The sequence below is a fragment of the Anoplopoma fimbria genome, chromosome 7 (assembly GCF_027596085.1).
Source record: "Anoplopoma fimbria isolate UVic2021 breed Golden Eagle Sablefish chromosome 7, Afim_UVic_2022, whole genome shotgun sequence".
Classification (NCBI taxonomy): Eukaryota; Metazoa; Chordata; class Actinopteri; order Perciformes; family Anoplopomatidae; genus Anoplopoma; species Anoplopoma fimbria.
Window position 1 is genome coordinate 2,572,045 of NC_072455.1, and position 72,089 is coordinate 2,644,133.

At 39.2% G+C, this 72,089-nt stretch overlaps 5 protein-coding genes across 5 annotated transcripts in view; 1 reads left to right on the forward strand and 4 right to left on the reverse strand.

The window, feature by feature from the left end:
• Positions 1-835: 835 nt before the first annotated feature.
• On the forward strand, positions 836-8,671 carry LOC129093267 (acidic leucine-rich nuclear phosphoprotein 32 family member B-like). Its single transcript, XM_054601228.1, has 7 exons — positions 836-1,054; positions 3,393-3,542; positions 4,128-4,250; positions 5,012-5,204; positions 5,322-5,419; positions 6,598-6,661; positions 6,918-8,671. Exons 1-7 carry the CDS (start codon positions 1,001-1,003, stop codon positions 7,001-7,003), a joined length of 768 nt encoding a protein of 255 aa, XP_054457203.1. The 5' UTR covers positions 836-1,000; the 3' UTR covers positions 7,004-8,671.
• Positions 8,672-20,251: 11,580 nt separating this feature from the next.
• Positions 20,252-36,066, reverse strand: LOC129093242 (insulin receptor substrate 2-B). Its single transcript, XM_054601192.1, is given in 8 exon segments — positions 20,252-21,568; positions 32,335-33,102; positions 33,105-33,836; positions 33,839-33,949; positions 33,952-34,048; positions 34,051-34,248; positions 34,250-35,172; positions 35,175-36,066. Coding segments are annotated over 8 exon segments (3,726 nt in total). The 3' UTR covers positions 20,252-21,563.
• A 26-nt stretch (positions 36,067-36,092) lies between these two features.
• Positions 36,093-36,725, reverse strand: LOC129093835 (iroquois-class homeodomain protein IRX-5-like; the record flags this gene model as incomplete). Its single annotated transcript, XM_054601959.1, has 1 exon — positions 36,093-36,725. A coding segment is annotated over exon 1 (291 nt), but the record flags the coding sequence as incomplete, so codon positions are not given.
• Positions 36,726-46,634: 9,909 nt separating this feature from the next.
• Positions 46,635-59,050, reverse strand: gc2 (guanylyl cyclase 2). Its single transcript, XM_054601960.1, has 23 exons — positions 58,694-59,050; positions 57,992-58,120; positions 57,726-57,905; positions 56,659-56,776; positions 56,223-56,524; positions 55,994-56,125; positions 54,890-54,993; positions 54,379-54,497; positions 53,986-54,070; positions 53,761-53,857; positions 53,219-53,335; positions 52,712-52,792; positions 52,452-52,628; positions 51,750-51,906; positions 51,527-51,676; positions 50,563-50,711; positions 49,880-50,043; positions 49,484-49,676; positions 49,212-49,386; positions 48,548-48,646; positions 48,127-48,221; positions 47,953-48,038; positions 46,635-46,767 (listed from the first exon to the last, which is right to left on the reverse strand). The coding sequence occupies exons 1-23, from the start codon at positions 59,048-59,050 to the stop codon at positions 46,635-46,637; spliced, it is 3,399 nt and encodes a 1,132-aa protein (XP_054457935.1).
• Positions 59,051-69,367: 10,317 nt separating this feature from the next.
• The window catches only part of rasl11a (RAS-like, family 11, member A), a 9,219-nt gene continuing 6,497 nt past the window's right edge, over positions 69,368-72,089 (reverse strand). The window contains exons 7-8 of the mRNA XM_054601692.1: positions 70,746-70,822; positions 69,368-69,519 (exon numbers count right to left, since the gene is read on the reverse strand). Of these exons, the coding sequence (XP_054457667.1) occupies positions 69,373-69,519; positions 70,746-70,822 (224 nt within the window). The 3' untranslated portion in view covers positions 69,368-69,372. The remainder of the gene's footprint in view (positions 69,520-70,745; positions 70,823-72,089) is intronic.

Sequence of the window (72,089 nt, forward strand, 5' to 3'; positions counted from 1 at the left end):
TTTTTTAATATATAAAAATATATTTAAAAAAAAACAGTTTTTCTTTAACATGTTATTTTTTATGTTATTTGAACGCAGCCATCTTTTTTTTTGTGTGTGTAATGAGCCAAAATGGCCGCCGCTGGCGCTGTGGAGACATGTTTCCCTCCTGCTGTCGTTTGGTTTCCCTCCTTTTACAAATTAACATATGATGCGTTCAAGTGCTCCTCGGAAATCCGAACTCCATGCTTCACTAGTACCAAAAAATACGATTTTATGGCCCAAAATCAAGCATTTATGTCAATGATACTGTATCAAAATCAACCCAAAGACGAATGTATATATATTCAACGTTTATTGTTGTTTATATATCAAATCCAGTGTAGTTAAAGAGCAAAGAAGAGGAATTTTCAGTTGCTTTAAAATATAATATCAGTGAAAGTATACGTTTTAACATTTTTTTAATAGCTGTATGTATTCTCACATTCTGCTTAGTAAACTTATGATGTATTGTGTGAAATCCCCACTTGCTATCATCCATTTATAGGGTTTTTAATGTTAAATTTAGATATTTTCGAGGGCAATTTAAAGCGGCAAACGGCTTGACCCACTTTTCACACACGCCACGGGAACGTATCACACGCTGCGTCAAGCTCGACAGGAAAACCAGAAGTGCAATAGTACGCCTTCAAAATAAAATACAAACATCCGCACAACACTGATATGTAGCCTATGAAGCACACAAACACATCTCACACGTATTATATATATATAAAATGTATTGAATTAGCGTTGAAAATGCGCATTCACGCCAGATAAATGACGCATTTGCATTACAACCAACATGAGGTGAGCTTTTATTTTCACGCCTCACCCGGATGTGCAACGTTATATACGGTCTCCAGCTTCACGCAGGTTCCGCGTGTTGATACAGAAGAGAAGAGGACCGAGGAGAAACAAGTTTTTCCGCATCTCAGCGACCCCAAATTAAAAAAAAAAAAAACCTACAAAACAGACTAAAATGGACATGAAGAAGAGGGTCTCCTTAGAACTGAGGCACCGGTCGCCCACAGAAGTAAGTAGCCATGTTTTGTGTTGTGTTGTTGATCGGGGAAACGTGACCCGGAGGAGTGATGGCGAGCACATGGCAGCATGTCTGCAGCGCCCAGAATGTAACCTTTCCTTGTGGCTGTTTGGAGCCATCCTGCAGCCTGTTTTAAAGTGCAAAACACGTGTTAAATAGACACCATTAAATGCTATAATCCTCCCTATCTAATTGCGTATCTCTCCGGGGTAAACAGACCCAAGTGCGCAGCTGTTTACCGCCTTGGTTCCAAAGCTTTTACGCACAGATTTGGCCTTTTTACGCACGGACTTTCCTTTTACGCACGGACTTTTCGGGCATATTTATAGCTAAAAACGATCAATAATCATTCATAAAGTGATTTTGGGGTGATAGCAAGCATGCACGAGCCTCATGCACGAGCACAAAAAATGCACATCCGTGTCAGGGCCCCGTCTAATGTCTGGCTTCTGCAGCATTTCCAAGTAAAAACGCGTCTTTTTTTTTTTTTTTTTTTTGTGGTTTGTTTTCCAAGTAATGCATGAGGGTTTTTTTTTAAATTTTTTTTGCACAAATTGGATTAGAGCACGTTTGTGTTGATGTGTGCAGTCTTGTTTTCTATATTCCAGTGTGTGTGTGTGTGTGTGTGTGTGTAATGGTGGAGTAGGAAGCGTAACAAAACGACGCGTCACGGTACGTTTTCACGCGTAATGCAGGAAATGCGTCACTGTTTTTTGCAAAACTTGCAAAAAAAAGCGGGTTAAATCACAAAGTAGGCGTGCAAATTCAACCTCTGTGTTATTACAGACCGGTAGGGTTCGGTTTGCATGAAAAAAATGAAGATAAATTGTCCTGGTTGGGGTTGGATCCAGAGATTAGTCGCAGCCTCCTGACGCGCAAAAGGCGCGCAGCCAAAGCGGCGTGCTAGAGCTGCTAAAGCGGCTACTCCTCTGCCTCCATTGTGCACCCAAAACCAGCCCAAAACCTCCCAAAACCAGTGCCAGTTCTCCTCGTCCCAGTCAGATGGAATGGTTTTTAGTAAATGGAAGAGTTGGTGGAGTCACATGTCCCAATATGAAACAAGTCCTTCACACTCTTCACCACAACTCAGGGTGCATGTGGGTGTTTTTTTTTTAATCATGTATCAAATATTAATATTATGGTTTGTATTTGAATGTTTAAGGTAAAGTGCATCAATCCTCTCCTGGTTTTGCAGGTTATTGTCCTTATTTTTTTTTTTTTTGTTGGGTTTGGTTTATTCTGATTATACTACAATACTGAGGATTATTATATTATATTATAGTATTTAATGGATCAAATGCATAATTAAAAAAAGTATGTATAGCTGTAGATACCTCCTTGTCTTAATTCTAGTGTGAGAAGTTTCAATATTATTATATTTAATGGATCAAATACATAATTTTTTGTTGGGTTTGGTTTATTCTGATTATACTACAATACTGAGGATTATTATATTATAGTATTTAATGGATCAAATACATAATTAAAAAAATTATATATAGCTGTAGATACCTCCTTGTCTTAATTATAGTGTGTGAAGTTTCTATATTATTATATTATAATATGTAATGGATTAAATACATAATTAAAAAAAATATATATAGCTGTAGATACCTCCTTGTCTTAATTCTAGTTTGTGAGAAGTTTCAATATTATTATATTATAATATTTAATGGATTAAATACATAATTAAAAAAATGATTTATAGCTGTAGATACCTCCTTGTCTTAATTCTAGTATGTGAAGTTTCAATATGTTAAAAAGAAATAAGCCTTTGCACTGTGAGATTTATTTTCTAATTAAAACACAAAATATAATTAAAAAAATTCTGAAAGCCACACAAAACATTTTTGTTGAATTAAAATACCATTTAAAAGTGACAAATGTTTTTTTTAATTCAGTTAATATCGAAGTTACTGAGCTGAAAAACACTTACAAGAAAAGTTTTGAAGTAAAGTTCCTGGTCATAGTCCCTTTGGAAATTCTAGCAAAATTTTTAGAAGGGTATGGTGCTTTCCCTCCTGCTATCTCTCTGGTTTCAGCCATTGTCGTCTGGTTTATTCATAACACTCATCTTTGCTTTTTTTACTACCACGTGGCAGAGCTGGTTTTGGTGAAATGACTTTCTGAGCTAGTCATACTGACACGGTAACCGGCAAATACATATCTGTGTAGCAATGCTGTATGTGCCAACAGTCAGTTAAACAAAAAATCATAACTAGAGTGTAAAATGTGAAGAAAAAAGGGACGGTGTTTTAAAAATGTCAAACATACCATGTCAGATGATATTTCTGTTCCACACCGGACTAACCCCTCCTCCCCTCTTCAGGTCCAGGAGCTGGTTCTTGACAACTGTCGCTCCGGCGAAGGAAAGATCGAAGGAATCACGGAAGAGTTCTCAAATCTGGAGCTGCTCAGCCTCATCAACGTCGGCCTGACCAGCGTAGCAGACATCCCAAAACTGGACAAACTCAAAAAGGTGAGCGGACGAGACGTAATAAAACTGGACAAACACTGTACAGGATGAAAATGAAACAATTTAAAGGACAATCTATGGTGTCAAGTATTAATATACATGTTTTGTGAACACATGGCTGCTTGCTAACAGTCGCTTTATGAATCAGGATGTTCCCTTGATTTAAATTTGGAGTTCTAACAATTAATAATCGGCAACTATTTCAATAAACTTGCAAGCAAATAAGCCAAATGTTCTGTTTCCAGCGTCTTAAACACTTTATTTTTTTTGGGAGGCTACTTATTATTAATGTATGATAGAAAATGAAGTATAATTGAGATCTGGATTGTTGTTCAAATAAAACATGCGATTTAAAGATTTTTACTTTAAATTCTGGCATTTTTACAGCCAAATAAATTGAGAAAAGAGTTCTATTGAGAAATAAACGCTTAGAAAAATCTCCTTGTAGAGGAGTAATTATGATTACACTCAATATCACTCAATGTGGCTGCAACTTATGATTGTTTTTGATCCATTATTAATCATCTAATTGTTTCAGCTCCACCAGAAAACATAATAAATCTCTCTCTTACTTCTTCCTCTGTGCAGTTGGAGTTGAGTGACAACAGGATATCAGGCGGTCTGGAGGTTCTGGCGGAGCGGCTGGTGAACCTAACGCACCTCAACCTCAGCGGGAACAAGTTCAAAGACATCAGCACCCTGGAGCCCCTGGTGGGTGGAGACGGAGACAATAAACCTGATAATATTGATCATATATGTTTTAAATGTTCTAAACTGCCCTTCATGTGCAGAAGACAAACAGTTTGTCCATTTTTTTTTTTTACATCATCGAAACTTGTGGGAAATAATTATTCCAGGAATGTTTTGTCATTGTAGAAGAGGTCCACAACCGTGAGAGATTAAATGTGTTGAGATATGTTTTGTTGAACTTCGTTTTCATCCACCCGTTTTGAATTTAGGGGTAAAGAAACGAGTAAGAAACACAGGAAAGTTGTACAAAATTTTAAGAATATCACAAAATATTTTTCATGCTTTAAGCTGAGGGTTGGGCGGAAACAAAGTGCAACGAAAGACAGTTAAATAAATGAATAAATAATGAAACGCATGTGTTAAATGTCCACTGAAGAGCTGAAAACTTTGAGGTGTGAGAAGCGAAGAGGAGATTCACACCTTCCTCACATTTAAACATAAACTGAAATCTCGTATTCATATCATGTTTTCTAGATTATTTTAGTCTGTTTTTAAGAGATTTCCTCTTCTTCTGCATTGGTTTAATGGCACCTGATTGGAGATTCGGCTCCACCAACTGTTTGATATAAAACGATGACAATAGTGGACAGAAATCGGCATTAATTGACATTCTTTCTTTTTGTATATTTTCTGTAAATTTAGTGTGAAACTTGATTATTAACAACAAAACGTTCAATTAACTGATGGAGTTATTAATCCGGTCTCTCTTTACCCGCCTCCAGAAAAAGCTGCCCCAGCTGAAGAGTCTGGACCTGTTCAACTGCGAGGTGACCAACCTGGCCGACTACAGGGAGTCCATCTTTAAGCTCCTCCCACAGCTCACCTACCTGGACGGCTACGACATCGACGACTGCGAGGCGTCCGACTCTGACGGCGAGGGAGACGGAGTCGAGGACGAGGACGAAGAGGGTTTGGGTAAAAGAGACGCTCTAGTTTTTAAAAACGTTTCTCATAAAGAAACAAAAGGAAATTACGTTTCCAGAACCTCAAATATCTATTTTTCTTAATTTCTCTCTGCGTCTCGTGTTCCAGAGGGCGAGTCAGAGGACTTTGACGAGGAGGAAGAAGAGGATGAGGAGGACGTAGTGGCTGAAGAGGAGGACGATGATGATGACAGTAATGACGAGGAGGTGAGGAAATAAACTTTACACCAAAAGATATTTTTTTTAAAGTTAGTTAAAGAAGTAAATCCATGCAAATGTTTCGAAAGTTGGTGGTACAAATATGCGTTTTTAACAAACTGAAATGAATGTCCTGTTAGCAACCGAGCTAGCTCAGATTAGCTTTTGTCTGTAATGCTTTTCAATTCTTTCAAGTCTTTATTGAATTAAAGGTCCAGTGTTTGCGATTTAAGGGGGATTCGTTGGATATAGAAAAGGAATATGATAATAATAGGATGTTTTCAGTGGTATGTAATCACTAAAGATGCATTGATTGCAATTTTTCAGACCTGCCCATTCAGATTTTCTTTCTAAGTCTGGAGCCTTGCTGGCATTATAGTTCTAGAATAATCTACGGTCTTTATCTTGCATTTTATCTTATCCCTTTATTTGTTGTGGTTATTTGCACACAAAAAAAACACACAATTCAAATGATTAGGAAATAAATCATTGCATTTTTATTTAAATACTTGCTTTGATTAAAGACATTCTTGACAGTAGTAGTTTTAATGATGTGATGGGGAAGTTATAAAGCTCATAATTCCCTCTCTGATTTGAAAACTTCTCCTTCAAACAACTGTATTTATTCAAGTTTCTCCCCAAAATCTACATTTTATAAGATTACATTTGAACACATCCTGACAGCGTTATGGTTTTACCTTTAGCCTAATACTCATTTTTACTGAATAGAGCCTGAACGGATAACGATCCATGCTGTCGGCATAAGAGCTGCTCACTGTGATTCTTTTTTTCCGGTCACATCATGAGAATTACTTACAACAGAACAAGTGTCTGATTAAGTGACTCGTTCCTGCGTGACTTACTTTGGACTTGCAGTCGTTCACAAATTGCAGCTTTACGTCGTCTTCACTCTGGCTGAAGAGCTTCCACACGGCGACGTGTTGTGCCAGCTACACTGTCCTGTGTCTGGCCCTGTTAGGAGTTAAAACTCATATTTCACAGAGACGTGTGGATGAATTGCTACTTTTTAGGTCCTTAAAAGACGGTTTATATGGACTTCTTTGGATGTTTTTTATTCGTTGCACAGAAAGTGTGTTTTCAATATTAACCCTGTTGAGTTGCGTGAATTTATATGTCCGGATTTCCCCCGTTAGCAAACATTTAACAAGCAGCTTTTCTCTCTGCAGGAGGGAGAGGTGAACGGAGACGTTGACAGTGAGGACGACGATGAAGATGATGACGATGATGATGGTCAGTAACTTTGTGGATCCTTTGACTTCAGTGTGCAGCGTTTGGATTTTTAATTAGTTTTTTCTTTATCAGAGGATGAAAATGATAAACTTTAACATTGGTTATGTTTAAGAGGAATATATATATATTTATATATATTACAAAATATATGATGTGCATAGTTTATTTTTAAAAAGTGAAAAAAACATAAAATTATAAAAAAATAATAATTAAACATGTTTGGGTTGTTTTTAAACCTGCGTCTTCTCTTCTGCAGACGAGGACTCGTCTCCGGCCAAAGGAGAGAAGAGGAAGAGGGACCCTGAAGACGAGGACGATGACGACGATGAAGATGATGATTAAGGACCCACAAAAAACCCCACAACCCCTCTGACCTCTAACCCCGTTGTCCCCCTCCCTCCCCCTTCATGACCTCTACCCACCCCCACCAACACTGGCCCTCCTCCACTCCACTCCTGGGCTGCGTTCCATTTCTGAAACCCGATCTCCTCTCACTGCGCTCTCGTCTCCTCCTGCAGACAAAAACACTTCACTTTTTTTCTTCTTCACCTTTTTGCAAAAGTCCACAAAGTTCAGGCTTTTTTAAATTCATATTATCCACCAGATCCTCAACACGTCTCATAACACAAACACGTTTTCCCCTAAAAATTCAGATTATTTTCTGGAATCTGTGTGTTGGCGCATTTTTGTGAAAATCAGAGCTTCAAATGTTTAACAAACATCATACTCTAAAGATTGTTTTCATTCAGTGATCGGACAATTAGTGTTTTAAGGGACGTTGAGCAGCGTAAATTGTCAGAGTGACATTAACAGGATTTTCTTTCTTTTTTTGAGAAATATGAACCTACGGATTGATAAAAATGTCATTTCACAAAAGCCATATTTTAGCTTTTGTGATTCTGATATCCGTTATAAAATAACATTGTGTCTTATGGAAAAAACTAAAATCTATCTCAAAATTCCTACTCCGTTAGCAGCATGTGAATGCATCACCAGTCATGCGAAGGTGAGAAGACATTTAATAATAATTAAAAAAATAAATTCACCAGGTTGAGATATTTTGTGAGTTATCTTGACTTGACTTTTTTTTTTTTAATTATCTCAATCACGATAAGCCACACAAACTGTTCAAAATCCTTTAAAAATATATATATGTATTTGGTCAATTCATTCTCAATGACCGTGGAATTAATCATTTCGTGACCGCAGAGCTTTAAACGACGACGAGGTTTGAGTCGTGTCTGCAGAAGGAGGCGGAGCAAGGGCTCATGGGAGGAAACGGCACTTTTGGGACGCCAAAATCCAGAAACCAAATCGCCCCCCCCTTTTTTTTTTCTTTTCTTTTTTACCATCCTCCTCTGACATCACCACTCTGGGGTGGAAACCAGCAGCTGTGACGTCACGACGGGCTCTGTGATGTCATCAACGGACAGTCAATCGTAGTCTACAAAAAATGAAAACCCTCCGTCTGCCCTCCCCCATCCCCGTCCCCGTCCTTTTTCTCCCCCCTCCTTCCCCCGAGGCCGAGCGCGCTCAGGGCAAACTGTGTTCTCTCTTTTTTGCCAACAGAGCTTTTTAAAAGAAATATTTTTTCAGAGAAATTGTTTTTTGTTTAATTTTGTATGGTTGTCCGGGGACACTCTCTCTCTGTCTTTGCCTCTCTCTCTCTCTCTCTCTCTCTCTCCTCTCATGTCTCTTTCTGCTCAGAGAGATCCAGTCGATCCTTCACACTCACACTGACTAGTTGACGTTGTGTTTTCTTTTCTTTTCTTTTTTTTTTACTTTCTGTAAGTTAAAAAGGAAAAACAAACAAAAAAAAACACACATAAAAAAGGACTTTGTAAATAAAATCTTAACATTTTGCTCCCGGCGTCTCCTCTCTGGCCTTTTGTCTCCGTGAGATGTTTTCTCTCTGTATATTAACATTATGTCGACTAGTGTTATGACTTCTGCAGGTTAAAATCCACATTTTTTACCTTTTTACCCTCTTTTATTGATATACATGCCAGCTGTCAAATAACAAATTGCAGTAAAGAAATGTAAATAAATAAAGTGTTTATCATCATATGAGCACCAGTATCTTGCAGTAGTTAAGGTGTTCTTAAAGGTATATTCAGAGTTTTTTACCTGGGCAAACAATGCAAAAATATATATATTTTCTCCAAACATGAAAGGATAACCTTATTTATGGAGCACATTTAAATTCTGAGAAACTCAATGTGCTTTACATTTAAAAGCAAATAAGACAAGAAAGATAAATAAAAAGTGCAGAAATGGAGGCTTTGGGCTCGTTCATGTGGCCTCCACAGACTTTAAAATATGGGTGTCGTCTTTGTGACGTCACTCAAAGGTGACTCTAAATGGAGCATCATTTACTAAATGAACATCATGCTGTATTGAAGAAGACTTGAAACTAGAGATTGAGACCATAAACTCATGTTTACAATGTTTACTGAGGGAATAAATCAAGAGAGAAGTAGAGTCATTTTCTCATAGACTTCTATACAACCAGAGGAGTCGCAACAATAGCTGTAAACACGTTACTCGCATTTCCTGGAATCTCCGGACAACCCCTCCCTCGTCTTCCTGCTCTAAAAACAAAGCCAGAAGAGTCCCGCCTCCTGCACAGATCTGCCAGAGGACAGATGGGTCTAACCAGAGTGCTGTGAAGCGAGAGAGCCGACAATCCACATGTAGTCCAGATCAGTGAGCGCACACCAAGGACGTTAAACCCAAGATCAGAAGACGGCTTTTATCAGGAAGTGAAACCGTTTCAGGGAGGTTTCATGACTTCCTGAACAGGAAAATAAAAAATGTTCGTCTCAGGAGGAAAAGCACAGCTGTCCTCATTGCAGAGGGCTGTAATGGAGAAGATTTAGTAAAGCAGCCAAAGAAGACAGGACACCAGGCTGATCCAGGACCTTTAGATGAGACCGATAAACCACAAGTCTTTCGGAGGATCACATCGAGATGTTGCCAACGGATACAGAAGTGGACACTGAAGAGCCCAAGATCAGGGCCGACTTCTTAAAATACTCTTGTGACATAACTCGATCCAAACACAGCAAACGTACGTCTTCTGCTATCGGACGGGAACCGAAGAGCCACAAACGTGGAAGACGATCAAGTCTATCTGATCCATCCGGACCGATTCTTGGACGGGCATCTGGTCCTGAGTAAAGAAGCTCTTACTGGAGCTGTGTCGGTCGCCGTCTCCTACAGGGACGTCAGCAGAACGGGAACCGAAAGTAGCTTCGGATGCAACGACAAGTCCTGGGCTTTAGATTGTTTCGACAACCGTTTCGTCGTCCGACACGTGTACATCCAAGAGGCCAAACCCCACCCCATGTCCTCCAGAGTGGGGGTGTACCTGGACCACCAGGCAGGAGTTCTGTCCTTCTACAGCGTCTCCATGGAGACCATGACGCTCCTCCACAGAGTCCAGACCGCGTTCACTCGGCCGCTCTACGCTGGACTTTGGGTTCACGGTTACAAATCTGCTGCTGTTTTGTGCCACAAAGACTCACGTTGACCCGTTTTTGTTTTGCAGCCTGAAAAAGAAAAGTTCCTAGTTGATATGTAAATGCATTTTTCTGGAGATGCATTGGTTAAAAGTGTCTCTTATTATCTCCCAACTATTAAAGAGGTCTGGCAGTATATGAAGTAACCAGCAGATGGCAGCATTACATCACAGAATCAGAGGAAACACATTTGCTAGCAGAGATAAAAAGGGCTGTTAAAGAAAATTAGATGATGCAAAATTGCATGAATAGAACAAAATGGCTCATAAGTGTACTTCTTTCTCATGTGCTCATTGCATGCATGCATTAATATATACATATGTGGGCTTTGCAAAAGCAATATGAGTAAGATAACAGGAAAAAGTCTTAAGTAAAATGATTCTAATAAAATGTATTTAAAGAACTATATACGTAGTAAACATACAAACATTGATTATCGAGTTGGTTAATATACTTTTTAGCATTATTTAAAGGGGACATATCTTATAAAGGCATGCTTTTGTATATTAGCCATTAGCTATAGCCTACTCAATACATTTTTTAATTTTCATTCAGTATGCAGCTTTTTTATATATATTTTTGGCTTTTTGCACATTATAAATATTTGGATAAAAACACTACTTTGTGGCATTAATTTCTACAATAATGCACACAAACAACTTTATATTAAAGTCCAAGGTTGTAAAAAACAGATTAAAAAGAGAGCAAACACTTTTAAACAGCCTTTATCTTCACAACAATATTTGAAGTGCCACTTGCACTGTGTTAGAGTTTAAAGTTTTAAATGAATGTAAGAAATTAAATTTAAGAGCAGCAGATACAGAAGTACTTATTATTATTATGAATACTTTTGATAGAACATTCATTTTCTATGCAACATGGAGTTTGCTGGTCTAGAAACAGTTTTTTCTTGTAACTGGTTAAAAACTTTACGCTTTCATTAATATTTGACGTGTGACTCTTTATATTGTTTTGTATTCGGCCCATAATCATAAAAGTTTGGCCAACCTTTGGTCTACTGTGAGCAGGTAGAACTGAAAGTGAAAAGTTGTGGAGTTTTTGTTTGACTATATGTTCATCTAGAATAGAAAACATGCTTTTGAAAGAATTGTTTGTTGTTGAGTCAGGTGTGCTGTATTTTTTGCATTTAATGAACAAATTGTGCTTGTAAATGGTGAAAATTAAGTATTTGGCTAATTATGTCATGTAAAAAGACACTTGATGCAAAAACAGAATGAAACACATCAGATCCATCTAGTTTCTTCTTTCCTTTCTCTGTTTCTGTGCAGAAGCTTCAGCTCTGGTTTCGTTCTCCTAAACCGTTGGAGGCTGCAGGCCTTTCTTCACTAATCTACTTCCTGATGGACACAACAGAGTATCGGAGGTGAGGGGGGGTCTCGTTGTCTCACCTCTCTAAGCTGTTTAGAGCTAAGTGTTCTCTGGTTCCTGGAAAGACACGCTGGTCTTTTGTCCCCGGCTTCCCCCTTCGCTGCACAAAGGAAAGTGTGGGGACGCACAAGGAAAGAAACAAAGCGCTTTATCACACTGGCTGGCGGGTTCCTCCCAGTGTTTAGAGCGCCCATCTCATTACAAAAAAAAGGATAACGTGTTCCCTGAGATAAAAAAAAAACATAAGATGTGCAGCAAAATAAATGTGCATTTACTCTTTAATGCCAAAGTACTTCACATACATTTTAGATTTTATTTGAATCCAACGGAAAAACTGAAAAATGTTCTCCCAAGATTTAAATGTTGTAGCAAAGAAGTTTAATGTACTTTTAGGACATTTAAGGATCATCTTCTCAACCAATTAACCATTTTTTTGCTCCTTGTTTAACCCACAATACGTATAAAATGTGAAATTGTGTCTCTAGTTTCTATTTAACATAATTATCCCTCATTTATTTGCTTGGTATGTGTTGTTTGTCTTAATGGTACTTGACAATGTAGTACCATGATGTCATGAATTAATCAATATTCTCTCTTCTTTTATTGTTTCTTCATGCTTTGTAAAGGGTAAATAATGCATAACTTTCTCATATTAATCTTATATTCTGTTTTTAGGGGTGACTTTGTAACATCTGTCTAGGGACAACAGATGACAAATAGGCTCTCTGGCGCATTTATAGGAATGTTTTCTTTATGTGCAATGTCCCTACCAAACAAACAAATAAAATAAAAGTGTCCCAATTCAGATTTTCAGAGTTGGTTTTTCTTTCAGCGTGATTGTTTGAAAGCTAAAAAGTTCAGATTACAGGTGATGTGGAAAAATCTTCTATACATAGTTTCAGCAAATAGCCAAACAGTATCTGTTTATGGTAGTACGTCAGCTGATACTTCTGTTCGTCAGCAGGGTGAACTTGCTGTTGCTATGGTTTGTATTATCTTTTAATATCCTCTGTTTTTAGTTCTGCGCGGGCACCCCACGTCACCGATCGCACTGACGCTCGGTACCAATGATGGACGAACAGAATCCAACCCGATAAAAGAACATGACGCAATGTTTTTTAGAAATATTTAAATGTCAGCCGTTATTTTGTAAGGGCATACGCTTTTTCCTTCCAGCACGTATCCGATTATAAGACCGATAACTGGAAAACAAACTCGCTGGCTACCTAATTAGGAAACTTTCTAGGATGAGAAGGAGGCACCCCCCCCCCCCCCCCCCAACATGTGCTGTCGATGAAATCTTTTCTTGAAGACAGATCCTGTTGGTTGAATGTCAACAAAGTCAGACGTGGAAAAATAAGACGCGTTCCAGGGGAAACTCATATGCGCTTCGCTGACGGAGATGCTAATAGTTGGAAAGCCGCGTACAGCAGATTGCGCGCATTTGGGCTCCGAGCCTCGGCCCTACATAGTGCACATTAACACATGTGCACATGCAGCAGAGAGTTGTTTTGAAACTCTAGCACCAGTCCTACGCTCCCAGTGGGACCAGTGGTTCGTCCATCAGTAATGAAACCCTAACGGGTCACATGCTGGTGTTGAAATGCCCCCTGCTCGGTCCACTGGCCCTCCTCGGCCAGACACACTCATCATATCTCTCCTGGGCTCAATGTGGAGGTCGATCAGTCAGCAGGGAATTTATTAATTAATAATGTAACTCAGTCCTGTAGCGGCCATATTGGATGGCCTTAACTGGAAGCTACCAATGAAAACATCAAGGTCACGCCTTCAGTGTGTTTTTAGCAAACTAAGACAACTACAATTAACTTTTAAAGGATATGTACACCTTCTAGAGTCACATCTATGCTCAGGTAGAAGAAGAGCAGAGTTAAACTGGAGATTACGGTCAAGGATGTAATTCAAAAAAGTAAAAGTCTTCCTCAAAAATATAGCTTTTCAGCATTTAGACAACCAAAGTCAATGTACAAATAAATAACAGTCAAATGTACAGCAAGTACAACACTAGTTTTGTAGTGGTGGAAAGTGTCCAAAGTACAATCATGTGCATAATTACGTGATAAGTATAGTATATAATTAAGATTTTGACATACTTTACTTCATTTTCTGCTACTTTCCCAAAAGCAAATATTGTACTTTTTTACGTTAATTTGAAAACTGTACTTGTTACTTAACAGATTCCGATTGAAAATACAAAATGTAATCAAAACATTAATTAGGATGATAATAAATACAATAATATGAATAATAATGATATTAATAAAAGTAATAATAATGAGAAAGATAAATAAATAAAATAAATAAAATAAATAAAATAAATAAAATAAATAAAATAAATAAAATAAATAAAATAAAATAATAATAAATAAAATATAAATGATGATAATGTTATAATAATACAAATAATGGGGAGAAACATCAGCAGCCATTTTGTGTCGTGTTCCTGAACTTTCGGATGAATGTAAGACAAATATTCCCTCTTCTTCTACATTTAACTGGAAACACATTTTACTCTTTAGATGCTAAATGCTACACATTGTTCATCAGCTAACAGCTAGCTTAACATTTGTTTATTGGAGGAATAAGTATGAAGTGACCTTATAATATACGGCCAAGTGCATTTAGAAGAGTACCAAAAGGTCACTTAAGTACATTACAAAAGGAATTTGTACTTTTTCAACTTTACATTTCCACTTTATCTCAGAGTTAAATATTGTACTTTTTACTCCACTTGACGTGAATACTTCTTCCACCACAGTATTTGTCAAACAGTTTTTTGTTGTAGTTCTATTTTTTAACATAAACAAGACTTGCAACTAAGAGTTTAGACGTAATTAAAGATAAATAATCTGATGTAAATGTGGCAGAAACGGTCATCTTTGTGTGTGTTTTGGTTGAACAACCCCTTTCAGGGAAATGTATTTGTGGTATTAGTACTTTTTCTCTGAATACTTCCTCCATTATCGCATCTCTTATCACAGAACTTGTGGTTTGCTCTGCAGTTGGGTTACTACCAGTTGTGTCACATAAATAAATACCTAAAACGGGAAAAAAATGTAAATCTTATGAGAAAGGATTTGTATCTTTAGTGCTGACGTACGTAGAGGTTTAGATGTCGTCAGAGAAAGTTTCTAAAAAGTCCAGCTTTGTGCAATCAGAGTGCAAAGAGAGTAACATTACATATATGATAACATGCAGAGATCAGATGTGGCACTTCAACTTTTGATTAAAACTCTTGAGTTTGACCCCTTTTTGACCTTTTCTGTCCGCTCAGCCATTAGGCCAAAATGCCCCAAAATATTAGTCAGAGATAATCATATTAGATTGCTGATAACTTTTGTGAACCTCAGTTCTCTATTTAGTTTACAGATAACTTGATGAATGGGGGGAATTCCCAGCATAATTTGACATTTAAGTGTAATTCACCCGTTTTTTGGCATCGTGGCCCTTTAAATAACAAAAGACAGACCCAGAAGTTTCTCTTAAACTGTTTAACTGAATTCTTTTAATGATGTAGTGTCAGTGTGAATCCCCAGAAACCAAACTTCCTTTTATTAAACATTGAACTTTTCTTCTTACTTTAACACATTTGTCAGGAAGAGATGTCCTCATGGAATAAGAAATCCTCCAATGTGGTTTTCAGATGACTGACCATTTCTTTATTTCTAATTGAATAAATGTGATACTGCAGAGAAATAATCTGCCAAAAAAATACCAATTCTTGGCAATTTTTTAAAGTAATATGTAACTGAAATATCAGAAATGTTACTTATTCAAAGAATTAATCAAAGTAAATAATCTTAGAATAAAGTAAATGTAAAGAAATCAAGTACCGTTTATTCTCTTATTTAATTTATTAACACTGATTAACAAAATAGAACACCGTTGCATTAAATATGACCCTTTACATTGAACTCATGTATAACATGTTATTGCATTACTTAAAGTCAATATTTTATAAATATTATTTTAAATTAGCTTGTGAGATTTAGATTCGAGACTTGGTTGCAACTAATGTGAGTAAATTAAACTGAAACAAATCTCCCAACTCTGTGAACACCTTCCTTTAATAATAACTTATATATTAATAATACATTTAACAATATCTCAAACTGCTGTAGTGAGGAACTGAATATATGTTACACACTTTTTTAAGTCTGCAAACTTATATATGAAATGTATATAAAGTAATTTAATAAAGAAACATTAAAACTACATTGCAAAATGTTTTGTATTGAAAAAAAAAGGGTCATCTGTTCAACCAGAAACCAGAAGTTGTGAATCCAAACGTTGGTCTCAGCTGACCCTTCGTGACCAAACTGAACTTTGATATTGTTTTGACAGTTGGACTTTGAGACGCCGGCCGGTCACGTGATCTGGATAAACACTCGTGTGTCATCGTCCGAAAGAAAAACCTGCTAACCTGCCAGGAGAGCTTCAGGAATGAGGAAGTGAGTGTTAGTTTTGTTGTTGTAGTTTTCAGCAGGTTTCAGAGGTCAAAGGGTCAGAAAAACCAGTAAAACACATAAATGATTATCAACACTTCTGCAGTCATGAGGCTCCGTTACTCCTTTATTCATTCAAGGTTTTATGTAAAGTGTAATTCTATAACTGGGTTTAATCTGCATCAATAAAAGTGAGAGTTTAAGATTAACTCTTGGAGTAAAAAGTACAATATTTACCTCTGAGATGTAGTAAAAGTACAATATTTACCTCTGAGATGTAGTACAGTAAAAAGTACAATGTTTACCTCTGAGTTTAAGTAAAGTAAAAGGTACATATACCTCTGAGATGTAGTGGAATAGAAGTATAAAACTGCATAAAATGGAAATATTGGAATAAATTACAAATACCTGGTAAATGTACTTTCCACCACTAGTTGTATAAATATACATTCTCCTTAATAATACATCAAACACACACAAAAACACAAATGAGACCAGAGTGTTTACATGAACACATTTTTATTGCAATAGCTCTATCGAAAGCAAAAAAGTTTTGATAAATATAAACACTATGCCGATGCTCAACTCTCCTCCGAGTACCTCATACCCCCCCGAGAGAGAAAGTAAAGAGAGAAGGAAAATAATGGGGGTGGGTGAGGGTGAGGGGGGGGGGGGCACCTGCAGAGGCGCCGATCATAACATGAAAAAAAATAAAAGCGACAACTTGAGTTTTTCCGTATTTACAGAAGGAGGATTTTCGTGTTTTTTTTCTCGTATATAGGACGTACGTCGCTGAAAAATAAAGCACATACGAAGGATACACACCTCCACAGTAGGGTTTTTTTCCAACTCTTTCCTGTAAAGCTAATAAACAACAGCATTCAACTCGGAAACTGAAAAAAAAAAAAAAAAAAAACAGGTAAGCCCTCCTTTTGAAATCCTCCAAAGTTTTGGGTGGGGGGTGATGGGGGGGGGGGGGGGATTCGGACCAGTGCCCGATAGCAGAACATCGTCTTCATCGTCCAACTGTTAACTGTACTACACAGCAGCAAATAAACTGTAATATAGTTACAAAAAAATAAACATTAGGCAGAGGTTGTAACCCATTTCTTTATACAAATAACTGCAAAATGCCTATGTACTCTTAAAAAACAAAAAAACAAAATACTAGCCTTGTATCGCTTCGTTTTTCCGTAAAAACAAGGTTTTTACATCAAAACAACCCCAAAAAATAAGATGATTACCCCCCCCCCCCCTCCTCTCTCTGTAAACTAGAATACAAAACAAAAACCAAAAAGATTAGAGGAAGAAGGAAACAAAAGTTTGCATAATGATGCAGTACCCCTAAGTCTTCTCTGCGAGGATTATATATATATATGTATTTATATATATTACGTAGGTTCTTTCTCATTTCTCCGCCCCCAGAACAAGAAAAGAAATTCATCAACAGCTGATTTTTTTTTTGTAACATTGAGGACAGTTTTTGAGGTTGAATTGTTGCCAAAAATAAACACAGATTTCGTGTAAATTAATTCAGTCATGACACAAAAAAAAGGATAAAACAAAGGGGGTGAAATTCAACATGAAGGCGATCAGACATGAACGACATTTATCCTTTTTTTTCTCCAAATAATGCTTCAAATAAATTAAGGTGGATTCTTCCCAAAAATTCCCCCAAAATTTTGCTCTTTTATTTTTTTTGCCGTAGCGTGAAAAAAAAACAAAAAAACAACTCGTCGCTGTAGCAAAGTAAGTAACACAAAATATTAAAAATAACAAAATAAAATGAAACAAATCTCGGGCCACCGCAGCCTAAATATTCTTAAATTCTTTGTTCGCTCAAAAGGGGAAAAAATATATAAAAATGTTCATAATGTTTATATAAGACACGTCACAGGCTTCAAATCTTTTAAGCAGCATTTTTGCGGGATTTCACTTTTAAATCAGATTATTTAAACGTAGATCTGATGAAGGTCGGAGGTTAGCATAAACATAAAAAGTGGGGTTTCCTGTTCCTGTACTGACCTAACAAAAAAAAAAATCTTTCTTTAATCGTCTCTTTTTAATTTGTTGTCTGTCGTCAGTACTGTAAGAAAAAGGGAGATGGGACGGAGGGAATGGGTGAGGATGTTTGAAAATTTGCTTCGACTGGAGTGCCACCTGGTCCTGTACTAGGACATGGGAAGTTTGGAAAAGTTTTGTTTTGATGTAGTAAACTGCTACTATCAAAGCAAAGAAAAACAACCAGGGCTGTAACCACAGAGAAGGAATTTTTTACAATTTTAATAATTGAATAAATCCTTTAAGTCCTTTTTCATGTTTCTTGAAATGTAAGATAGTTTTCACAGTTTTGCATAATTATAAAATGTAATATCTTTCTTTGACAGAACATTGTATTTGACAACTTTGAGCTCTTGGAAATGTATGATTCAGAGTTTTCTGGCTCTGTTTTAGACCAAACAATTAATCTATTTAAAACGTACAAATTGTCCGATGAGAGACGTAGAACGAAAAATCATCGTGTAGAAAACCGATTGGTGCACATGCTACGACTTTAGCACACAACACGAGATCTAGTTGGCGTTTAAACCTGACATGTTTGTTAAGCAGATCTGTAAAAGAGACGATACAGAATTCAGTTTAAGCGGTGAAAAAAACACTTTCAACAAGACTGAGTGAAACTTATGGTCATGAACCAAGTCATGAAAGATTTTTGATTTTTTTTTAATCTTGTGCACACAAACTAATCTTTTTTTCAAAGTGCACAAAATAAATATTAAAAAATATATATCTTTCAGAGCTTTAGGTCGTCTTTGAGTCGAGCAAAACCAGCTTTTTATGCAACATATTTTAAATAATGAAAGCTGAACGTCTGTTACTGCAAGTTATGAATCTTTAGCTCATTTAATAAAAATTTCTTTTGGGAACTTCAGTGTCTGAAAGTTGTTTTCTAGTTGTCAGACTTGACTTATCATACAGAATGCTGTGTGACTGAAGCATGTGCACCATGAAGCCACCGACCCGAGACGATAAATCAAGATGTTTACAACAGTTTTGGAGTTTTGGATGTGCAGAGTTCACTGCATCGGTGCAGTTCAGAGGGCCATCGAGTGAGCTGTCAATCAAAGAAGCTACACTGTGAGATCATTCACTGCAGTTAGCCCAAAAAAACATCTGAAGCAGATATTAGGAATTATCTAAAGATTCCTCAGCGTTCTTGCTGTGTGGGGCCCAAAAAAAAGAAAAAAGGATGACGACGATGCATCCCATACAAAACCTAGCAACAGTGACAGGCCTTCATCCGTCCAAACAAATTTAAAAAAACAACAAGAGTGGGAGGATTTAGAAAAAGAACGGGAAGTCAAAAAAAAAAAAAAAAGGTGGGATGCAGATTAGATGAGAGAATAATGAACAAAAGAATAATAATAAAAATTGCAATTCTGTGGGCTACGATAGCTGTCAGTCTTTGTGTTGTTTTAAGCACATGTTGTGTTGAGTAGAAATGCTAAATAAAGGCGTATCAGTGTTAAAGTGTGAGAGAGAGAGAGTGTGTGTGTGTGTGTGTGTGTGTGTGTGTGTGTGTGTGTGTGTGTGTGTGTGTGTGTGTGTGTGTGTGTGTGTGTGAAAGGTTGCAGCAGGGCAAGTATGACCAGAGCGCTGCACCTGGGCCTGCAGCTCAGGTTACTGGAAACCTCTTTACGTCACCCAGAGCCGGTGACGAACACCCCAGCATGCATATATACGTGTGTGTGTATGTGTGTGTGTGTGTGTGTGTGTGTGTGTGTGCATGTGTGTGCGTCATCAAGAGCCGCTGACAAAGCGCCCAAATGGGAGCACACTGGAGTTACCGTCGCCTAAATAGGGCTGTGTGACAGACAGACTGTGTGTGTTATGAGAGCGGGCCGCATGACCGCGACATGCATCTCTTCATGACATCTGCGTGTGTGTGTGTGCATGCATACGTGTGTGTGAGTGTGCATGTACACGCTTCACTTGCAGAGATTTTCATGTGTGCGTCTGCGTCAGTCTTAGTGTTTGCATCTCAGTGTCAATGTCTGTACTTTGTGCTTTTGAAGCCTTCACAGCATTGTGATTATAAGTGTGTGTGTGTGTGTGTGTGTGTGTGTGTGTGTGTGTGTGTGTGTGTGTGTGTGTGTGTGTGTGTGTGTGTGTGTGTGTCTCCCTCTCCCTCGCTAACCTGAACTGTGCGACGGACCTTGTGAGGTAAAACTGTAAAAGAGAACACGAGCTTCCGAAACCTCTACAAGCTACTTTCATTATTATTTTTTCATTTTTTTAAAGGGATAGTTCGCTGTTTTCTTCTATAGTTCATCATAATTAATTCAAATCTTGCTGGATTTAATTGGCTGCCTGGACCGAGTATGACATCAATGAGCACTGCAACTCCACGCTGGAAAGTTGAGTGTATTCAAAACTTTTATGAGCGTCTAAAAAAACGCTTGTTTGCCTCTTTCTCCGGGTGAAAGAGCTAAAGAGAAAAAGAGATCTTCAACTAAAAGCGTTCAGATCGGTTGCACAAAACAGTCGGATCGCTCTGGAAACACACTACTGTGGTATCAGTCTTTTCATTTAACTCTCGACAAGAAAGCCATTACCTTAAAAAATGTTGAACTATCCCTTTAAAACACAGCTGTTATCTGCTGTTATCTGCAGAGTAACTTGCAGAGGAGACGTCGCCCCGCGGAGTAAAGCAAACGACAGAAATGTATCGGAATATTTGTACCTTTTTGCAACGAATAAATAACAATATGTGCTACAGAACATGTTTGTTGTTTTGATACTGGCACGACACCATAGCTCCGTTTTCCCTCCCAGTTTAGTTTTTGAACTGGCACGCTGACCGGTAAGGGAACGAGCTCGGTACTCGTTTAATGCCACTTGTACCGTTTCTTTAAGGGAGTAATCCATTCAAAAATAATGATAATAAAAATACATTCTGTACTACAACTGTGTCCACAATGTGTAATAACTGTTCGGTACCGTGTTGAGGAAGGGTAATGCATGGGGGTGGGGGGGGGGGGTAAAAAATATAATAATAAAAAGATAAAAAATAATATTTTAAATTCAACGCAACATGAAAAAATGTCTTTTTTGTACCGTAATGCCTTTGCTTCGTATCCAGCCTCCCTTTTTAATACCGTATGGAGAAGTAGAACCACCTGATAACGAGACTCAACCGGACTCCACTGACCGACGTCTGTTGGAAAAAAGAGCAGCGCACACTGGCAGCATCCAATATGATTAAAAAAAAAAGAAACAGGACAAAGATATGCATATAAAAACACAAAAAAAAATGATAAGATGAGATACACTTATAAAAATCTGCAAGCGTTTTTGTCATCTGTTGTTGTTGTTGTTGTTGTTTTTCTGCATCAGTCTGAAGAGGTCAGAGGTCAGCAGCAGTGGCGGAGGGTTTGGGGGGTGAGGAGGCCAAAAAAGGTCACAGGCAGAGTCAAGTGAGAGATGAGGAAGAGGAGGAGGAGGACGAAGGTGGGGAACCTCGATCGCTCAGTCTGAGAGAAGAGAGAGAAAACAGAAAACATTACAGAGGTTAGTTGAGCTTCAAAAGTCTTAAAACATCAAAGCACAAACATCAGGTTAAGGAGGTTTTTAATGCACATATTTGATAATATAACGACTGATATTAAGATAAAATAATCCTTTATTTGTGGGAAATATGAAGGATGACAGCAGCAAAGTGCAACAAGAAAAAAGTACAATAAATAATCAAACAGTAAAGGTGTAATAAATAAGTAAATTATAAAAAAGCTAAAAATATAATATAATATAACAATATAATATAGTATAACATAATATAATAAATGTTTTTATAAAACAAAAAATAAATAAAAACAAGAATCAGCTCTCAGCCTTTCTGAAGTCAAGGTTATTAAAGCAGCAACCAGGTGTCAGATTAGAAGCAAATTTCTAATATAGTAGTTATGGAAAATGGCGACCACAGCGCCGTGAAATACATAAATACAGCGAGGGAAAAAAAAGCCAGAGAGAATCTGTGGTCAACTTTCACCCACTTAACCCTTGTTTGGATGGGGAATGATCCATTCATCAACCACAAGGGACAAATTCTACTTAGCATGAATTTTTAAATAAATGAAAAACATCTTCTATCATTATTTTCATAACTTATTCAAACTTATTTGAATAAACGTCTACAATCGTAATTTCTCCTGAAACACTGTACATATGACTTTTTTTTTTTTTAAAAAGGGCCTCAAACTGCTTTAAATGTATTAATTATGATGCTTAGATATATAAAATATGTAATTATATTACTATTTTAACTGTACCCTGAAATAACTTACAAAAAGGCCCCTAAAGCACTTAAATAATTATATGAAAGTCAACTGTATATTAGTTAATGTGTACTTCTACTTTGTAGTACTATGTTTACATGACAAATACATGTTACTAGTCACAAAGCAGATTCAGATTTGACTCACAAAATGTTAAAATGAGTGAGTAGGAGTATATAAGTAAAGTCTAATTTAATTTGATCTTTCACTCTTCACTTGAATTGAAAATTTGAAACAGAGCTGTAATGCAAGCAATACCTTTACTTCAAAGTAAAACATGTATGTAGTAAAATACATTGAATGCAGCTGTGCAGAGTTCAAGAACGTCATAAAAAGAACAAAACAAGTTTTGTATTTGACAAACTCATAAGGTCATATTTGATTAATTTAGAGGTATTTTTACCGCTTTAATCCTTCAAACTCTAAACATTTTCATCTGCTGAACCCTTTAAAGTTTAAGAGGTGAATTATCCTCAAACTGATTTATTGTTCAATTCATGTTATTGCCTTTTTTTTCCCTTTATGTCATGTGACAGTAAAGTTTTGGTCTTACAGGGGAAAAAATGATTTTGAAGAGCATTTTGACAGTTGAATTAAACCATAATGAATATTAACTTAAAAATACAGCTGCAAAAAAAAAGAAAAAAGCATTCAGAGAAATGAAAGTTTTTGTGGTGAATGAGAAAAAGTTGTTTTGTCCGATGTGACCCTTCACACACAGAGAGAAACTGGAATGTTGCCGGTTCAGTGGAAGTGGTTTTGGACAATATTAGTTGTTTTGGGGCGTTTTGAAGCCAAGAGCTGTCGTCTAATTCTGACTGTCTGGCTTTGGACACAAACATGAACTTTATGCCCTGAATGAACTAAAGTTAAATATATAAAACAACAAAAAAGACATTAAGGAGATGCGAAGCGGAGTCTGAGTAACGAACAATCAGCACAAAGTTCACAAAACTGTTATTTAACACAGCAGTAATATTCCCTCCAAAAACACGCCAGTGGGATGGAAAAGCATGTTTTCTTTAAACAATCGCCAAAACATCGTTTATTATAGTCAAAAGCTGTAAAAGCAGCCATTAGTCCTTGAACACATCATGTGTGACAAACGCTTCTGTTAGAAAACGTCACCAAAACAAAGCTTAAAATTGTGATATTTCATGAAAAACATTTTATTCTACATGTCTCATTTTAAAATTTTGCCCCGAATAAACCGTTTGCTTTAACCGGATTCTGTAAAATACATTAAATTCTGAGCTCTTCAGTGAAACTATGAAGCCATGACTGATTCATCTGAGACCAACAGTCACATGACAACAAATCTGTGAAATGTAAAATGAGACAGGAGCTAAAAACGCAGAGTGTGAAGGATGATTGTGGATCTTACACTTCATAACAAAAGGTAAAATTAAGAGTCTTAACGAAGTCCGTTGTTTTGTCAGAACTCTTTTAAAAGAATCGGCTCAGATGTTGGCCGTCTCAGCCTCCTCGCTGTATAAAAAGAAACGTGTTTGCCTGGTAAATAAGTGAGCGTGGCCGGTAAACTTTGGATCCAGCAGACACACCACAAACATAAAAAAGTCTGTTTCCTGCCCCGCTGTCACGGCCGTGTGTGTGTGTGTGTGGGGGGGGGTTGTTTTGGTGCAGCCCAGCGGCCCTGAATGACCCCGACGATGGCCGCCGTCCAGCTGGGTTATATCCACCGAGAGCGAGGGCCTTTTGTGCGACGCGACAATGTGAACGGGATGCTACAATACAGGCGATTTGAGAGGGGGCGGGGGGCACCACACCGCTGGAATGCTGCTGCTCTGTTTGTGACGGGACGGACTCAGCACAGCCCTATATGACCACAAATGGGGGACATATACAAACCTGGCAACCCAAAAAGGAGATCTTACAACAAGAGGAAAGATCAACACTTCCTGTTACATCGATACACTGCAGACTAAAGACAGAAGTCAAACTCAAAACACCAAGAGTTCAACAGGCTGTGATAAAAACAATGATTCAATGTTTACTTGGGGGGAAATATGACGTTGCAAAACATGTGAAAGCCCGAGAACCACCTGTAGAATCAGCATCCTCTCTTCGAATTTATCATATAGGTTATTTTATTTAAATCAATTGTTTCTCTTTTGGAATAGTATGTTTTGTAGTAGAGAAATGTAGTTGTACCTAATTAGATATACACATACATAAAACAAAAAATATATATATATTTAGATAGTTATATACTATCAATTACATTCCGGTTAAATATTTGCATTGTTGAATAACTTGGAGACTTGTGAAGGAGTGACAGGAAATGCAATTTATTTGTCATATCAATAAAGCAGAGGCAGAGAGACAGACAGACAGACAGACAGAGAGAGAGAGACAGACAGACAGACAGACAGACTTTCAGAAAGTATGACAGTAACAGAAAGACAGACAGGACAAGAGAGACAGACAGACAGAGAGACAGACAGTCAGAGAGACAGTCAGGAGACAGAGAGACAGACAGAGAGACAGACAGTCAGAGAGACAGAGAGACAGACAGTCAGAGAGACAGACAGTCAGAGAGACAGACAGTCAGAGAGACAGACAGTCAGAGAGACAGAGAGACAGACAGTCAGAGAGACAGAGAGACAGACAGTCAGACAGACAGTCAGAGAGACAGACAGTCAGAGAGACAGACAGTCAGAGAGACAGAGTCAGACAGACAGTCAGAGAGACAGACAGTCAGAGAGACAGAGAGACAGACAGTCAGAGAGACAGACAGTCAGAGAGACAGAGAGACAGACAGTCAGAGAGACAGACAGTCAGAGAGACAGACAGACAGAGAGACAGACAGTCAGAGAGACAGACAGTCAGAGAGACAAGAGAGACAGACAGTCAGAGAGACAGATGGAGCAGTTTGAGGTCTCTTGGGTTTCTTTGCAATCCAGTTGTGGACTTTGATCAAAACAAGTCTCTTAGGACACGAGGCTGACTGACCTCAAGTGACCCCTGTCTCTCACACACACACACACACACACACACACACACACACACACACACACACACACACACACACACACACACACACACACACACACACACACACACACACACACACACACACACACACACACAGCATGTTGTGTCATTGCAACACAGGCAGGTGTTTGAGTCTCTCTCTCTCTCTCTCTCTCTCTCTGTTTTGTCTGTCTGTCTGTCCCCTTTCACCCAGTTGGGACAATGGATGAAAGGCATCATGGGAGTGAGCGGCGAGCGTAACGTGTTGACCCGACACGGGCCGGCGTGACGGCGGCGTTTCAAGAGCAGTTCGAGGGATGAAACGATTACAAAAAAAAAAAAAAAAAAAAAGAAACTGTAAAAACATTCACTATTGTTCGATTTTTCTGGCGGTCCTTGAACACATCGTGTCACAAACTTCTGTCAGAGAAAGAAACCGAAACTAAGCGTAGATTTGTGATATTTATTAAAATAATTGTTAAGTACATGTTTGACATTTTGCGTGCAAACATTTCAAATTTGCAAATTCTGAAAAGGTCAGCAAAATCTGCACTCAAAAATATGAACAAACGTTAACCGTCCTTCTGAACTTGTCTAATAAAGTTATACAACGCCACATTCCAGTAAGTCCAGTGTAACACCAGTAAAATCCTGTTTTATCACCACCGTACGCCGCAGAGAGACACAAAGTCCTGAGGAAGAAACGGGAGTCCCTGCGTGTTTGAGAGAAACCGGAGACGCCGGCGGTTGAGTAACGCCGTCGACCACCTGCGACATCGACACCGAGGAGAAACCAAAAACTGGAGCGCACATAGCGGACGCTGTTTTGGATCCAGTCATTACTGATGAGACACAACATTTCACCGTGGGGTGCTCACATGCTGCACTCTTTGGTCCTGCAGAGCTACATTGTGATTTTAAAAAAAAGTCCCCTTCAATAATAGTTTTTAACGCTCAGAAAAGCTCACAAAAGATAAAACAGCTCTGATGATCTTTTTGTAGAGAATAAATCAAATAAAAACAGGTAGAATTCCTGCAAAGTGGGGCTGGAAATGATGTTTATTTTCAATATCAGAATGAATTTTCCAGGCTGTAATCATCCAAGCATTCGTCGCTGTACGTACGAAGAATAATGCACCGTTATTCGTAGATGTACCATGAAATTATTGATTTAGTAGGTTATCGAAAATGAGATAGTATAAAGACCGTAAAAGCCCACAAAGAACGGAAAGTAAGGGAGGTGGATGGGTTCTACTAAAAACAATCAACCAAACGTAACTTGTGTACTTCAATAACGGCCACTTTTGTAGTTATTTTAACCCAAACGTCGATCTTTTCCTAAACCTAACTAAGTAGTTTTGTTGACTAAACCTAACCAAGTTGCATCCTGTGAAAATAGAAGTTTATTTTGAAAAGATTGTATGCATGTAACGAGCTGAAATTGACACGTTTTGCTGGACTTTTGCAGGAAAACTCTTTTTATAGGATATAGTATGAGGATTACGTTGCAATTTGTCACAATAAGAGTTTCCTAAAGCCCCAGGTGATGCCTTCAAATACCTAATTTAGTCCGACAAACAGTCTAACACCAAAATATATAACGTTTACTATCACACAAGAGAAACAAAAGCAGCAAAATGTCCACAACTTAGAAGCCGGAACAAAAAAAACCCACGAGGAAATGACTTCAAACCGATGAATCACTTTATTTGAATAACTTGTAAAAAGCAGAAACCCGATCACACCGGATCATCTCTAAACTGAAACCCAAACCTCTGGGAAACACCTCCTTAAACTCAGTAACTCATCGACCAATGGGAGCCCCGCTGGGGTTTAGCTCAACGGACACCAAACGCTGCCCCGGCTTTATGGCCTCCCGTAGACTCTAGCATGTCTAGCATCGCGGGTTATATTTCATATTTTGCTAATTAGACATCTAAAATGTAGCGTCACAGGTGCTCTTTTTCGAGAGTCGTAAACACTTTTGCAGCGACCGTCGGAGCGGCTGAATCGCTTTGTGTGCACGCATGAGGGTTAATAATTCTAACATCTGTGGGCATATCTATCTGGTTATTTAAGAGGGAGGGAGAAGGGGGGGGGAGCATGCAACACACAGTGGGTCCTGTTACGAGCATGCCTCCTCGGACCGGCCCCATAAATTCATGCCCAGTCTGTAAATAGAACCTGTAAATATAGACGGGGAGGAAAGGGCAGCCTCCACCCGGCTCCTCTCACATCTTACTCTCGTTTCTCGGAGAGATTACTCGGCCTCGTGCTCCGACTCACCCTTTACCGCCTCATAGCCGCTTTGGTAGGGGGAGGTAGAGGGGAGGAGAAAAGGGCAAGTTCCCACCGCTGTTACCTACATGTATAAAAACGCCACAACTTCCTCTCCTGACCCCCAATGTGACCTTTCAAACCTGGCGTTCTTTCCCATCATCCTCTTCTCTTTAAACATTTAAAACATCACCACAACAACTTAACATTAGAGGAGAATTTATTGTTTCCCCATCTATTCCCTTCTTTGTCATTTTTTGCACATTAATAATATTTTTATAGTAATTTAATTAAATCTCAGTTTTCAGGCTTTTTTTCTCACAAAAAAAGCATCTACCTCATTAGTTTAGCATTCATATTTTATTCTAATTTACTCAACAATAGGCTCAAAGATACAAGCTTGTATTAGGACTTTAACGACGCATTGTGCATGAATAAAATCGCAATATCATCATGGTTTTATGACCGTTTTGTGCCAATGATATATAATAATAATGTAAAAGCATAACAATGCATGTACAACCAAACGTAACTTGTGTACTTCAATAACGGCCACTTTTGTAGTTATTTTAACCCAAACGTCGATCTTTTCCTAAACCTAACTAAGTAGTTTTGTTGACTAAACCTAACCAAGTTGCATCCTGTGAAAATAGAAGTTTATTGTGAAAAGATTGTATGCATGTAACGAGCTGAAATTGACACGTTTTGCTGGACTTTTGCAGGAAAACTCTTTTTATAGGATATCGTATGAGGATTACGTTGCAATTTGTCACAATAAGAGTTTCCTAAAGCCCCAGGTGATGCCTTCAAATACCTAATTTAGTCCGACAAACAGTCTAACACCAAAATATATAACGTTTACTATCACACAAGAGAAACAAAAGCAGCAAAATGTCCACAACTTAGAAGCCTTAGAAGTAGTAATTTAATTAAATCTCAGTTTTCAGGCTTTTTTTCCCTCACAAAAAAAGCATCTACCTCATTAGTTTAGCATTCATATTTTATTCTAATTTACTCAACAATAGGCTCAAAGATAAAAGGTTCTATTAGGACTTTAACGACGCATTGTGCATGAATAAAATCGCAATATCATCATGATTTTATGACCGTTTTGTGCCTATGATATATAATAATAATAATGTAAAAGCATAACAATGCATGTACACCCTTTTAATAGAGCAGCTAACTTTCAATTCTAAAGATTTTCATACACTGGAATTGCAATGAGAAAACATAATTAAGCCAATAAAAAACAACCAAACAACTAGAATAATAAATAAAATGGACTCTCAAGTTCTTGCAAAAAAACCACAAAGAGAAATAACTTGTATGTGCAAAATCTACTTGGTAATAAAACAGATTTGTATATTCTGATCAGGCGGCTTTACAAAGCATTGTCACAACTGATTATTGTCATAATTGATCAATCTAGGGATTTCTTCCTTGATTAATCATTCGGTGTATGAAATATCAGAAGATACGGAAATGACTTTGGGGTTTTTGAGCTGTTACGTGGATAAAACAAGGAATTTGAAGGCACTAGTTTGGGCTGAAAAATATTAAATATTTGAAAAATGATCTCTTTGTGGTCTTGTTTTTCACTGCAATATATTAAGTACTGCTCCTCTATGGAAACAGCACAATCATGGCTAGAAGTAGAGAGAACTCAAGGATGACTTTTGTGCAGAATAACACACTTAAAATGTCATAATTCATAGAAAAGAAAGAAACGCAAGTTGAAATTCTTTGAAAATGTATTTTTACAAAACACTGGAATCTATATATCATCTTTCCAAGTTGCCACAAGTGTTACCAATGGAGGCTCCAAGTACTATATATATATATATATATATATATATATATATATATATATTGAACTATTAACATTTTTACATCCTCTCCTCTCTGTGTTCAGCAGCATGAAGTTCAGTCAAAGTTTCACAGATTTCTTTGTCACGTGACTGTTGGTCTCAGATGAATCAATCATGGCTTCATAGTTTCACTGAAGAGCTCAGAATTTAATATTTTTTACAGAATCTGGTTAAAGCAAAAGGTTTATTCGGGGCGAGACTCTAAATGAGACATGTAGAATAAAATGTTTTTGATGAAATATCACAATTTTAAGCTTCTTTTTCTGACTGAAGCATTCCTCGCACATGGTGTGTTTAAGGACCATCGGAAAGATATAAATCTGACAATAACGACAATGTTTTTACAGCGTCTGTCTTTTATAAACGTTGTAGTTTTGGCGATTGTTTAAAGAAAACATGCGTTTCAATCCCGCCGGCGAGTTTTGGGGTTCTTTATGTTAAAACAACTGCAGCTGAACTTTAAACTCAATGTAAAGGTGATTTTTCTATTTATTTCTAGTATTTGCAGTCTGTTCATCCCTTCAACCTCCAGCTGAAGTTCATGTTTGATCTAATATTTATCGCACCGTTTCATTAGATCACATAAACTTTCCCCGACAGCTGGATAGAGAGCTCGTCTCCCCCTCTTTCTCCTCTGGGTCAAGGATCCAGGTGTGCGCCTCTATCAGTTCGCCGCCGCAGCTGAGAGGAAGTGCATTCCTGGGCGATGATGATGCGTTTCCTCCCGGCCCTCGCTGTGTGCCTCGACACGCCGCCGCCGCAATTACAGCGCCACATCAAAGGGCTGCCTGCTGCCGTGACTCAGCGCGCATAAACACACACACACAAAACACAGACTGAGCGTGTGTGTGGATTAACATTTCTGAATGTTACCTTGAACTGCATGAACACACACACACACACACACACACTTAATAGACCTGCTGGCAACGGCTGAAAACAAAGAGTACACACACACACACACACACACAGACGGACGGACAAACACACACACACACAATGCGATGTGCTCGAGCGCTTTGAGTGTCAGTTGATCTCCACATATCCACACACACACACACACACACACACACACACACTAACACACACTAACACACACGAGAGCTCTTTCATCTCCGGTCAGCACCACGATAAACAAATGAGTCAGCCGGCGTTTGCAGAGAATCCTGACTCATGCTCACACACACACACACACACAAAGCGAGGGGGGAAAAAATCCAGGGAAGGATTCTAGGGAATAGCAGGGAGGAGACGAGTGGATGAAATAGAAAAGGGAGGTGATCAAAGACTGGAAACTGAGTCAAAACATCCTCTTTCCCCCCCCCCCGTTCTCTTGATCTGGTGCACGCCGTCTGCACCACACCGACTGCAGACAGAACCTCAGCGCTAAGAGTCTGTGACACGCACATCCATGTCTGGATTTTAAAGATGCAGCATGTATCACTTCGCCAAAACAACACCGTTTATCACAGCCAGACGCTGACAAAACTGGCATAATCGTCCGATTTTTATCTTATTCGGCGGTTCTTGAACACATCGTGTGTCACGTCTGAAAAAGGAACCAATACAATCATCCAAAACATTTTATTCTACATGTCTCATTTAAAATCTCGCCCTGAATAAACCTTTTACTCTAACTAGATTCTGTAAAAAACATTAAATTCTTCACTACTCAACGCAACTATGAAGCCATGACTGATTCAGCCGAGACCAACAGTCATTTGACAAGAAATCTGTGAAATTTGGACTGAACTTCAGGCTCCTGAACACAGAGAGGAAAGGTTGTAAAAAAGTGAATAGTTAATATACATATCATAACAATACTCAAGTACTTTCTTCAGAAAGAAATGCAAAAAATGATTAATGCAACTATTTTGATGATACATTTCTTACTCATTTATGACCATAAATTTAAAGTTTTGAGAATTTGGTCTGTTTAAAGTGACCGTGGCTTTTTTTTTGCACGTTACAAAACTAAATGATCAACTGAGAAAAATACCTGCAGAATAATCAATGATTAAAACAGCACTACAACCTCACAATTAACTACCGAGCTCAATTAACATCTCAAAAACAAACACAAAAGGAGCTTTACTAGAATACGACGCTGTGACGTGTTTTACCGTCTTACTAAATCTCTCCTGCTGGCACTGCACTCGTCTCCTGTTTTGTATGAATAGATATATTATTTCAAAAAGATGTAGAAAAGAGTTCTCAAGTGACACACAAAAACACCCACACGTTTGAGCGCACGCACACGTGGCTCAGAGAGACAGCAGCAGCTACAAACACAGGAAGTCAGGGCGCTTTTGTTTTGGTTTTTGGTTGATTCAGTCCACACTTGACCTCAGATAAACCTCGGTTCATTCAGAGAGCTAATTGTCTGGCAGTCTGCTTGCACACAACACACACACACACAGAAGACCTCGAGATGAACTGTGTATTGCTGCCACTTCCTGCACATAAGCACGGTTAAAGCATAGACTTTGGTTCCCTGGACGGATGCCTTCAAAAGACAACTGTCTGGCCGCTCAAAGCGCCTGAACGCAGCATCGCCGAGATCACAAGAGGCTCGATCGAAAATAGATTCTACTAGAAGGAGCTGCGAATGGATATAATGCGACTAATAATAGCACGCTGCACTTAGGGGTTATTTTGAGAAAAAAAAAAAACACCTTTACTCACACGTGGAAGCATTTTTCCACAAACTGTCTGGAAAAAAAAACTGTCAAATATGATTATGAAAGTAAAAACAAGCATCTGTGAAACAAAGGATGTGAGAGGAGATCAGTGTGGCAGCTTCCCAACATGACATTTACTCACCCTTGGTTGTCGTGGTGACTCCATCAGATTTGGTGAAGTCTATACTGGCGTAGGCTCCGTTCTCCGGCAGAGGTGCCACCGCCGCCGCCGCCGCCGCCGCCGAGCTCCCGTGGCTGCCACCGGCTCCCGACGCCACGGCTCCCGTGCTGCTCCCGTCGTCCCTCAGCTCCAGGGCGATGTAGTTCAGGCCGTTCTGGTAGCCCACGGACATGTTCCTGCACATCCTGCCAGATCCGGAGGAGGATGCCGAGGCGGCGCCCATCTCCATGGATCTGACCGGGGCGTGGGGAGCCGGCAAGTCCCCCAGACCCTCCATGGACACCCACATGCTGTCGAAAGACGCCGAGCTGGCCCACCTGGAAGCCTGACCGTCCGTTAGGTACGAGCCGTTGGGGGCCGTGGGGTTGGTTGGTGCCGGGTGGGTGGATGAGGATGCGGGGGCGGTTCCTCCTCCAGAGGGAGTCGAGTTAGAGGAGGATGTAGAGGAGAACGTCTCCGAGCTGTGCCTTCTCCTGCCTTGTGGGTCGGCGCGGACCACCTTGGGTTCCAGCTGTTGCGTCGGCGCTCTTTCCGGGCTTGATGGAGGAAGAGGGGGGGAAATTGCGTTGGACGAAGAGGGGGGGGCGTGGCCGTAACGTCCCTCTATCACGCAGAGGTGCTGCAGCATGGCCGTGGGGCTCGTTTGCGTCCTCTCCCCTCTGCTTAGGTTGAACGTCATGTCCGTGTAGTCGTCCCCCATCGACTTCCAGTGGCCTGCGGCGGAGACGCTGGGGAGGCCAGCGCCCCAGGGTTGCTGGCCAGGGGTCGGATGTAGCTGGGTGGGTTCCAGGGGGCGACGAGGCTGGGTCGGGGCGACTGGTTTTTACCCAGACATCCGGCGCCGTCCTCCGGGTCCGCCGCCACCTCCACGCTCATGTAGTCCTGGTGAGGGGAGTGACCGCGGTCACTAGATCCCAGGGAAGGCGCTTCATCTTGGGCAGAGAGGGGATAAGCAGGGGGCTGTTGTTGGTGGGGGTAGTGATCCCCGAACTCAATGTTGATGTACTCGCCGGGACTGGAGGGCCCTTCTGATGAGCTGACGGCGGCGGGGACCGAGGCGGCGCTGCCCGCCGACGCCGTGGAGGGCTCACTAACCCGCAGCGGGCCGTGGAAACTCCTCCTGCCTAAAGGGAGGCGGTTGGGCCTCGCGGCGCGTCGGTCGGCCATCGCCGCCGTCGTATGGTGAGCCCCGTAAGGCGGGGGTGGGTGAGAGGGGGTGGAGGTGTTACTGCCTCCCCCGCCCTTCTTCTCTGGTGTCGACATGGAAGCCGTGGCAACTGACGAATAGACTGGCTTGGCGGGAGAACTCATAGGAACGTACTCTCCGTACTCTTTCTCGTCTCGGTCTCTGGTGGGGGCTTTGTAGGAGCGAGGGAGGGAGAAATAAGGGCTGTAAGACTTTGGGGTGCCCTCGGGCGTGCCGGCTGTGTAATACCCGCTGCTGCCTTCATTTGAGGGCTTGCGCCCCCGCCGCTGCAGTACGACATGTCCATATATTCCCCGTTCTCTGGTCTCTCCGCTATGCTGTCTCTCGCACCGGCACCTGTTGCGTTGGAGCTTCTGTGAGGGCTGGGGAGGCCTGCCCCGGGGAGGGGGAGCTGCCACTGGCCCCCGGGAGCATCATCATGTAGCCGTGGGAGTCTGCGGAGGATTGGGATTGGGACTGGAGCTGAGGGGGTGGTGGTGGGGGTGGTGGTGGTGGGCTGAACGGGCGCCTAAAGCCGGACTGTGAAACTGGGGGGAATGGGAGACGGGATGGGAGTAAGAGCTGGGTTGCATAGGCATGTAGTCGGGAGGCGTGTCCCGCGGAGACGCAGCCACGCCACACAGCATGGGCATGTAGCCGCTGTCTTCCTTGGCAGAGGAGGAGGACGAGGAGGAGGAGAGGGGGACGCTCAACGCCGCCGCCGGCCTCCGTCCGGGGGAGCGTGGAGGGACGGCTCTGCTGGCTGTGCTCGGAGCAGGAGCTGTAGTCGGAGCGGAGCGAGGAAGAGGAGGAAGACGGCCCGCCGCGGAGCAGCCCGCTGCCAAACGGCAACACGAGGTCCGACCCCTCCTCCAGAGAGAAGTTCGTCTGGGTCATTTTCTGGTAAACCGCAACTCCGGAACCGCCGGCCGGCCTGGTGAAAGAGTGCGTCCTCCTCCTCAACGACGACGAGATGCGATCGTCTTCCGTCGTCGACGTGCTCTCGTCCCGCGGCGTGTCACACCCGCTGTTGTTTCCGGAGCCCGCGCTGGTACCGAACACCTCCCGGTTCCAGCCCATGGCCATGTAGTCGTTCAGACAGTTCTCCTCTCTGATTGGCGGGGTGTTGCCGAGGGAGTCCGGCGTGTTGCTCCGCACCCGGAAGTACCGGAAGTCGCCGGGACTGGAGCCGTACTCGTCTGAGGAGTTGAAGCCGCCGTCGGACGGGGAGCCGCATATGGAGGCGCTCGACGGACGGGTTAGCGTGTCGGAGACGGATCCGTGGCCGCTGCTTGAGGACACGCTCACTGGACTGGTGGTGGAGGGGAAGTGGGACACCGGCAGGGAGGCGGATCGGGCGTGGTAGGTGGACGCCGTCCCCGGGATGGCTCTGACGTAGCGTCCGCTGCCCGTGCTTGTGCCAGCATTCCCCGTGGCAACACCACCTGCTACGCCGCTGCTGCTGCCAACCCCTGCTACGCCGCTGCTGCTGCCAACCCCTTCCGGACGCGCCCTCGCCGAGTTGAGGTGCACCAGGCTTCCCGTGGCGGATCGGAACGGCCGGTTCATCGTCCCCTCGCCCTCGCTGGATGTCCTGAAGCGATAACCACTCGCCCGGAGCTCTTACTGGACGGCGGCGTCCCCACCACGGACTCCGTCCTCGACCGCCGCTGCAGCCCCGTCTGGCTCGGCGGCAGGTTGCCCAGGTGTCGCCGCGTCGTGATGAACGGCATCGGGTTGGAGCCCGACGACTGGCTCTTACTCCTCGGCCGAAACTCCGCAAACGCTTTCAGCGCCTTCATCGTCTCCAAGATGGTTTCGTGCATGTTCTGGGCCACGACGGAATCGTCCACCTGCATCCATATCTCCCCCGGCCCGATGGAGGAGGAGCGGCCCACCTCGATGAAGAAGAAGCTCTCCGAATGCCCGCAGCGCCTGATGTTCATCAGCTGGAGGTTGACGCACGGCGTTTCGGAGTTCAACTTCACCAGGTGGACCGTTTTCGTTGAGAGGCAAAGCCGGTAAACACCTGTGAGGTTCTTGGTTTGCCCGAGTCCTTTCGGTTTCACATTCACCTGCCACACCTCCTTGAACACCGTCCCAGGCGTGACCGTCCCGTACCCGTCGTCTAGATCATCCGAGTCAACGTGACCTTTCTTGCCCTCGCTCATGAGCTCGCTGACCGCCACGTACCAGTCCTCTTGCTCCTGCTCGTTCTCGGCCACTATAGCAAAGTACTCGTCCTTAGTGTAAAGCGCTATGAGGTGTTTGTTTTTGGAATCCGCCCTTTTGTTGACCGTGAAGCACTGGTAGAGGTAAATAACGCGTTTAGGGGGGACGCGGCAACCGCTCCGCCGCTCGCGGCAGCCGCTGCGGCGGAGCGCAGGCTGCTCCTGAACTTCTTCTCGCTGTCATAGTACTCCAGGCGGCTGGGCCCCAAGTGGCTGGCGGCCCTGAGCACGAAAAACCTCTTATGTCCGTGTTTCTGCTTCCTCAAATACCCACATTTGCGAATATCATCTGCCGCGTCGGCGGAGTTCGCGAAGCCGCCGCTACTACCGCCGCCGCTGTTGCTACCGCCGCTGCTAGCTGGAGCGGCGGAGTCGGTGTTCTCATGCAGGTGGAGGTGATTAGAGGGTGGTGGTGGTGGTGGAGGAGGTGGTGGGTGATGGAAGCGAACCCCACCGCTGCCGCAAGGGGGTTCCCCGGCCGAACTCTCCCCGTTCGCCTTCGCCGCCGCTGACTTCGCCGCCGCGTCCCTCTGCTGCGGCTCCACCGTCAGCACCGCCGCTCTGCCGCCCTGGTAGCTGGTGAAATTCGCCATGTGTGGACGCAATAAGGGTCAGAATCAGATGTCACTGCACATGCACGCTAACCCGGGTGCACCTGGACCACATTGTTGGGTTTAATTCGGGAAAACGCGCTCCGGAGTTCGCCTAGGCCAGCTTAACGCGGACGCGGCACAGCCAGGCGAACAGGAGCGGTGATTCCTGCCGCTCCGTCAAAAAAACGCTTCCCCCCCCCGCACCTCCTCCTCGTGCAACAAGGAGTTTTATGACGAAATGAGAGCCTGCGCGAGCGACATGTCCACGCGCACTGCAGCCCCGGGGAGGACGTTAGCCTGTTAGCTTAGCATCACGCTCCTCGCATCTTCTCTACGGCACAAACAACACATGACCCTCTGCGTCACCAAACCGGAAACGGGAGGAACAAAAGAGCCGAGCGAGGGCTGTGATTGGCTGGTTGGAGTGACGTCAAGGGATGGAAGGGTGTGGACCAATCAAGGGGAGGTATTCGAAGAGAGGGGAGGGGGAGGGGGAGGGGCTTGCGTCAATAGAGGCGGCCAATCAGGTTGGAGACTGAGGATGTGAGGCGGTGACGCTGCGGGGCTGTGACGTTACGTTTTACGTCAACGGCTGAGACGCAGAGGGCTGAAGCCAGAGCCGGGAGGAGTCTTCCCCCTGTGTCAGAACACAACTTTACTCATGTGGACACACATTTATATTTATATTTATATTATATATACACACATTTATATTATATATATTTATATTATATATATATATATATATATACACATTTATATTATATATTTATATTATATATATATATTTATATATATATATATTTATATATATATATATATTTATATATATTTATATACACACATTTATACTATACATTTATATTATATATTTATAAATATTTATATATATTTATATATATATATATTTATATATTTATATATATATATACATTTATATATTTATACATTTATATATATATATACATTTATATATATATTTATATATATATATATATTTATATATATATATATATATTTATATATACATTTATATATTTATATATATACATTTATATATTTATACATTTATATATATACATTTATATATTTATACATATATATACATTTATATATATATACATTTATATATTTATACATTTATATAAATATATATATATATTTATATATATATATACATATTATATATTTATATATATTATTTATATATTTATATATATATTTATATATTTATACATTTATATATTTATACATTTATATATTTATATATTTATATATATATATTTATATATATATATATTTATACATATACATTTATATATTTATACATATATATTTATACATATATATACATTTATATATTTACATTTATATATTTATATATTTATATATATATTTATATATTTATACATATACATTTATATATTTATATGTTTATAAATATATATATTTATATACATACATTTATATATATATATATTTATATATATTATTCTAGACCTCGTTATTATTATTTTTATCATTATTATATTATCATATGTTTTTATAAATATAAATATATATATATGTAATAATAATGAGGTAAATATATATATGTAATAATGAGGTGTATATATATATGTATATATATGTGTATATATATGTATGTATATATGTGTATATATGTGTATATATGTATATATGTGTGTATATATGTATAGATATATATGTATGTGTATATATGTATGTTTGTGTGTATATATGTATGTATGTATGTATGTTTTTATATATGTATGTATGTATGTATGTATGTATGTATGTATGTATGTATGTATGTATGTATGTGTGTATATATGTATGTATATATATGTATATATATGTATGTATATAGACCTCATTCTTATTATTTTTATCATTATTATATTGTTATTATTACTATGAAACACTTCTAGTGTATATGAGTCATTACACTGACATCAAATATAAAATAATACATTTATGAAGGTACTAAACATAAGTACAATTTTGAACTTTACTCTATTTGTAACGCTACACTACAGTATTTCCCTTTTGTGCTGCTTTCTACTTGTACTTGTATATATTGTATATGCCACTCTATTTAACTTACAGCGTTAGATACAAACTACTCTGCTTATAATATTTTACATTCAAAACATAGATTAGGCAAATAAGCAGTTAATAAAATATGATGCATTGTTATTCATTAAACTAACGACCAATAGTTAAATTAAGTTATAAATGATGCAAATTGCAGCAACTGCATACACATTAATACGTCAGTAATAAAGCAATAATCGATACTTTTATCTCTGTTCATTTTTTATGATAATTAAAATATTATTACAGCATATTTCATACAAATAGACATACAAAGTTATTCACAAAATATTAAATGATAACAAAAACAAAACAGAATGAGAGACAACAAATGGAATATGTATTTATAAAGTAATATACAGTACATAAATAAATAAATAAAACATAGGTGAGGTAAAATATAGTAAAACTTATAGGTGAAAGCAAGTTTTAAAGGTTATAAATCTATAAGTCTTCTACTCAGTAAAATGATTTGAAAAGTTCTTCCATCACTGCTTAAAGTTTAGAAGTAAAATGTGTGTTCCTTCCTGCAGGAAGTACTCTAATGTTATGTACTCATCAAAGACCACATCGAGTCACTTGTGGCCAGATTTATCTTTAACAACATCATGTTTTTTATGATTTTAAAATTTTGTGCATGCAAAACCTTATTCTGCAAAGTGACGATGTACTACTTCAAATGCAAAGAAAACAGCACATTTTTTCTATTTAAAATGTAGTTATGCATGAAAAATTCAAAACTTACCTGAAGTTTTTTGCCTCTTTCAACACTATATCCTGTCGTGTTATTGCTATTTAACACATTAAAATCCACATCTCTCTCCTGTAAATGAACCCTTATTTAGTGTCATTAGACCTTTTACCTATATATTGAGGATACCAACAGCTCCTCAACTGTCCGACCCCTCTCGCCTGACGGTCCTGAGGTCTACTAACCCACATCGCTGCTCCAGTCATGTGTAAATCCATCGCTGAGTTTGGGTATCTGCCAGCCGCGGTGTCAGCAAGGGTCAAGCCAGCTGGGGTGACCTCACACTGCCTGCATCCTCTACGCCAAAATAGGAAAACCAAACACCCCCCCCACGCTTTTGAACCGGTTGTGAATTCAGATTTGTTTGCATCGTGCCATCTACGCATCCCTGACTTTCCACACTTAAAAAAAAAGTTGTTTTACCTCAGATTGTTCAGAATAATGATGTTTTTCAACATACAAAAACATACATTTCCAAGGCCCACCTAAACAAAACACACAAAGGCCCGTCTTTTTGGTCGTACTTGATGCCAAGGTAGTTAAATAACATCTTAGTGGATAAAAAGAAATGATCCAACATGTCCAACAAGCCTAGGCCCAATCTTCCTGCTCCAGAAATTTCATGAATATGCAAATATTGCAAAACTAATGGTTAAGAACAGGTTCCTAGCTAGCTAACTAGCTACATCCATGACAGAAATTGACAAAAACACACACACATCTGTATTGGTTACAGTTATTTAACTGCCATAAATAACCTGAAATCATAAATGGCTAACTCCCTGTAGCATCTGCTACATTTGCGCTCTTTTCGTACTTGTAAATCAAAACCCAGGTGACTTTTTGAAGTGTAGTTGAGTAGCTTGCTAGCTAAGAATAAACAACATTTAAATAAGACTAATTTGGAGTAAGTTAAAGGTGTATTTTTATATTTTTTATTGGCACTAGCTGTCTTCCAATGCTACCTTTATTTCTCTTCTCATGTAATGCAGTTTCAGTGTGTTTTTTAATATCTGTATTAGCTTGAGTGGAGGAGCATTTGCTATCTGAGGGCCAATTTAGGTGAGGAATCATTTTATAATTAACCCGCTTCTCTTTCACCTCTTTAATCTCTTGTGGCACGAAAAAAAAAAGCTGGACAGCATTGTGACAGCCGGTAATACCAGCGCATCCGATAATGCCGGGTAGCTACCAGTCGAGCCGCCGGGCAACCCAACTCTTCCCCGGAGAAATGTCAGCTGCTTTTCAAAGGAAGCAAACCACACGAAACCCCCCCCCATCGTCCTTTTAATCCAGCTCACTCTGCTGCCCTGATATGAACTGAACTCATTCAACCTTTCACCTTGTTTATCGAGGAACATATCAGATTTGACCCTGAAATTCTGAATCCCCCAACTTTCCCTGATTATTTCTTAATGTTATGATCATCATCATGCATTACTGCTGAGTAATCATCCAAATAATAGCTGCAAGTCAAGTTAAAGCACCAAACTTTAAGGTAAAACAAGCTGTTTTGTGTCGATTTCATGTGAAACGCTGATTACTCACAGTTCATGTTTGACTTTGAGGGAACAAAAAGAAGAAATATATCTATATATGTGTGTGTTTGAACGTGTTTAAGTCAGTCAAACTGGTAGCAAAGGTTGTCGGGTTAATGATGCAAATTATAATATATAATAATTTGCTTTTGGACGTTGATTGACGTCAGTTGTCTGGGTCTGCAGACGCAGAGGAGGCAGTTTATGGAAATGGACGGGATTCATTCATGCACAAACAGCATGCGTGTGAACTTCAGCCTCAGTGTAGTTTAATATGATAGATAATGGGAGGAAGAATGTGTTAACTGAGAAAAAAGAGACACTCTGGACTATAAATCTGAATTTATGTTGAATTTATTTACGTTATATCTATTTATTGTTACTTATAAATGCTGCTATTTTAATTTAATCTTAATTTATCTTGTTACTTATTTGTCTTTTGTCTTGTTTTATTCCTTAAACTTACTCAGTCAGGTGCAAATGGCAAAAAATGATCTTGAATCTTGAACTCAAAGTGTAAAAACCAAACATGTCATTTTTATTTCAAGCACAAATACGTTCTCTTTTCTCTAATTTGGGTCATTTCTGGGTTTGAATGGCGGAACGTGTGTCAACTAAAGACATGAAATTCAGGTTGAGGTCTTGTCTTGAAGAGTGTTGCTGTTTCATATTCAAGTTTTCAACACTTTTGTTGTTTCTGTTTTGTGCTGAAATTATGCTAAATTTCCTACAGGAAGTATTTCAGCTTAGAAAAAACTTGAATTGATTTGATACAACGGTAAACAGACGTAATTTCACAGTAATTTACAGCGGAATAATTTACATTGCAGTGATTTCGAGCAGGGTTGATGGTAACATTAAGTAGATTTTATCCTCTGTGATATCACTAAAAAATATGATGGGTTGATGACATGAAGAGACGCACACACACAAAAACAAATAAGGCTCATTCTACTATTTTTCTGACTAAATATCTTTAAGATTCTACTGTTTTTAGGCCACAAAACGGGACTCTGGAGCTTATTTGGGGAAGATTTATAAGGTTGTGAAGTAGTAAACACTAGTAAACATGGCAGAACAACATAAATAGACATACATTTACATTAATCCACTTTTATTTCTCCTTTATTTAGCTGATTGTAGTGTTTGTAAAGAGGATTTTTACCATCTTTATGCTCCCACTATATGATTGAACTTGATTCTTTATATATATATTGCTCTCCTGACTGAATGTTGCTGTGACACAGCGCCCTCTGCTGGTCGGGGCTGAGCCTCACAACAAACTGCTGCCCATTGTACTTGCAACAAAGGAGCAGAGCCAACAAAGCTGAAACACACACACACACACACACACACACACACACACACACACACACACACACACACACACACACACACACACACACACACACACACACACACACACACACAGAGAGAAACAGGAAACACAAAGGAGAGCATGCTTCCCTTTGTTACAGAGTCAGTCAGTTATTTCAGAACGAGCACTGCTGCTGTTGACAAAGCATCTAAACAGACACACAGTTTATTTATTCATCTGGGAGCAAATTGTTAAAATCTGCACGATTCAAACACGTTTTTGTGAGCAAGTTAAAGCAAGTATACTCACCATGTCAACTTTAACCTCTATCATACAGTGAGTGCACTCACTATAAGTACTTATAGTGTGTATTTTATGTATTCTGAAGTAGTTGTGTAAGAGTGGTGGTAAACTCAGTTGTAAAAACTGCAGAATTGTTGCAGTAAATATATTGAAATGTGGCTTTATTGGCATGAAAGTTTTAAAAAAATTATGTTGCAGAAGCATCAGCATTTAAAAACTATTACTAAACAACATTACAACTGTTATATAACAAAATGTTATTTGCTTCTTGTTCTAGTTCATTCAAATATAAGCAGTACAAATATATTTAAACTGTGTTTTTTTTTTGCCAGCACTTAAAGTACAATAATATTGCGCTTTCATTTTATTTATTATTTTAAGCTTCGTTCTTACTGTTCGATTGTCTTTGTCTCACAAACACATGTTTGTGTTTCTGCAGGCTCACTAAGCGGGCGACCTAAAGGTTCTTGAAACAGGCAGGTTGAGTCTTGGTGGGCGAAGTGGAAGAGCGGTTTCAAGGTATGAATGCATGTAAATGTGAAAAGTTAGAGCCTGGCTCTCCATGTGACAACTTCCTGAATAAGTAAAGGATCAAATATGAAAGAAAATGTCACCTTAATGAATCTCTAAAGAGAAAAAACACAAAGAAAATGTATAACATGACAAATTCTTACTCATGTCATAAGTAAAAATGACAACTTGCAGCATGCAAGCTTGCAATGTTTGTCCTTCAGTGCAGCATTTCTGGTTTTAACTCACGTTGGCATGATGCTAACAAACCAGGAAACCTGTAACTGCAGCAACAAGAAGCAGGAAGTCAGTGCAGCAACAAATTACAGAGAGATTTGGGCACATTTTGTAAACTCAGGATGGCTATTTTGTCCCCCTACTACCTGTCCTTTTGCTAAACTAAGCTAATTGCAATTGAATGTACTTCCCAAAAATGTTGAACTATCCCTTTAAAAATCACAAACTGCTTAATAGTGATGACTATGATGAAATATTTCTTAACGTAAAGTTTCCCTCATTTTGAGAGTTTGAGCAGAGGAAAAACTTTTTCTTATATATATTTAATTATGTAATTTTTCTGAGTTTAATATACGGTATATATATATATATATATATTATATATATATATATATATATATATATTCTATGTGATCTTTCATATGAGCTCTACTTATGTGGTGTTTATGCTGAAAAATGTCACTGTGAGTCTGATCTGACGGCATCACATCACATTTACACGAATAATCCACCTCTAATCCCCCATTCCTCAATATTCTCTAATCCTTCCAATCCATATATTCCTCCTTATTCTATATCACTATATCATAATCTATATTAACCCTTTCCTGCCCCCAAACAAACCGACATTTAACGCCCAGATCACAGAGTAAATCCGTTGGTAATCTCGGCTCTATAAACTCTGACACAGGACGGATCGTTGGGAGCTCCTCTCTGTTGGACCACGTTTAAAACCACACATGTGGGTAAAAGTCAGAAAAAGAAGTGTTACGCTTTCCAGTATAACCAGTAGCTCACTGGTTAATAAGCCTTTTCACTTTCAAGCACATAAATGCTTGTTTTTTGTCTCTAATTTGGTATGAAACAGTGATTTAAGATAAGGTTTTGCAGGTCATTTCCTCGTTAATATTACTGGATACTTGGAAGGTTCAATGACATAAAGAGGAGTTTGTTATTTACAGTTAAACACACACTACAAACATGGGGCTTTTTAGGATTATTTTACTATCTTTAAGATAAAATATCTTTAAAATCGTACCGCTTTGAAGCAATAAACTAAATAACTAACAGTACAATAAAAGGGATTTAACACTATACATTATTAACATGCCTGGCAGAGTGGAGAAATGTTTATACTGTCATTTAGAGGGATACAACTTTTGGATAATATAATGAAACAGTTAAAGGAATAAATAAAAAATACAAAGAAATACTCAAAAGAACACAGCAAAGAAAAGTATTTCCTGAGTTCACAAAAAGTTATCAAATGAGTATTTAAAACATTTCTGTGTTTTATCTGCCTGGTTTGTTTGGAATAAACCAGAAGAGTTTAAAGGTGAATTTCTGGAAATAGCATTGCAGAAAACATTCCAACACATTTTTAATTAATGATCTTTATTCTGGCTTTCCTAAAAGAATCTCAAGATAAATCAGAGGGTCATGAGACGATGAATGGAATAAATTAAATATAATTGATTCCCATTTTTGAATTATATAAATCAAATACATCCATCGTTACTATACTATTTAGTATTTCTAGAAACAAATGCAGTACGCCAAACATACCAGGATGTTCTCCTATATCTGGTCACATTTTGCAGTTTCCAAGCCAACATGCTTTTCTGGCCTTTCTGACCCACAATCCTTTGCACAGCGGATAAATGAGCAAGAGGGTCAAAGTTCAAGATGCAATGTGTCGGTGAAGTATTATGTCACTATTAAATGCATACTGTATTCAACAGTATGAGTACTTTGTAAGGGGAACAGCTGTAGGCACTTAAATAAACAAAAAATGTGTGGAAAATGTATCTGCAGAAGTCTACATACGGAGGAGATCGGATGTGTTTCATATAGTTTAAAACTGAAACGGTGATCAGGAGAAAATATGTTTCCCTCTAAACGTAATTGAGAGTGCAGTCTAGTTGTATAGGATGTCATTCTGTAGGAGACACAGTACTAGAATTATATGACCTGCAAATCAATCTTTAAACTACTTTTTTACTGTAATTTAAGTGGATAAAATGTAATGAAACAGTTAAATTATTAAACTAAATAATAAAAGAGCACAGAGTTCGCCTGTCAGTTTATAGATTTAAACTCACACACACACACACACACACACACACACACACACACACACACACACACACACACACACACACACACACACACACACACACACACACACACACACACAGTGAGGATCAGCAGGGATAATCCTGCAAGCCATCTGTAGTTTAAACAAAGTTTATTTTCTGCTTCGCCACTAGAGGGCGCTGAGGGTTTGTTTAAACAATCACTGCTGATTAACAGGAAGACTTTAATGTCACACACACACACACACACACACACACACACACACACACACACACACACACACACACACACACACACACACACACACACACACACACACACACAGAACTTTACTCTGAATTCAAGCACCAAAAGATTTATTTGTCAGGCAGGTTTGGTCACAAAAGTAAAGTGGACTCAACGCTGCTAAGAGAGCAAAATGTAAAATACAATCTCATCGTATATTTCCTATAATTTCCAACTATAAGCACGAAATTAAACAGTATAAATAACTGCCTGATATAAAATCATATATTTACATAACCACAGGGCGGTTTGCTAAATAAAAATATTAAATCAGAGCCACAAAATGGAAACTTCTAGAATAAAAGTTACATTGTAAATTAGATGATGTAAATGTCAAACAATATTTGACCAATATACAATATACATTACATGAAACTTTTGTTCAATTTACTACATAAATACAAACATATTGATTCCTCTCTTCTCTTGTTTCCTTTACTCTCTTCTTCCTCTTCTATATCTCCTCTCTTGTTTCTTCTCCTCCTCTCCTCTCCTCTCCATTCTTTTCTGCTCTTGTTCTTCTCTTTGAGGAGATTTGTCACCTTGAACTCTGGGAAATAGTTTCCCTATTTTCTGACATTTTATAGACAAAGCAACCAATAAATTAAAATTAAAATAGCACAGGATAAAAATAATCATGATTTGCATCTCTAACGTATTTACAATATCATTCCTCCTCTCTCTCCCTCCTTCACTGTCACCTCCCTACTATTAAAAAATAGAGTATATTTGTGTTATTCTTAATATTGACAACTTGGCACCGCAAAGCCAAGATGCAAAATTCCTACATAAAACAATTTAAAACACTCCTCCTGCTTCCTCATCTCTGAATTTCCTCTCCTCCCTTCAAACAGAGGAACAAGGAAGCGAAGGAGGAGGAAGTGAACGTCAGATTATCTGCTGCTGACAGACGGTTTAACATAGATCTTCTTCTCTGCTGAGTCGACACTTCTTCCTCCGTCTCCGACTCTAGACTTCATCTCCTCGCCTCCATCCGTTAATACACACCGAACACCTGGTGATAATCTGAATTAACACTTCCACTTTCTCTTCTGCTGGGAACTTCTCTCAGTGGATGATGTTCATAACGATGATTTCCCATTTCCACTAATAGTTTAAAGGTTATAGTTTAGGTGCGACATGATGGCGTTGCCGTCCTCTTCGGGGACGTAGAGTTGGGTCACGATGCGGACGTGAGTGATCTTCTTCACCGCCTTGTGGAACAGATGCTTCAGGTCCTTTTGGACGCTGAAGTGGCGAGAGGGATGCATGGGAGAGAGGGAGGAGGAAGAACAAAGGGAAAGAAACAATTAATGCAAGATTAGAAAGGGGAAAGTGACCTGACAAGAAAATAAGTTGACGTAAAGTCACTGTCAGGATGAATTGATGCAACTCACCTGACATTAAATATCAGTAACATGGCAAAAAACAAACTTGTAAAGTAGAAGAACTGAGTCTTGTCAGTGATCAACTCACCAAAAATGGTATTTCTCCCCCTGCTGACAAAAATATTTTTATTTTATGGACAAAAAAACCCCCACATCCCTGGCCGAGCTGAACTCTGAATGTTACTGCCTTTTTTATTTGCGTTTACTTGTATCTTGAATAGAAAACAACTCAAAAGAAATGCAAAAAAAAACCTTCAGCAAGAAACATCTGGTCAGAAACGAGGTCTGGAAATAAAGCAAAACACGTGATACATGTGAAAAAACTATCACTGTCATGTTAGATTTTATTCTGAAAATCCATCCGCAGTTTCTGGTGAACTCCTGGGTGTCCAGTTTTCAAAATAAAAGCACTTCTTTGTACCAGAACCCAACGTTTGACAATCTGTTTCTCACTGAGGCCAAGATTTCTTTCTTTCTTCACATTCAAGATGCAACTAAATGCAAACAAACTGCAGTGACACCTTGAGACAGTTCATGCTAACAAGTGTTAAAGTGCTAAATAATTAGTCATATCGCCAACCAAGACAGTAATGTTATACATTTTGTTTTATGATGCATAACATTACCTCAGTTTTTCTTCTTTGCAAGCTGTTCCTGTTGCTGCTTCTCGGCTTTCCGTTTCTTGTACTGGGCTATCTCGGCCATCTGCAGCCCGTGGGCCATTTGCCTGTTGGGACGAAGTGGACAGTGTCAACACAGTACACACACACACACACACACACACACACACACACACACACACACACACACACACACACACACACACACACACACACACACACACACACACACACACACACACACACACACACACACACACACACACACACACACACACACACACGGCCTTAAGGGTCCCCTGTCAACACATGATCTTTGGCAGAAAAACCTTTGGTTTGGTCCAAATTGTTTAAAGTTGAATAAGAGTTAGGTGAGAAGTTCGATACCAATTTACCAAATTGCCAAAAAATGTAATTGTTCCTACCCGGAAGTGACCTCTGGAGGAACAGGAAGAGGTTTGTTAAATCCATCTTTTCCTACGAGCCAGTAGGTCTCCTCGACTCCTTTCCCCTGAGGAAGAGACAAACAAAGACGACAGTGACAGACTGCCCTTCACCCACATGCAGAAATCTCCTTTGTCTAAATAAGTGTGTCGTACCTTGACTTCTTTCTTTCCTCTCAACTCGAACTTGTAGCCGAGATTTAAGTCCTGCAGGATTTTCACTGTACTCTGCTGAACGTGGATCCTGTAGGCTGCAAAAAAAATAAAAAAGATTATTATTTATTTATTATAATATTCGAACAAAAAAGTTGAATTGCCGACGTTTAGGAAAATTTACAAAAAAACATGCTTTCTATGTTTTAAGAGAAATTTACCCACAAATGTTTCATATATGTACTTTTTTTGCAACACAATTAATTGATAATCAGAATAGTTTATGATTAATATTCTGGCAATCCAATTGTTTCAGCTCTAAAATCTTTTATGATGTCAAGTGTTTCGTTTATAGGATTAGCCCCAAAAAATGTAATTCCTGTCTGATTATTTCATCCGTAAAAGAGTTATCTTTTTAACTTACGCAACCCGCTGGACTCCATACGAGAGGCGGTGGTCACTGTGTCTCCAAACAGACAGTAGCGAGGCATCGTGAGACCTACCACACCTGCTACACATGGACCTGTAACAGTCAAACACACACACACACACATAAGGCTAACCTCCGGTTCTGCCAAGTAAAGCCAATGCGAAAGTGTCTTAAAACTTGCATTCTCTCTCCTGTCCACCAGGGGGCGACTCCTCTGGTTGTATAGAAGTCTATGAGAAAATGACTCTACTTCTCTCTTGATTTATTCCCTCAGTAAACATTGTAAACATGAGTTTATGGTCTCAATCTCTAGTTTCAAGTCTTCTTCAATACAGCATGATGTTCATTTAGTAAATGATGCTCCATTTAGAGTCAAACAGACCATAAAGCATTATGCAATATCGTCACTCCTCCGCATTCTTAATATGATAACTTCCGTTCACTGGTTGCAAACAAGTCAAGATGGCGACGGCCAAATCGCAAAACTAAAGTCTTTATAACAGTAGTCCAATGGGTGACTTCAAGATGACAACGTCTACTTCTTATATACAGCCTATGTTTTTTACCCATTGATAGAGGGTAAAGTTTATCCAGTACTCGGTACCACAATAGACGCAAATTGATGCAGCTATTTTTTTTTTCATCCCTCCTGCCTCACCTGTGTGTAGTCCGATACGAATCCTGACAGGAACATCGGGCATGTGTCTCATTTTGAAGGATCCCACGGCGCTCAGGATGTCCAGCGACATGTTGGCTATCTCTGCAGCGTGCCGGTTGTCGTTAGGAACAGGAACGCCCGACGCCACCATGTAAGCATCGCCTATAGTCTCCACCTGGAGTAGAACGTAATACGACGAACAACAGGTGTGATCTAATGTGATTTATTGCAACGATACTGAGATAAAAGATAAGAGATGGAAGTGAAGTAACCTTGTAGACGTCATGGTTTCCTATGATGGCGTCAAAGATGGTGTAGAGGTCGTTGAGAAGGTCGACCACCTCGATGGGTTCGCTGTTGGCCGAGATGGTGGTGAAACCGACGATGTCGCTGAAGTAAAGCGTCACGCTGTCAAAGTGCTCCGGTTCCACCGTACCGCCGACCTTCAGAACCTCGGCCACAGAGCTGCAGGAGAGAAGAAGACAGGACGAGTTAGAAAAGTGTAGGAGTGTAGGTTCACAATACGATTTATTGTGTTTCTATCATTCATCGAAACTAGTCTTTTAAAAAGTCGGTTTCTAAGAAGTGGCTTAATGAGACGACTAAACGTCATCACTAGAACAATAGTCCTCCAGTAGCTTAATGGTGGTTTTTCTACGTTAACTCACGGCGGCAGCATCTGAGTCAGCAGCTTCTCCGTCTTCTGTTTCTCGATCTCCAGCTCCTCCGTTCGCTCCCGGATCAGCTCCTCCAGGTTGGACGAGTACTGCTCCAGCATCCTCAGCATGGAGTCGATGATGTTGGTCTTCTTCCCTTTGTTGATGTTCTTAAACTGAAGGGAGAGGAAGGAATGAAGGACCGGAAGTAGAGGACGAAAAATACAAAGAATAACAAGAAGTTTGACCACTTCAATCCAGTATAAGAAAGAGAACCATTTAGGCGGTATCCCCTCACCTTTAAATCATCAGAATTAATACATTCTTAAATAATATACCATTTCAATCCAATATCCTGCAACCCTTGAGTTTTTTAAAATGATTTTAACCATGTAAAAAAAGCATTTAAACCATTAGTAACATTAAAACCCTTTGTTTCAAACTGCATTTTTAAATTGTGAGCAGTTTAATGGTCAGCAAATGGTTCAGTACACTGAAATAGGGCTTCAAATTAAAGATTTAATTCCCTAAAAATAAAGTTACCAGCAACAACAAATCAAAACTGTTTAAAAAAAGGCCACTTTGAGAACCAATTTCTCAGTTTAACACCAGCTAACTGGACATTTTGTGGCATTTTAAAGGTAGATATGTTGTTGTAATTAAAGCACAGTGTAGTTAAAGCTTTACATATCTACCTGGTCAAAGATCTCCTCAAAGCTCAGTCTCTTTTCGGGCAGTTCGTTCCAGCACTGTTTCATCAGCTGGATGCACTCTAGAGGAGCGTAGTCCGGACTGACCACCGGGCGAAACAGCGGAGGAGGCTTACGCAACTTCTCTATTATTTCTAGAACACAGAGGAACATCAGATTGGAGTGGGCGTGGCAATGTTGATCAGTCAGAAAAACAAACTCCAGACCAAAATATATGCAGCTATTTGATGCAACGATTAGCCTGCTTGTGCAGACATTAATGGCGCCCAGAGGATGACTTTGATGATCCTTTAACTGTTCCTCTATCTATCTCCACAAGCAAGTTTAGTCCAAGGAGTCATTTTATTCACCCATGAGGCTCTGTTAGAGTTTGAGCTAAATTCCATCACCATAATGGTAAAATGCTATGTTAACAAACTGATGTTTAAATGCTGATATTCAACATCTTAGTTCAGTACAACTGCGGCAGATGGGAATGCAAGTTTTGCAGGTGTTTTGTCACAAACCAAAGTGTTGGACAAATTCAAAGTATGAGCAATAAAGTTATTACAATTCATCCTGAGGGGGACATGAATGTCTACATTTAATTTCGTGGGGATCCGTAAAATAGTTGGGTAGATATTTGAACCTCATTGTGGCGCTGGAGGACACAAAGTCAGTAGGATACATCCTCTGGAGACTCTTAACATCAGCACAAAATGTCATGGCAATCCATCCAATTTTGCTTAAATATGTCCAACTGGACTACTGCAGCGAACCGACTGAACCATTAGCATTAGCATAATGCTAGCTCTGTTTGTTTTGATTTACACCAGAAGCAATCAAAGGAGCAAGAGAAAAGCTTTATTGTCAGTTATTTCAGTTCCCTTTAGAAGAGCTTTACTTTGCTAAAATGCTGATCGGAAACTATCAACACATGCATTATTTAAGTTTGTTTGTGTTGTCTTGCCTGTGGCGGGCATGTCCATCATGCAGTATGGAGGCCCCCTCACCACCACCTCCTGCATGATGATGGCGAAGCTGTAAACGTCTCCGGGCGGCGACCCGTGGAGCTCCGGCTGTCCGCTCCTCAGGATCTCTGGAGCCGTCCACAGCAGCTCTGAAGAAACACAGCGCTGTGTTAGTTTGCTACTACTCAAACAGATGCTTCATAAACTGAGTTTTCCTCTTACCGTTTGCAGGTTGTTCCATGTAGGAGAACCTCTGGGCCTCCAGGACCTCATTGTAGCCGTAGTCGGTGATCTTCAGGACAAAGCGCCCGTCTACCACGCAGTTACGGGACTTGAGACGAGTGTGGGACACGCCGCGGTGGTGGAGGTACTTCATACCCTGAGACACAAAACGCACAAGCAGTGGTACTGGAAGTCTTAAGCACTTAAGTACAATATTTAGTTTGAGGATCTTTCTTCTTCTACTTATTCTAAGGTACTTTACAACTTAACATTTTCGCACTCAAAACATATAAAGACCGTTAGAATATGAGGAAAGTCTACACAAGTAGAGCTGAAGCGATTATTCCTCTTATCAAATATCGAATGACAGAAAATAATTATTGTGATAATTGTAATTTTTCATGCAAATAAGTGTCATGGTTCCAGCTTCTCAAATGTGAAGAATTGCTTTTCTTTTTAATAATTTGAATGAAGTTTAAAGGTGCAGTTTCTAGGATTGTGAGCCATCTAGTGGTGAGGCTGCAGATTGCAACCAATCTTTAATATTCTCTCAACTATATAGCAACACTTCCTCCACAGCTAGTTTTCAGTCTAAACCAATCTATCTCTCTACACTTCCCAAAAAATATCTGTGTTTTTAATCCGAGTTTCCTTTCTGAGCTCGTCTTATCTGCTCTCGTCCCGCCCTCCTTCCACACCGACCTTAATTAAATCCAGCAGCAGCGACGACTTGAACATCCAGTCGAGTTTGACTTCGTCGTTGAACAGCAGGTCCTCCAGACTCCCTCTGGAGCAGAACTCCGTCACGATGGCGAAGACGCCGCAGTCGTGAAAGAAGCCCAGGAAAGGGTTCACGTTCTCGTGACGCATGTCCTTCATCTGCAGACAGGAAGCAGTGATTTATCTTATGATGGCTGTGTTTTTAATGAATACATTCTTTGTCTCACAACGATGTCACGTACCAGCTCAAACACATGGCTGGTTTTGGGGGTGATTCTGCTAAACAACCCGTCGGGAAGTCGCTTCAGCCAGGCCCAGTCGCCCTGTAGGAGAAAAGAACCAAAGATAAGCTTTATTACTTCACTTCTTATGGTAGTTATTAATTCTCTGACCCTTGACCCCTATGAAGTCAAAAAGATCAGTGACATGGTTTGATTTGAGTTAAAACCAGGCGGCATGTCTTAAACCTGCATTCTCTCTAATGTCCATCAGGGGGCGACTCCTCTGGTTGTATAGAAGTCTATGAGAAAATGACTCTACTTCTCTCTTGATTTATTCCCTCAGTAAACATTGTAAACATGAGTTTATGGTCTCAATCTCTAGTTTCAAGTCTTCTTCAATACAGCATGATGTTCATTTAGTAAATGATGCTCCATTTAGAGTCAAATAGACTCTTTAGTCGTTACAGTTTAGAAAGGACTGGTAGGAACCTTGTCATTGAACTGTAAATATTAAAATCAGTGTCTCACCTCGAAGATGACGATGTTGGAGTTCTCGTAGGTAGCCGGTGATTGGGTGGAGACCGGCGATGTGGCGTCTGACAAGCTCTTCACACCGCTCGCCCTGCTGTCGTCCATACTCATCTTCTATAAAGGAGACGACGTTCAGGATGTGATAAAAAAAGTTTCTCATCAGTTCTAGTTCAAAGTAGTTTTAAGGGCAACCTCGGTACAGTGGTGGAAGGAGTACTCAGATGATTAACTTAATAAATATTTAAAGTAACAAAGTTACAGTGTAGAAACACTCTGTTACAAATAAAACTTGTATACAAAATGTAATTTTATTTTACTTATTTTATTTTATTTATTTTTTTATCTAATTTTATTTTTTTATCTAATGTTATTTTTATTATATGTTAATATATTATTCTTAAAAAGTTAAATCAAATGTTACTTTCATATATATTAATTTATGAATTAGGATTATTGATGCATAAAACTTTCTTGATGCATAGTTTTACTTCTATAATCAATATAAGTTAAAAGCACGAATAAATCGTAGAGGGCCTGACCTTGTTGCTAAGCGACGGGTTGATGAACGTGACGTCAGCCAGCGTCAGCAAGATCCTGTTCGGGCCCTTCACCAGTAGGATCTGATTGATGCGTCGCCTAGGCAACAACAGACAAACAACTATGTGTTCTTAATACAAAAAAAATAAACAAAAAACATTATTTCAATTATAATAATAAAGATGTTTCAGGCAAACATGATGTAGGAGTTCTTGTTGACTTTCTACCTGATGCAGAAAAGAAATGGCACGCCGAAAACAGAGGCGGCCATCGCTCCGAGAAACATGCCGATGGTCGAGAACAGATCCACGCCTGGGACAAGAAAATACATTATATTTGATATATTTTTTTAAAGAAACAGACACCAAAACTTTTAATCTTGAACTCAGAAGGAGTTTAAACAGATGACCCTATTTTACAGTAGAAGCACACGGACATAAACAATCCAAACTAAACAGTTTATACAGTAAACCTAAACACCCACACACGGATGCACAGTGTATATATATGTGTGTGTGTGTGTGTGTGTGTGTGTGTGTGTGTGTGTGTGTGTGTGTGTGTGTGTGTGTGTGTGTGTGTGTGTGTGTGTGTGTGTGTGTGTGTGTGTGTGTGTTACTAACCCCCCGAGCAGAGGACTCCAGGAGTAAACCAGCAGGAGGAGTCCTTCCTGGGTCCGTAGCCACGAGGGAAGTGGATTTCTCGACCCATGAAACGCACCAAACCCGCCTCCATGTTGATCCTGTCATTAATCAATACCATCAAGTTATTAATAAGATTAATCAGATAGAACTTTAGGAAATTCTAATGCAAGAGTTTGATCAAAGATTACAACAAAAGAATAAGAAAAAACAATTAAATAAAATGATAAACATATGTGAACAATAGAGTATGAAGTGTATAAGAAGTAACATTGCAAAATAGGTAAATATTGTAAATATAGAAAAAGTTAATAACAACAACATAAGATAAAACAAAAATATAAATTAAATAAAGGTAATACTTAAACCAGTTCCTAATGGAAACTAAAATAGAAAAGTAACATTGTGCATGCAGAGTTATGCAAAAGCAACCTTAAAAAATGTGTGTATGGCCCTTTAACTCATCATCTCACAGGTGTTTTTCCTCTTATACCTGTACGTCGGCCTCAGCTCCGGGGAGAGTCCGTCCGTGTCCAGGATGAGGTATTCCAGCAGAGCTGCTCCGGAGCCGTTGGTTCTGATCGGGTGACTGAAGCCCTGAGAGGTAAAGGAAGATACGTAGTTTTATTATTATGGGCATTTGTCATTTTTATCATGGCAGGGAACTTGAAATCGTTGGGTTTGGTTACTTAAAATGTGAGCACAATCATATGGTAAAGACTAGTTCTGTAACTATGTATCTAATTTGGAACAGAAAACAGTTAAAACACAATTATTTAAACAAATTAAAGGTTTAATTTCTTCATTTTGTCTAGAAACAGTTTCTTATAAATGCTGCACTGGATTGCTTTAGATGTAATTTGATATTTTCTGGTAATTTAATAGAAATTTAAACTGTTTATAAAAGCCAATATGAAAACTGAGACTCGCTTCTTTATCTTTAAAAAAAGAAAATTCAATTAGGTTCAGTGATGCTTAATTGTATGGAAAAAGAATAATATGACAATTTCTTTTGCACTTTTACAAACAAATATTCCTTAAAGTATTCTCAAAGCATTTGATATGAGGTATATGCATATGCATACACATTAAATATTTGTTTTACCTATGTTAGAGCATGTATTTATGTTTTTATTTGTATTCTTTTACCATTATATATTACTGTATATTTAAAATATATCATCATTATATATATAATATTTTGATGTTAATATTTACAAATTTTCCTTCTACGTGTTTTAGACTCCAAACTATGAAAATCAGCACATTTCTACTGAACACAAATTTAATTTCCTGATATGATATGGACATTTACTGTTTATCTCTGTATGTTTTAAATACTGTGTGTCTAATTGAATCTCTCTTAAATCACTTCTTAAAGCCCATTTTGACAGACTGCTTTTTATGTGATGTCGTCTTTATTCTGCTTTATTTTATATTTATTTATTTTTATATGATATTTATTTATTTTATTTATCAGTTTGTTCTTATCGTATCGATTGCTTTTATTTTACTGTTTTATCAGGGTTTAAATTTGACCATAGTCTGTCTGTTTTTAAAGGTGCTATATCAATAAAGTTATTATTATTAATTTTACCTGGAAGTCCAGGTTGATGGTTTGTCTCGCCAGGTTTCCCCCAGACATCCACTCCCGCGCCTCCCTCACCCGATTCACCGCGTGAGCCATGAAGAGGACGGAGCTGTAGATGGTGCCAAAGAGTGGAGACACCTGCGGGACACACAGGCACATTGAACTGCCTTGCTCAAGGGCATTTTAACAGTTCACACACTAATAGCCCTCCTCTCTCTACAGCGCCGTGCATCACCTGCTGAGGCGTCAGCGTCCTGGCCACCTCCCCCCTCTCCATGGCCTCCCCGTAGGCCTCGTAGAAGGAAACCCGTGGCGAGTCGATGGTGATGGTGAGCACGGCGTCGTAGGCCCGCAGCAGCTTCGCGTTCCTCTTCAGGGCCGGGTAGGTGACGTTGCGGTACGGCAGGCTGTAGAGCAGGGCGTCGTACGGCACGAACACCAGCGAGCCGTCGATCAGCTGCAGGTCGTAGGCCGCCTCCAAGAGCTGCTTCTGGGCGCCGCCGCCGATCAGAGCCGAGTGCATGCAGAGGATCACCACTAAGACGAAACACCAAACTGAGATGTAGATTATGGGTTTCTGAAGAACCGGCATGTCTGATTCATTCATTTAGTATGTTAGTCAAACAAATGTTGAAGAAGGTAAAGTGGCAGGGTACTAAATTTAAACTCACGCCGTATTTCTCTCATCTTGCGGAGCTTCGTCAGAGTTCGTCTGATGCTGTGAGGCGTGTTCTCCATGAAACTGACCATACGGACCGGCAGGCCGTGGCTTCTTAAGGAATCAGCTACCTGGACGAGACGGAGAAAACACATATACAGGCACTGAGATGGATGAATTACTGAACGGGCCTACAAGTGTCAGTGGCCTAAAGAGATTCAAAAAGGATCAGAAAAAAACACAAAAAGCCACAAAATGATCTCAAAGAGACACAAATAGAAGAATAAAGAGACACAAACCACCAAAGAGACACACAATTGATACAAAGAGACACATAACAACCACAAAGAAAATCAAAACCACAACAAAGAGACACAAATAGACCTCAAAAAGACACAAAATGATCTCAAAGAGACACCATCAACCTAAAAAAGACACTTAACGACTACAAAGAGAGACAAAATCACCAAAAAGTCATCTCAAAAGACCAAATGACCAAAAAAGGCACAAATAGACCAAAAAAAGACACAAAAAGACCCCAAAGAGACACAAAACCACAAAAAAGATGCAAAATTATCTCAAAGAGACTAAAATAGACCCATAAAAAGAAAAAACTCAAAGAGTCACAAAATCACGACAAATAAACACAGAACCACAACAAAGAGACACAAATTCCCCCAAGAAAACACAAAATTACCTTAAAGAGACACCATCAAGTTAAAAAAACACATAACGACTATAAAGAGACACCAAATCACCCATCGTTAAGAGACCAAACGACCAAAAAAAGAACAAATAGACCAATAAAAACTCAAAAACACAAAACCACAACAAATTAACACAGAACCATAACAAAACAACCAAAAAAGACACAAAAATTAACACAAAGGGACACAAAACGACCCAAAAAAAGACACAAATTGATCTCAAAGAGACCTCCATTTCTTAGTTAATAACATATTCTGGGTCTTGGCTTCCTAATTATGTATTTTATATCCCATCAAAGAGTTGGTTCCTCTGTCATCTAACTGTGTTATTGGATTGGATTTATCTCCCACAGAACAGAAAAATAATTCAAACCTTGGTGGCCGTCTCCACCCAGATGTCCTCTGAGGACGCGATGATGGCGACGTTGGCCCATCTGAAGTAGTTGATGACGCTGAGCAGCACCATGGTGGGCCTCGGCGCCGAGCGGGCGAAGGTCGGATGGCTCCCGACGTCGTCCAGCTCGTAGCCGACACAACTCCAAGGAAACAAGGCCTGTGGGAGGAAAGAGGGGAGGAGACGTGATCTCACATACTGAACCTAAAGTCAATCTAAAGTACACTTTCCATCATAAAACCTACTTTGTTCCATCCTTTGCTCAGCATCGAAGCAGCGTCGCAGTAGCCAGGGTTCGCCGGTCCGATGTACCCGGACGCCTTGGTGTGGAAACCAATGAACTTCTCCAGACCCTTCGATGTCTCACATGGCTCCTGAAACAATCAATCCATTAAACATGCCCTATTATTCTATTTTCTGGGTGCATATTTTTATCTCAACTTACAGTTACAACATGTTTACATGCGTTAATGCTCATAATTCTCCTTGTTTTCCTCATCCTTCTCACCCTCTCTCTGAAACGCTCCATTGTAGCGTTTGCTCCTCCCTCCAGAAAGCAAAGTCTGCTCTGATTGGTCAGCTAGCCCGCTCTGTTGTGATTGGTCAACGTTTCACATTTCAAAAAACTTCAGCTCCGTCTTTCTCTTTTGTTGTTTGAGGGCCAAACTAGCCGGAAGGAGTTTTACGTCACTTCTGTAACATTATGACCTCATAAAGTTACATTGTGACCTCATAAAGTTACATTATAACCTCATAAAGTTATGGAAGTGAAGGAGAGAATTCAATGGAGCCGTTTCAGGAGCCCAGGAGCTTCTGAGGGGGAGGGTAACTCCTTTTAGGCGTGGACTTCAGGTTTCACACTCTACAGACCTTTTACATGTACAAAAAAAATATATATAACACACTAAAGGAGAGGGAAAAAGTGGAAAAGCATAATAGAGTCGCACCTGCATCACGATGTAGTCGAACGTTGCAGCGCGGGACAGTAAGGGGTCCTTGTTGATGCGGTTGACGGCGAGCTGAGCCGCCACACTGGGGAGGGCCTTGGCAAAGAGCGGGTCGCACCCCCACGGACCCACGACCCCGACCCGGAACAAGGAGGCCTGAGCCGGGCGGGGCAGCGAACAAAGGGAGGCCAGGAGGACCAGGAGGAGGAACCGGAGGAGGGAGTAAGGGAGCGAAAAGGTAGGAGAGGAAACGGGAAAGGTGAAAGGGTTGAGGAGATGGAAGGGAGGGAGAAGAGGAGTAGAAGGAGGCGTCCATGTTTGAGGTACGACGATGAAGGCACGTCCTTGTGTTTGCATCTTAAGGTTCAACACCTGCAGAGCTCACATGAACCAGCAGGAAGACGGTACGAAGGTGCTGCTTCTCTGAAAAAATGAAGGATTTGGAAAGAAGTAATAGCGAGTTACTCCCTGTAGAATAAGGAGATATAAATACAACTATACATTTAGTTGTATTTACTTACATTTTTAAGTTAAAAACTAAAAAAATGAAGTAAATACAACTAAATGTAAGTAAGTGAGCTGAACAAGTAGATATAAAGTAAACATGACTTAATACTGATAGTGATATTTATTTATCTTTTTAAAGGCAATCAGTTTCCTAGATTTTTTTAAGTAAGATGAACTAGCTATTGTGAATTAGTAGAATGTAAAAAGTAAATATCCTATATTTATAATTCTACTTAAATTCATAATTATTGCATGCATCCTTTATGAATATTTCCTCCTACCATGCGTTGGTTTGATTGACAGCTCCTGTTTGAGTGAAATCTTCTGCACCAGAGCGTTCGCAGCGATTGAACCATTTTTTTTATCACTTCTCTCGTTCTCTTTTCATCCAAAAGGCAGAAACGTCGTCCGTCAGCAACAAAGTGAGTGTTACTGCGTTACACTCGTACGTGTGTGTGTGTGTGTGAGAGACACGACCTAGAACAAGTGTGTGTGACCCGTCCTGTCAGATTATATCAAATCCAATCAGGACCTCTGTAGCTTTAAGCTGCACTGATTGAGATGAAGATGAAAATGATGATCAGTATTATTATTGATCATTATGGTTGGTGTAACAAAACTCTTAAACGCAGGTTTTTTCCTTCCAGTTTTTTCCAGTCAGACATGAAAATGTTTGTTTTTTGTTACACTGGTCTGAATCTACTAGGATTTATATACACACACAATATCTAATGGCCCTGATTTTTTACTAATATAAAGAATCTTTTTTGATTTTTTTAGTACATATCTTTTACCGTAGCTTCACTTTTTTTTTCTTCCCAAAATGACACCTATACCCAAATATTTCATTTTTAAAAGTTGCCAATATATAAAAAAGATAAATTACATTATATATTGAAGTGTTACGGTGATGAAAAAATGTAGGTCTGAGTGGGAAAAATTATGTTTGCATGCTTATACTTTAGTACCTTTTTTAAAATGTATATATTGGAATGATAAAAAGCAGGTAAAGGATGGATAAACAGCCATTTAGTGACCTGTCCCTGTTGAATAAACTATATAAAACCCTCCTTTCAGAAAAAACTCCCCAGCATCCTGTGCAAATAAACACATCTCTGTGTTAAAATACAATTTCTTTCAGCTAATGAACCCCTTAGTTTGCACTTTGCAAGCCTCTTTACCTTTTAGTCCATCACACTGTTCATATCTCATCCAATAAGTGCAGTGCTGCTCTGAAAGCCAGAGGGCAGCAGGATACAGAAACACCAACTATCCTCTCTGGTCAGTCTCTTGTACAGAAAACTGCTGTGTGTGGAGTTTTCTGGAAAAGTTTTCCACTTGAGTCCAAATATAAAGCAGATTTTTTTTTTCTCTGCTTAAACTAAGTCTCACTCCTTAGAGTTATAGGGCGTTCAATGTGTAAAAATCTGCACATTTCTGCAGAGTAAACGTCATGTTTTCTCTTTTTACTTTATCGGGCTCACCCTCTCCTCTGGGGTTTTACTTGGATGTCATAATTCAAACATGTTTGAACATCTAATCTCAAAAACAAAAGTGAGGTTATTACAATATCAAGTAAAGGCATAAAAGTGTGTATTTTTTCTCTCAGCAGCTATGTGAGAATAAACTGTTGCTGTTTGGTTTATAGTGCTAGAGGTGAGGGCCAAAGGCAACATGATCAGTTCTGGATAGTGAAGTTGTAACTTGACTCTACCAACATTCTGACAAAACCAAAGCGAATTGGTCCAGATGTGAAGTCCTGAATGGCCAGAGGAAACCTCTGACTTCATTAATGCTGGAGTTCATATTGGGGGAAATGCTGCTTTAACACCCTTTAAAACTTTTGTATTTAAAAAACCACAACATTTTTGATCGCACAAATGAAATGAGATATCTGAGCAAAACTGAAGTGGATGGTTCAGTTGTTATTACATGACCGTATGGAATGAATTGTAGATGAAAGCCATGAAATGTGCCAAAAAGCTCCAGGGGAAATCTAGTTAAATGGGAGCGAGGGACTGATTTTACTCATCAAAGTCTATTTACAGGTGTTGGGGAGTTCTAGTGTATTAGTGAAAATACTTGCATAAAGATTTTTGTGGCTCCAAAGCAGGTGGTCTGAAAAGTGAAGCCAACGCTTCATGTCTTAAAGCTGCATTCTCTCTCGTGTCCATCAGGGGGCGACTCCTCTGGTTGTATAGAAGTCTATGAGAAAATGACTCTACTTCTCTCTTGATTTATTCCCTCAGTAAACATTGTAAACATGAGTTTATGGTCTCAATCTCTAGTTTCAAGTCTTCTTCAATACAGCATGATGTTCATTTAGTAAATGATGCTCCATTTAGAGTCAAATCATCATCATGGCGATGGCCAATTTCCAAGATGGCAACGGCAAAATTGGCGTACTCGTGGCTTCACAAACGGCAGTCCATAAACCAATGGGTGACGTTACCATGACTACGTCCACTTCTTATATACGGCCTATGGTTTCGCCACTAATAAAACCAGTTTTGTCCTGTGTGGAGCCTCTAGGAGACCCCCCCTCCAGCCCCCCCACCTCTGAACACCACGGTGCCGGCCAGTCTTGAGAATGAGGGGCCCCTCCGTCAGCGACCGCTAAGTGGCCGTTTCATAAAGATCAGCACCATTCAGAAAAGAAAGAGCTGGTGATCAATTCAAAGAGTTGCTCATGGCAGAGCCTGTCAACACCTGGGTATAAGGAGACGGGTTGGATGTGTACGTTAACCTGTGGATGAACTCTGCTGCAGAAATGAACTCTGTGATAGACAGAAAGAACTACTATAACCTCCATTGATGTAGCAACCTCAAACATAAAACAAAATTATAAATAATTAGAAACCCTATAAAATATATTTAATTTCAACAATATTTAAATGTTAATGATGTTTCTTAAAAACAGTTATGTGGTAGATGTTTGATGTCCCTGCAATGGTAACGGTTCCAACGCTATGGGAGCGACCTGTCAATCACAGTAAGCCCGCCCTAAAGCATCCCCTGCTTTATGGTCTGTTTGACTCTAAATGGAGCATCATTTACTAAATGAACATCATGCTGTATTGAAGAAGACTTGAAACTAGAGATTGAGACCATAAACTCATGTTTACAATGTTTACTGAGGGAATAAATCAAGAGAGAAGTAGAGTCATTTTCTCATAGACTTCTATACAACCAGAGGAGTCGCCCCCTGGTGGACAGGAGAGAGAATGCAGCTTTAACACATGAAGCGTTGGCTTAACTTTTAGGAACTGGAGGTTGCCGCCTGGTGACAAGTATGTCATTATCAGCGTTGTCAATGTTGCACTGCTCCAAAGTGACCATATATATATTCAGGCAGATTTAAGCAACATTTCCATCAAATGTTTGGTCATATTTCAATCTTTCTCTTGCTTCTTCTAAACAGGTCTTATATTAGCAACTAGTTAAAAGTTACTAAGTGTGAATTCACTCTTTGCTTTAGATTTAGCAACAGGATACTCTGCATTTAGTAGCCAAAACACTTGATTTATAAGGCAACAAGCTCCAGGAGACAATTCCTTACTTCTGTTACAGTAGACCTACATAGTGTGTTTAATAGCAGTGATTTCCACATTGACTTGTGTTGAAATATCCATTCAGTGGCTTTCTTTTCTTTTGCCGACCCTACCTCAGTCAGTCTACAAATTGTCCTTATCTGATGCGGTCTGTAATCTGACCCCACATGAAAGGAGGAACCATGGAAAGTCAGAAATGGCAGCAAAAAAGGAAAAAAAAGGAGCAGGAGTGACATAAAAAATAAAGAATGAAAAGGTATTTAAACCGACCTTGCCACCCAGAAACAACCACACGCACACTTTTCCAATTTAAATCCTTTGAACGCAACATGAGGCTTTGCAACACTTTAATAGTTCACTTTTGTTATTCTGTCATAAACACACAGACGCATTTTTCTGTCCTTGTTGTGACTTCTCTTCTGGCGTCTGAAGCTGAATCACTCCATCAGACACAGTGTCCAGGAGGCAGCTAGCATGTGTGGTTGACTAGCACACAACATTGCTGTGGTTGCTGTTTATTTGTTATGGAAACTAGAGGTTTCCCTAAACTTCTTCTCTAATCTCAGTCCCCAGATAGAGCTGCTGGGTAACATTATTATGGAAAACACAGAGGCAAGCAGGCTATATCATAAACTAAACACAGTTATCTGAAAGAGCTTTTTGAGGCTGTGTCACATTATCTATGGTTTATGCTCAAGAGGCTAAATAAATATTTATGATCTAACCTGAAACACACAGATTTTATCTGATATTTAGCTCACAAATCAACACGTTTTATCTTGTTTATTTAATTTATACTAGAGGAGCAAGGCTAGTTGTTTCCACCCGTTTCCAGTCTTTGTGCTAAGCTAGTTAACCATCTGCTGTAGCTGCATGGTTAGCACACAGATATGAGAGTGGTATCAAACTTCTCTACTAATAAGGATAGCCCTCAAATTCCCCCGCTGCGGGACTAATAAAGGATTATCTTATCTTATCTTAAAGCACCCAAGTTGCATTCAAGAAAAAAAAAAGAAATCTAAAGTTGCTTATCTTGAAAGCGTTCCAGTGAGTTGCAACAGCACAGAATTTGTGGTGATAAATCATAGCATTTAAAAAAAAAAAAATCATTAACTCATCTTGAAAACATGATGCAAGCCAAAAAAAGAAATAAAACTGTTGATAAATATTTCATTTCAATTTCATTTCCACATCAAAATCCTTTAAGAAGCTTTCAAAGTCTGTGGGGAGAATCTGGGTAGTGTAAAGCCAAAAACTAGGCAGGACATTCACACCGGGCTAGCTTTAAGAAACGCTATACAAGGAAGGAACAAAGTGAGGAAAAAGGGCAGCAGGGTGGGAGAGGGGAAATGGGAGGTTAAATGGGTTGCCCACTGGGAGCTTTGGAGCCAAAAATAGAGATAACAAACCTCAGATATTGTTCATGGATTAACTCCTAAAGGCCTAAACACAAAGTAGATGTTTTTTTAAAGCTATGACAGTCAAAGTCTGTTCTGCAAGTTTCCAACCCCAAATCAGTTCCCTATGATGGATTCAAACTACTCATATAATCAAAAGATTGTTTTTCTGATCAACAAGCAGTTTTTGTGCCAAAACCTAATCTAACCAAACCATAATCGTTAGTACAGATGTCAATCAGCAAACAGTCACATGTATTATTATTGTAACGGTTATTTGGGAAAGTTTTGACCATGGGAGCGCCAGAAAAAGTAAACTTATCGGTTGTACTTTTTGGTGCAAGTTGTTCTTGATAATCTAATTGCAAGATAAGAATTATTTCAAGCTTCTGATTGCCAAAAAATAAATAAACAAAATGTGTTGCCTCAAATCACTAAACTATTGTAAGTATAAATAGTGACGCCTCGAGGCTGATGTAAATCTAGGTACTCTGAAAGCTTTAATGCACCCTAGTGGCACATTTAAGTATAACATGGAATTACATTTGACTCCATATTTGAACCAGGAAGTGGGTGCACATGCCATAGAAAGAGTTCCCAGTTTACACATCAGAAAATCCTACATCTTAGTCCTTTGGTTGCATCATCGGTATGTAATTTAACTTTGTGTTTATTCACCATTTATGGCTCAGTGTTACGTTCAAGTTGTAAGCTTTTGTAAGCGATACATTACACCGGCCCATGTTTAGAGATATTTTTCAAAGCTAGTTTGTGCACGAGGCTTATTTTAGTTGGTCCTACTCTTACTTAGGTATGTTTGTATTGCTGTTTTTGGTGCAGATCAGAATCATAAACGGTATCAGGTTTGATTGCCAAGTTGGTTTTCCAGAAAATTGGCCAAGGGGTTTTGGGGCATAACAATAAACATAGTAAGGGAAAAAAGGAAGTACAACAAAAGTGAAGAATCATAAAATTGTAAGGGAAGAAAATATATAAAAATGTATTATTAGATATAAAAGATATGTAGAATATATTTGTTTTTTTAGAGAGCTGTACAGTTATTTGAAGGAATATGCAAAAATAAACCAAGAAATGTGCATAAAATTGAAGTTTGAGGTGTAAAACATATGTGCAACATACAGAGATAATAGTAATAATATAAATAATTGAAAATAAAGAGATAATATATAATTAAGATTAGAGATAATATGTAGTTAAAAGATGTATGTTAATATACAAATATGTGAATAAATGTCAATGAGATCAAAGCAACTTATGTTACATCTTTTATTTGCCTATTTGTAACAATCAAGCTTTCACAATTTTTGGTTGTATTGTTGATTCTTTATAGTTTCAGACTTTATTCTTGTCAATAAACCTGTTTGCAACAAGACATTCACTGTCCAATAAAAGCACAGAAAATGCCCTCAAAAAGTCTTTAGTACTGAGTTTCACAAGTCTGCAGCTTTGAGAATGTCACTGTCACTATCCTAGAAATATTCTTATAACAAAAAACTATGTTTCTTAGCAGTAAATATATTCTTTATTTTTATCATCAAAAAGGCAGCGTTGGCCTTTCACAGCGGCTTTTAGCTTTCACTCATAACAGCATTATCGCGTTGGGGAGCCGAACATTTAGTGTCTCGTCTTGTGCTGAAAGCTCTGCTGAAAGCTCACATGTCCGTTTGTCTTTACGTCTGCACAAACAAGCTGATAATCTTCTCTGTTTTTCTGTCTCAGTTTTTATCCGTCTGAATTTGTCTCCCTTCGACAGCAGCTATCTGCGGTCTGTCTTCTTCCTCCCTGTTTCTGTCAGCACTTTAACACAAAGACATTATGATCCATTTCTTATTTATTCATTTTTGTTTTACTTCTGGAACTAGATCTTCCTTTCTGTCTCTCTTCTCTTTCTCTCTCTCTCTCTCTGGGTTTGGGGTCTTGACTTCATCCCAGACGGGACTTTAACTTCCTGTCTCCTCTTACAGATAACAGTAAAAGGCCTTAACAAACACACACACACACACACACACACACACACACATGCACACACACAGCTGGTTAACGTCCTCCACACTGCTGTTGTTGATAAAGTGCTTTCCCTTAGCGGTCACCAGAACGAGAGCCCACATGTTTATTTTTGGATGCTTAGGGTGGTTTGCTGTTGATAAGCTGATCGAGTCAGCTATATATTTAACATTCTAGTTAAATGTGTCCAAGAAAAATTTACTAAAGCACAACGACTCATAAACCGGCATTAGACTTTAGAGCCAAGAAAACCAATTTTGTTCATTGCTCATTAACTAAAGTATACTTAAGAACACAAAGTTGCATCATCAGCATAATAGAGTATTTTTGTAGGTCAACCCAAGAGGTCAGCATCGCCCTGGATCCCTCTACAAAAAGCCTGAGGGGTTTTTCCCTTTGATTTTGGGATTATTGCAGAAATAAGCTCTGTGGGAAAAGTTTATGATACTTAAATATTTTGTTTGGGAGATCATTTTCACAAATGAACACCACTTTATGAGTGTAGGCATATATGAAATATGACTCAGTATATGGCAGTGATTATTAGCCCTGTGCAACGTATCCTCATAAAACAGTTCTTATGATATCTTTCAAAAAGTTAATCTTCTGTTTTTATGTGTTTTCCAGCAACACGTGTCAATTCACGCTCGTTACATGCATACTGTCTTTTCAGAATAAACTTCCGCCTTCAAAGGAAACAACTTGGTTAGGTTTAGGCACCAAAACTACTTAAAATATCGTTAAATACTTATTTAGGTTCTGGAAAATATCTTTAAATACTTATTTAGGTTCTCGATAAGATTGTGAAATACTTAGTTAGGTCTAGTAACAGATCGTTAAATACTTAGTTAGGTTTCGGAAAATTTTAGTTTCGGCAACAAAACTACTTAGTTAGGTTTAGGAAAAACAACTTTGTTCAGGTTAAAATAACTACAAAAGTGCTGTAACTAAATTACTCAAGTTACATGACACATCGTGCACCTTTACATGGTGTCGTTTCTAGACTGCATGACATGTACTGTTGAGTTAGATTTTACTGCACAACTGAATATTTAATGACAATGAGTATATTATTTATTTTGAAACAGCAGCCAGAAGTTCCTTCGGCTCTCTTTTCTCTTTACCGAATAAGGAAAACTTAGTTTAAGCTCCATTTTCTAAATATGGCCTCTTAGATGTCACATTAACTCTTCATCCATCACATTTAACATCAATGGCAGGACAGATTGCGGGCTTTTTAAGAGGAAAAATAAATTGGGAGGAAATCCTCATTTATTCATTTGAGAACGCAGAAACACTTGATCCAGTGGCACACAGGAAGGAGGTCTTTAAGAGCCACATGGTGTGTGTTTGTGGGAAGGAAAGAAGGGGTCTCAAAAGAGAAAAAATAGATTTAAAGTAGGTGAAAAGTATGGGAAAAATCTCTTTTTTTTTGTCTTGGTACGAGCGAGATAACGGGCTTAATCTCAACCTTTTCTTTTTTCCAGACTCTTGATGGAAACCTGCTGCTTTTTAAAGGTCAAAGGGGCAAAAGAGGTCACGAGTCAGGGTCAGCAGACATTTTTTTCTCTCAGTGTGTGTTAAAAGGGTCAGAGTGGCAGCTCAGTGACCGGGAAAGAAATTCCAGATGCCGAGGAATTTTGTCTTTACTGGGAATTCTGTCTGTGCGTGTCAGTGAGTGGAAAGGTCATGAGAACAGCAGAAAACCCACAAACACACCACCAAATTTCCTTTTACATACTTCCAAAACCTTTACAGATAGCCAAGTCTTTATTTGATCAATTCCATCCACAGTTTAGGATTTTGACCTATGAAGTGATGTTTTTCCTGCAAAATGTTCAAACTCAACATCTCCCGGTACCAAGAAGCTGCGACTCGCCCAGAAATTCCTTCTTGATGGAAAGAAAAGGCCTCTGGAGCAAGATTAACAAAGCACCTTCCTTTAAAAAACAATAGAAATGAAATACTCCTCAGACTGGGGGCCGTTAAAGGTGCTCTCACACCTTGAGTTTGGATTCTTCGGGCTGAGCTATAGTGGAAAAGTTTACGTTTTCACACTTACAAGCAATCGAGAGCTCGTAAAGTAAAGTACATGACGTCATGTGTTGGAGATTTTGGGGATTAATTGGGGGTTTTAAAAGTAACCTAACTACAGCTCCTGTAACTTTAGCGAAACATGAAGGCACTCTGTTTTTCCGTACCAGTCAAAACACACAAACGACAGCTGAATATAGAAGTCTATAGATGCCATTATTATAATTTTTAATAATTTTCCTGTTTTGTGTGTGCATGTTGCAATGGTACGCTGAAAATAAGTTCCTTTTAAAAAATTTGTTTTGACAGAAATGATGTATTTTCAAATGTAAACTTGTAAATCGACTTTATATTCCAAAAACATTTCATACATTGTGCACAACAGCAAAATAAAATTTCAAGTTTTTTTTAAATGATTGTATTTTTTTCCTGGCAGCCATTGACTTCCATAAATATCAGGAGTTTGTCCTCGCTTTGTCTTGATACGGGAGGCCTCCCTTTACACCACACATGTGTGTCAGTGTAAAAGCCTTGAACGTTTGTGTTTTGGTTCATTTCCTCTTTTTGTTTAGACTACTTTCTTAATAAATCTGCAACAGAGAGGACAGAGACACGCATCTGATTTATTGTATGTCAGCACATCTGGCATTGTTCTAACATGGATCGTTTAGTTGCAAAAGAATCTCAATTAATCCCAGAATAAAAGAACAGGGGGGGAAATGCAACTCTGTCATTTGATAAGATATCACGAAATGTCTTGTCTTTGCATTAAATTCACTTTTTATCCTGGTGTATCAAAGGTTATCTTTCAGCCTCTAGAAAACCGAGACGTGAATTTGTTTACAGTGAAGTTTTAAAGACTCGCTCGCTGTCCTTTTCTGGTAAACACGCCAAGTTTCTGACACAACACGAGCTGTTTGCTTGGCAGTCTGTGACATGTTCGCTTTCAAAGGTCATATCGACCACGAGCTCCGTCCAAAACAAAGAGAAGAGCTTAGTTTGCATTCAGTCTTTGTCTTTATCCATCTCTTGAAGACAGCTTCAAAATGCTTTGATCTCTGCAGAAACTTTTCATGCCATAAACGGCTGGAGTTCTTCATTTTTCTTCATCCTTCCATAAGTTTCCATGGAAGCTATTGTTGTTTTTTTGGTTCCCATCCTGCGATCAAAGAGTCGTGGATGACTTGACTTTGGAGGAGAGGACCTGTCTGAACCTCCTCTTCAGCTCCTGCATGTTGGGAGATTTGGGTCTGGCCAGGTGGAGGCCTCCTCTTCGTTTCTCCCCGTTACCTCCTCCGAACGCCCGGATCACCTGGAACACAGAGACCACAGTGACTCGCTGGAAGAAACCCAGGTTTATTTTCCTTTTATGTTGGAATTTATGACTTTTATTTATTTTGTGATGTCCTGCTCTTGTCAGTTACTTATTTAACTTTAATGAAAGTCAAGTCAGTCAGAACATTTTATTAAGAATAATATTTTTATACCAATTTAGCATCTGAATCCAAACTATTGTTTTAAATCTTAAAATGGTCAATGGAATAACAAACATAACATAACAAAATTATACCATTCTACCCAATATAATTTGTTTGTATTATTGTGGATTCCCAATTACTGCTATATAATTTGTAAATAAGAACAGTACAATTTATAGATTTTTTTGTTATAACTTATCAATTTCTACTTGAGGAACAATTAAAAAAAGCAAAGTACATTTTAAAGCTGCATTGAAATATTTTGATGAAACCTTTTCAAACCCATCAATAACCAACATTTGTATTCATTTAGGGTCATGTTTTTAGGCACCAGATGAATACAAATGCAATTTAAAAATCTCCTTTTAGCTCAGTTTTGGTCTCCACCGACTCCTGAGGGAAATATCTGGCTCTTTAGCAGCTAAATGCTCCATTTTTCACCCGCTTTGTCTGTTTTCTGTTTGATGCTATAAATGTAATGTTCAGTCAGCTTATCAGACCTTTTTTTTTTCTTTGCTTTAATCAGCCTGCGTCTGCAGTTAAAAACCAGAGCCAGAAAATCTAATTAATGAGCTGAACTATGCTAAAGAGCTGAGAGAAACTGCATAATCTGGTTCTATTGTTCATATAACATAGAATGATTATTGCAGCTTTAAAGCACCTGATCACTAAAAGCATTCTTTAGAGTTAACAGAATGAAAGTTTGCGTATCTGCTCTTTGGAACATCAGAAAAGAAAACTGTCTGAACAGACTGAAATGTAATGGGGCTTTTGGGCAAAAACTCATATTGCTCCACCAGAAAAGCAAATATACAGAACAGACCAATATGGGCTGGTATTACTCTTTATGACCAAAAAGACAAACATGGTATTTTTGTATATTTTTCCTCTAATGGGAAATAGCCTGTAGACTCATAATTCCCACAGGAAGAGAAAATCCCCTTAACGTTTGTATGATTTGAAAGTGAATAAGGTCCTGAAATCTGTCCACAACAAAAGCTGTCTCTTCGTTAACTGTCAGATTAAGAAATCGTTATAGAAAACAAACAAAAGCTCCCACCTCCTGACAGATATGGAGGAAGGTGGCGTGGACTCCCTCGTGGTTCTCTCTGGCCGAGGCCTCAAAGTAAACTCCTCCTGTGAGCAGAGGAGGCTTTATCTTTCAGATAACAGTCAGCATTCCTCGTTGTTAGGCAGCATGCAGGATATAGTTAACATGTAAGCAGACGTGTGTGTGTGTGTGTGTGTGTGTGCGTGTGTGTGTGTGTGTGCGTGTGTGTGTGTGTTATAATGGGATGGTGCATTTAGAGCTTGAATCTGCCAGATGTTTTTTTACAAACTGGCGTGTGAAAAGTCTGTCTGATGTTTTAGCTGCACTTTTTGCAGTTCTCTGATCAGGTTTGTGCAGAAAATAAAAAAAACAACTTCAAGCTTTTTTTGAATGTCATGGAGTAGAAAAAAGGGAAGGGGAATATGGATAACTGATGTTTAGAAAACAATACAATCCAGAGGAAAATGTAAAAGAAGGAGAAAAGAAGTGATTAGTGGCCTTAAAGGAGAGGTCAAAAAAAGAAAGTGAATGAAGAATATATATATATAATTTAGTGGGAGATGGTGAAAGCAGTTGGCCTCGTGATGAAAACACCAAGCTTTAAAGCCTTGAGAATGTATTTTCTTTTTCCAAAACTTGCACTACAAATGTTGCTTATCACGTCATGAATGTGTCATTTCGATAGAGAAGTAAACCTGAAACATGCAAGTCTTCAGGGTCGTTAACATTTTGCACCAGAAGTTTAGTGTGGAGACATCTTCAAATGTTTCTTTGTGGTTGTGACTAGATGGCCTTTAAACAGGTCTAATAAATGCCTCTTGACAGCACTTATCTCTAGCATAGTTGTATGTTGTAGTGGAAGAAGTATTAAGATATTCGCTGAAGTAAAAGTTGCAATTACACGGTATGAAAATACTCTAATACAACCAGAAGTCCTCCATTCAAATGAAAGAAGTATCATCAGCAAAATGTACTTAAACTATCAAAAGTAAAAGTACTGAAAAATGTGTTTCATATTTACCATAAATATATTGTTTGACAAAGCAACATTTTAATGCTTTCAAGGTTGAGCTCATTTTAACAACTTCATATACTGTTGGAGAGTTTAATCTATAACAATCCATCAAATTCTTCAAAATCATGATGCGTTTTACATTGAGGCTTTTTTCTGGAATTATCTAAAGTTCTTAAATAAATGGAGTAATAAGTGCAATTCAGTGTTTTATAGTAGCATAGAATAGAAATACTGATGTAAAGTACATCAAATTGTTGTTAAGTACAGTCATTTGACTTAATTACAATCCACCACAACATGCTGTGATACATAGAAACACATAAGATGTGTGTCATAGG

Coding starts and splice junctions, on each gene's coding strand:
- LOC129093267 (XM_054601228.1), top strand. CDS start 1,001: ATGGACATGAAGAAGAGGGTCTCCTTAGAACTGAGGCACCGGTCGCCC. Junction 3,543..4,127: donor AACTGGACAAACTCAAAAAG/GTGAGCGGACGA, acceptor TCCTCTGTGCAG/TTGGAGTTGAGTGACAACAG. Junction 4,251..5,011: donor TCAGCACCCTGGAGCCCCTG/GTGGGTGGAGAC, acceptor ACCCGCCTCCAG/AAAAAGCTGCCCCAGCTGAA.
- gc2 (XM_054601960.1), bottom strand. CDS start 59,050: ATGCAAACACAAGGACGTGCCTTCATCGTCGTACCTCAAACATGGACG. Junction 54,994..55,993: donor CCATCAACCTGGACTTCCAG/GTAAAATTAATA, acceptor TTTACCTCTCAG/GGCTTCAGTCACCCGATCAG. Junction 53,336..53,760: donor ACCCGTCGCTTAGCAACAAG/GTCAGGCCCTCT, acceptor TCTCCTTTATAG/AAGATGAGTATGGACGACAG.